Here is a 72,089-nt window from a genome sequence, read left to right as displayed (position 1 = left end):
AATGGGCAAAATCGGACCATGGAGGTGGAAATTGGAAATGGAGATGCTATTTCGAAAAATAACAAAAAGATTTCGCTATAACTTTCTTATTAAGTAAAATATCCAACTTTTTTAAAGTTTCTACAATTCTTTGGAAAAGGGCCTAAAAGTTACCTAGGTAAAGTCTTTTTACATCACCAACCATTGGCCCAGGGGGTGGAAAAAACGGGTATTTGAAAACAAACAAATCAAATCTCCCTTACTAGGAACAGAATCAAATCGGTTTAAAGTGGTCGTTAGTCCTCTAAAAATTACCTAAAACGTTTGACTGAAACAATTTTTGATATGACCAACCCTTACGGCAAGGGATGACCAAAATATTGCTGGAATTGTGAGAATATGGGACTTTTCATATGCTTAACAAGTGAAACATTTTTTCACATGCAGTCATTGTCGTATTGAAAAAATTTTAAGTTTTTCTTAACTTTTTGTTGGAATCTTTTTTATTCCCTACATAGCACCAGTGAAATCTACCTTCGCCTTCCGGCGTGCCGAAGAGATTTTTTTGTTTTTGTATAGACCTCTTACATTCCCCTACAAGTAATTAAAACTGTAATAAATTACGTAAATATACATTTTCATTGTAAAAAGTAAATTTTAACTCTTTAATTATCACACCGGTTTCTGGTAATAGAAAACTTGCTTGTTAGATTTAGTAAGATATATTGAGAAAAAAAAAATGTAAAACTGAAAATTCTTCAGGTTTTTACGGCTATAAAAATCGTCTTCCGCATTTTTCTTACCGTAATCTTCTTCACTCTACACCCACTACCTAGGCGTATGGGTTTTCTTCTTTTTTGTGGGGTCTACTCAAGTACCTTTCTAAGTCATCTCGGAAAATATCCATTCATTTTCCATGGTGTCGATACCATTAATACCACCTCATCTCTAGATCATCCAATCATTGCATTTATTATTTTATTTTCTTCCTATTCTTTCATGTATTGCATCCAAAAAAAAAGTAGAAAGCAAAAAGTAGAAAGTACAGTTTCTCCTAGAGCATTCATCTTTATAGCCAATAATTTTTATCATCCTTTTTTGGAAGCCCTAAGCTTCCATGTTTCCAATCCATAAAACAGGATTTTGTAAACTATTTTATGGAAATATTATCTGAACTTTGGACCTTTTCCTGATTATTACAATGAATAAAAATGTTGAATATTAACCTTCCGTCCATTAATGTCAACTACCCTTTGTCTTGACACAAAAAGAGGACTTGCACTGAGTCCGCAAAGTGTATAAAGTGCGGTATAGTTAGCCATCGGAGAGATAGTGGGTCCTGTGAACAGCCTGGACTATGAAGATCACGCAGTTCAATGTCAACCGAACCACAGTGGCGCACGACCTCATCTGGAAATTGTTTCTAGATAAGGAAACTAATTTCCTTACCATCGCTGAGCCAAACATGAGGAGGGTGGCAACTTACACATGGGAAGTAGACCGGAACGCCGATGCGGCTATCTTGAACGTCAATATACACAGACCGGTGTTATAAGAGGTAGTGAAATTGTAGCGGTTGTGTTGACGGACCACGTTGCGCATAAAATAGTAATGGATAGGTTCGTCCCCCCTCTACTCCAGCGAGGATGCGCTACAAACAGTTACAGAATTATTCCCGGTATCTGAAATTGATTGGCATGAGATTCAGGTAAAAGATTACAAGGTTTTCGATTGACGAAATTATGGCTGCTGTTACTAGGCTGCATCTCGATAAAAGCCCAAGCCCGGTTAAGATTCCTGGTGCTGTAGTAAGAACGCTGTGGCTAGGCATCCATGGCTAACCCACCGGGTTAGTCTAGTGGTTAACGCGTCTTCCCAAATCAGCTGATTTGGAAGTCGAGAGTTACAGCGTTCAAGTCCTAGTAAAGCCAGTTATTTTTACACGGATTTGAATACTAGATCGTGGATACTGGTGTTCTTTGGTGGTTGGGTTTCAATTACCACACTTCTCAGAAATGGTCGAACTGAGAATGTACAAGACTAGACTTCATTTACGCTCATACATATCATCCTCATTCATCCTCTGAAGAATTATCTAAACGGTAGTTACCGGAGGCTAAATAAGAAAAAGAAAAAGAAAAAAAGGCATCCATGGCTAGGACTGGATGCATTTAATCAAGCTCTGAAGGACTCAAGATTCCCAAATTGCTGGAAGGATTCAAAGATAGTTGTTCTCATCCCTAAAAAGAGTGAACTTCAGTAGGACATAGTCGCTTACCGGCCTGTCTGTCTCCTTAATATGGTAAGAAAGCTATTTGACAGATTGCTTGTAGACAGACTGTGGGCAAAAGTAGAAATGAAGGGTGGACTCTTCCCCAAACAATATGGTTTATGGATTCGTGAGGGTGAGGTCCAGTGTCGACGCCCTGAGACATGTCCTCGACTGGGCCGGAGATAGGGCCGGTGGTTCCTGGCGTCGAAAGAGGATCTCACTTATCGTCCTCTTAGATGTCAGGAACGCTAGTGGCCGTCTGGTGGATGGCCACTATACGGTCGTCCTCCTATGCAGATAGTCATTCCGAACCGAGAATGGAGATATCGAGATAGACATATTCGAAGGGGTTCCGCAGGGTTCGGTTCTAGTACCAATCCTTTAGAACCTAGCATTCGCCAGTGTCCTGAGGCTAGAATTTGAAGGCAACGTCGAATAAGTAGCTTATGCGATAATCTGGCCCTCCTTGTCGCCGGTAAAACAGAACATGTTGTTGCGGAATTGGCTGCTGCGGCGATTGACCAAATACAGGGTTGGATGAAGGGTAGAGGCTTGTGTCTGATTGCAGTTGCCTAACAAGACAACTGCAATCACTTTCACTGGAAGAAGACGAATCAGGGAGATCAGAATCCGTATAGGTGATAAAAATATCCCTACGTCCAGGTGTGTAAAATACCTGGGCGTGTGGTTAGAGACCAACAGAAAGTTTAATGTACATTTAAACAAAATCAGCGATCAAGTGGAAGTCACGATATATCATATCTATGCGATCCATCATATATTATGCGGTGCCAGCGTGGGCAGAGGCCTTTGAAATAAAGAGAAACGAGGCCAGTGTCTCGGGGTTACAACGAAGAGCGGCTATAAGTATAGTATCATCTTACAAAATAGTTTCAAGAAATGTAATAGAGGTTATATCAAGCATACCTCCTTTTAAACTCCGGGAACAAATGCTGCTGAGGATTTATAATGGAATGCCTAAGAACGAGGCTAGAAGACTTTTATTTGCCGATTGGCAAACTTCGTGGGAAGTCTCAAGAACAGGCAGTTAGACAAGGTGAATTATACAGGATGTTGGCGTATTGGTGCAGAGGGGATTTGGTGAAGTAGGCTACTATCTCTCCCAGCTGTTGAGGGGGCACGGGAGCAAGGCTTACCCCCGAGGCTTCGAGGCCTACCTAAACCGGTTTGGCAATCGTGAATCCCCAACATGCAGATATTGCGAGGAATTATTCTGTTGAACTACGATTTGCTCTTGTAATAGATCGGACAGTCAGACAAAATCTGTGTATGACTAGGCTAACTCCGGAAGAGTCGGGATGATTCATGATGACAGGAAGCCGTAATTGGGAATTAGTGGTAAACATGGTAACTAAAATTATCGGTACTGAAGAAAGGGAAATCAGAAAATGGGCCGGCGAATAGGAACTGTTAGGTAGGGACTTTCGAAGGCAGCCCTGATCAGGATATTGCGGACCGCCGAGGTGGGCCGCTTTAGATGAATGACTAGGGACCGCTCGTGCTCGGGGAAAACAAAATCCATGTCTAGACCGGAGCCCAACCTCACGTTGGGGTGACGGTTAGAGGCACGGCAATAACAAAGGACCAAGTCCCGGACGACCGTGGGACCTCCGTGGGGCACAGCATTAACCGGATCCTGCGGAATTCTCTACATGGGAGCAAGGCACCCGCTGAGTTTGTGCAATGCTAGAAATTAGGATCAACCTCAGCAGTAAGGAGCAGTGAGATAGGAGTTTTAGTCGGTAGGGTGAGGGCACACATAGGCGCTTAACAACATCTAGTCAAAACCGTGAGTGTCCGACACTCTCTCCCTCTTGTGGGGGGGGTTCGTGAATGGCATTTCTTCAACTTATCGAGAAAAAAGAGAGGAAAAAAGGCTGAAATATTCGGTAGGCAGGGGACCTGAAGAACAAGATATATGTCGTTCCTTATGTTATTGGATGTGCGTAATGCCTTTGGCACAGTTCCTTGTAATATAATCATGGTTGCCATCGGAGAAAAGGGCATTAGCGCATACTTACTAAGACAGGTTCAGCAGTACCTCAGTGAGCACTGAGACACGGCGGACACACAGAGTGGAGGTCTTTCCTTCCAGACGTTTGGAGGAGTCCTGCAGAGGTCTGTGCTGGGGCAACTGCTATTGTTATCGCCTATGACGGCGTTCTTAGACTTCAAATGCCGAAGGGGACCGAAACCATCGCCTATGCCGACAACATTGCGGTTTTAGTCTAAAGTCGTTCAGAGGACGAGCTTGAGGCACGTGGTAAGTCGGTTTTGGTAGCGACTGAGCGCTGGATGGGTGATCATGGCTTGGCACTGGCGCCAGGGAAAACCGAATACATAAATCTGACTGGTAGAAGAAGACTTAGACCCATCACTCTGAGATTGGAGGATCATATTTTAAAGCCCAAACATACAGTCAGATATCTGGAAGTCAAAATTGACCAACCTAGTAAATTTAGTATGCACGTACATGAAAATTGTGACAAAACGGGGAGGATTCTGAAAACTCTGAATCAATTAATCTCCTCCAGGGTCGCACCAAGAGCCTCTAAGCGCAGTGTTATCATGATGACCATCACTTCTACGCGGGCCCAGTTTGGGGTACGGCGATTAGAGTACAGAGAAACTTAAGGAGGCTGCAGAGAGTCCATAGGAGATCCCTATTGGTATAATATCAGTACAGGACGATCTCGTACGATGTGGCATGCTTTCTGGTGGCCGGCCCTTCTATGTACGTGCAGATTAATGAGCGGGCTTAAAGATACCCCGTCAGAGATAAGTCTGAGGCGAGAGCTAACACCATCAGTAATTGGAAGGACAGATGGAGAGCTGGCGGATTCTCAGAATAGACTAGATAACTTATCATTGACCTTGAGATGTGGATCAACAGAGGGCATGGAAACGTGAATTTCCAAATTACGAAGCTATTCACGGGGCATGGGGATTTCGAGTACTCCTTGCTTAGGACTGGCAGACGCGACTCGTCCACGTGCATGTTTTGACAGGCTCAAGATACAGCGGAACACACCCTGTTCGATTGTCCAGAGTGGTGGGTCCAGCATACGCAAGCCGGTATTGTCGACCGGAGGACCTGGTGACACGCATCCTAGACTCATGCAGCAACTGGAGGGCTTTCGAGGAATTCGTCAGGGTCGTTCTTCGGCGTAAGGGTTCAGAGGGCAAGAGAAGGGCCTATTAGTGCTTTGCAATGATAATATAACTAACCAAGAGCCAGAAAGTAGAGCTTGACCTGAGTGGAAGGGGAGAAGGAAATCCTTCTGCGAAGCCGCCGTTCTTTCGTGGTTGTATGGACGAACGGCGGTAGTGGCAATGAAACTTGGGGACTCCTGAACCCCTGAGCTCAAAGGCATATCCCGGAGCTGAGAATTGCTTAATTCCTGGACCGGCCCTGCGAGGGGAGGATCGGTGAGATATGAGGGTTAGTCGGTAGGGCCAGGCATACATACGCACTCTTAATAATAACATCTTGCGGAACCTGTTAGCGAACCCGAAACTTCACCCGTAAATGGAATTCCTCATACACATCGAAAGCAAAAAAAAAAAAACTGAAGCACTGCCCCATTCGACAATTCTTTCATAAACGTTAGTCGAAGTGGTTTCATATCCAAGTTTTTTTAATGTTATTATGTTTTGCTAACCACAGTATGCTTTGTTTGGTTGCTCTTTTACGAATATACTGGATTAACCGAATCGGTGATTGCAATATATATTTGCATTAGTAAACATGTATTTCACTCACTTTCACTGTCAGAAGCAAACACACATTTCTACTAGTCAAGAATTGTTGCTTTTGTCTTTGAAAAAACGCCGTTTTTGAAAAGTCGCCGTTCGTTCAGCCAAACTTAATACCAAAGCGGTAATGATGAGTATGGATTTCAGTTAACGAGAGCCGGGAAAAATCTAGACAATTTTTTCAAGATTAACAGCTTTATGTCGCTGTTAAGCCTGAGTACTAATTATTTTTCTATTTTTCTCATGGTATTATATTACAAAAAAGTTCAAAAATTATTGGTAAACTCAGTCGCTTAACCCTGTTGCTACTCTTTTCCATATCGCTGGTATTTTTAAAAATATAAGGGAAAGTAAAACATTTGCATCGGAGTGAAACCATCAATTTGCATATTTTGAAAATTTAAGCGGCTTTAAATCAGTGAAAGAAGTATAAACAGCTGTTTATGTATATACAATTTTTCTATGCTTTATTCACAGAACATATTCTTATATTACAAAAAGTGTTCCTTTCTTCCTTCATAATGTTATAAATCCAAGCATTTTTATGTACTTAAACTTAATATTAAACTTTTTGTCATTCACCACCTCAAAAAAGGGAAAAAACTTCTTATCGGACGCGGAAAAGTTATAAATGAACAATAATCAATCATTTTTATTATTTGTATATATGATTCCAAAACATGCGATTAAATTTTATAACAAAAACGAATGCAAAATGTCATTTTATTGCATTTATGTTATTCGCTATACACGTTAAATAAAGCAGTTGACGTATCATTAAGTCGAATATTAAAATTAATATTATAAAAATCTACCGAAATAATTTCAATTTATATTTTTACTGAAATCAGTAAATTGTATCCCAAATGATAAAATGGACCACAGCTGATCTGTGTTTGATGAATCATCGTATCATTTAAAGCGAGTAAATTAATAGTTTCACTTTAATATAAAACGTTAAGATATTTTCTAAAAGAAACTCTGCCTTGTTTGGAGTAACAAAACAAATTATTCTTTTTTACGGTTGAATGTAACAAAAAATCAAAATACATTTTAAAACAATAAAAAAAAAGGTTGCCCAACTGCTTTTGGAGAAAAGACCAGACAAAGTTTAGGAAATTTTTTTTTACCATTGAGACAAGTTATAAATTTTCTCTCAGTCGTTAAGAGTTTGCAGCATCTGTTAAAATATGTTCATAATACACACATATAGACCACATAGATCTAAAGAATAAGAAAATAGAAAATTATTATTATTTTTTTAAAAAAAACCTGTTTATCAGCTTCTTTTTGTTTATTAAATAATAACATTTTATTATTATTTTTTAGTAAATTAAAAAAATAGTTACATACATAGTAATAAAATATTATTATTTAGTGCATAATAAGTTACCAGATATTTTAAGCATACTAATATAAAAAATGTTGTATTAACAACTACAAAATTGTCTTTAATTTCCAGTCTTTTACTAGTAAAAAACTGTAAGTAAACTGTAAACTGTAAATGTTTATTAGTAAGTTTTTATTTAGAATTTGACGTCGACTCATTGTTCACAACTTATTATACGAGTATAATAACTGATGCGGGGCAATGCTTCACTATTGCTAGATTAATATATATATATATATATATATATATATATATATATATTAATTGAACACAATTGAAACTTTGATAAAACATTAAAAAAACTGAACATTACGGAACTTCAGAAAATTTAACATCTCACTTTATAAAAGTCAGAATGTAAATAAATCTATTTATCAAAACAGCAGCAGTACCTATCGGATTTAATTCAAACTACTTCCTAAACACAGTAGTCGGTTCAAAATACCCCTAACTTTCTTTATACTGGTCAGATCTAGGATTTCAATAGATTTAAACCTTCTCCGGGCAATGCGGACCATTTTGCAAAAAACCGCACGTAAATTGGTCCAGTAATTTTTTTGTCTATACGGACACACTTACGATCATTGCCTTTTATATATATATATATATATATATATATAGATTCAAATTCGTTTTCTGGAAATCGAATTTAAAAAAAAGAGGTAGCAATATTATTATTGTTATTATTATTATTATTTGTACGGAATAAAATATTAATATTTCATCTAATAAAATATCATATTACTAAAATGACAACGTTGAAATAATATCCGCTTTTTTTATTTATAAAACATAAAATATCTAGTTATTATTTTCAATGGAATGTAGGTTTTAATAAATGCAATATTGTATTAAAATATCTCATTTTTTGTTAGAGCTTTACTCCTTTAAAAAATGGAATATCGAAGAATAAGATTGACTAAATTTATGGTTATGTTAATTTTTACTTCCTTGTACGAAGTAGTAGATTGTAAGAAGTAGATTGCGAACAATTTCGGTTTTTAGATTTCCACGGAAATATCCATTTTGACCATCCCTGAATACATTTTGACTAATTTCGGCGTGACATCTGTACGTATGTATCTCAACTCAAAAACGATTAGCCGTTGGATTGAAATATTGGATTTAGGACTGTTGTAACATCTAGTTTATCGTCTCCCCTTTTGATTACAATCGATTGGACAAAAGTTCCAAAAATGCTCAAAATCCAAAATATTTGGAATTTTGGCTTTTTGTTAAGTGCAGTAATAAGCCCTCATTGAGATCTTTTCAACGGTATATCATACGTGGTTCTTATTTTCATTGGTTTCAGAGTTACAGCCAAATAAAATTTTAATTAAAGAAATATTTTGATTTTACAAGGGGAAGGCACATTGGTTCAAATCCGCTACATCTTTTTTTTTTTTTTTTACTTTTTTTTAATTTAAATATGTAGATTTATTAATAATTATTAACCTCTGATTGTAAAAAAAAAATACAATAGATATTAATTCAATAACAACAATAAAAAAAATATTTAAAAATATTATAAGTTATTAATGAAATAAAATTGTATGTACTTTTAATTCTAAAAAAAAACGGTATATATATATTTTAAAGGCGTACAAGGAAGTCGTGTGGTGTCCACATCAGATTTTTTCTTATTACTGTGAGGAATTGCTACCTACAACTTTTTTGTGACTTCTTTTAAAACATTCATTACAAACTTTTTAGATCTGATTAATATAATTTGTAAAACAAAATGAAATAAGGATAATTCTGTTACAATTTATGTTTAACATAAAACAAATATATATTCTCTGAAGACAGAAGTACACATAAAATGTATGAGTAATACTTTACTATGTGATGACAGAGGGAGAACAGATCCGTTTCCTTTAAAGCAATAAATGAGGAGATGGAAAGGAATGTTTATAGAGTAAGGAGTATACGAGTGTATCTTCAGAGATAGAATAATGTAGGAAGAAATACTGCTAAAGGAACTTTAGAGTAAAATGACTAATGCTGAGAGAGTTCCTAAAATGTCACACCCTTTCAAAGTGTCATTTAATTTGAAGCTGAAATTTGAAATCATTTTCATTCCCACTGCTACCCTACAGTGTGACTTAGAACAGGATTTTCAATTAATATTTCATTATGATTTGGTGAAAGCTACTGTAGTTTAACCAATATATTATATAAACAGTAATACTTTCATGATTGAAGTTTAAACTATATATTATAGTTTAACACTCTAGGTTAACACTGCTTCCAGTATCTTATAGGTAACTGAAACACAATTCATTATAAGTTAGCAAAATAACTGGTACATTTTTCTTTTGACTATCTATTTGTTTCTTTTTAATTTAAAATTAATCGAGATTCTAAAATAACAACTGAACACATTTATCAGCCCAATAAAACGAGAATTCAAGGGATTATTGTGTGTGTGTGTGTGTGTGTACATCGCGCGCGAGACACACACACCCATGCTAACACATAGCCTGTCCAGCACCCTTACACGACTTTTTGCCTAACCGGCGAGTGATTTTTATAGCTAAATTGTCTATACTTCTGCATTAAACCGAATGAAATTATTATTTTTCTTTCCTGTATTTTTAGTTTCTGTACATTCTTGCTAATTTTTATTGTAAGCTGTCATCATTATGTTAAACTGAAGATAATTTTTTAATCTGTTTAACCAGATATTGATTTGTAAAAAGGGGAAATTTTTGACAAGGTTTAAAAAGGAAGTAGTTCCTGTGTATGATCCTTCATTTTAGAGTAAATCACAGAAAATTCGGGTTTACTTAAAAGAGTTGAAAAAATATTAACGCTAGAAAATTATCTCAGTGAATTTTTTATTGTACAAAAAAATAAAACGAAAATCATGTTAATAAAAACTTTATAAGCTTCAGGATAGGAGTGTTGGTTTTTTGTAGTTTTTTTTTTAAACTAGCATTTGACCATTCCATTTATGACAGCCAAAATATATTTTTACGAAGTTTTTAAATCAAATTCAAGATACAATATGATGACTTTTTAATAAAAAAAATACGAAGTCATTTTAAATGAAATTTTTATTTGACGTATAAGATTCAAAAATAAAGATTAAATAAATTAAGAAAAGGCAGACCATGTTGTATCTTAAAATATCAGTTACTATTCAATTATTTTTGTTTTTATATCTCTATCAAGTATCAGTAATAGATATTTATGCAAATATAATAGACCAATTCTTCAGTGAATTAACAACCACACAAGCGATTTCAACGAAATATTCTCAAATAATATTTATTTATTTGAGCTTCCGTTTAGGTTATGGCACTATGTTTTGATGATTTTTTTTTTTCTTTCCGTAGCGGAGGAAAAAGCTCTGCCAGCCGCCGTCAGGACCGTACTGATGGCACGGGGCTCTCACCCGCTAAAAAACCTCCCCTTCTACCATGGAGGGGCCAGATCTAAGCCATATGGTATGTACAGCCCCTGCATGACCACCCAGGCACTCCACTATCCGAATCCGTGTGACCGGAAGGCGTTCCCAGGGGGCGATCAACGAGCGACGACTCCGAGGAGCCCCCGCCGCCCACTACCAGAAGCTCCCTTGATCACCCGTCATCGAACTCCAAGCCTCCATAGATTCGCATCAACTAAGCCTGCCGTCGCCTCTCTTCATTGGCCTTCTATCGTACCATTGATGCGATCGTAGTCGAGACACACTCCCACTTGTTGCCATTGCTGAGCATTACCTCGATTATATTGTTGGCGCCCTCCACACTCTGACCCTCGAGCACTACACAGAAGTTGCGCCATCTAGGGCAAAAAAATACTACATGCTCTGCTGTATCCAGTCCGCCACAATCGTGACAGCGACTTGTATGGCATCTGCCCACCCTGTACAGGTAGTCTCGAAAACATCCATGTCCAGACAGGAACTGTGTGAATTCGTAGCCTGTATTACCGTGCTTTCGCTCCACCCGGTTCCTGACGTCTCGTATTAGCCCACCTTCCTTCGTCCGAATCTCGCCATCTGTCACGCCAAGCCATGTAGAGACCGTCAATTGCCTCCTTTCTGTCCCCTCCACTCACTATTGCAGCTCCCATTTGCGCTTGTAAGTCTATGGGCGGTACTCCAGCTATAACCGAAGCCGCCTCGGCGCTGATCGTTCAATACCCTGAGATGACACGTATGTTCAGCTTACGTTGTTGCATAACCAAACACCTCACGTTCCTTGCCCTCGACAACGCTCCCAGCCATACAGGAACTCCATATAACACCACAGAAGAGTACACACTGGCCAACAGTCTCCTCTTAACCGTTTGAGGACCGCCCTTATTTCTCATCACGTTGCTCAGCGCCTTCACCACATTTTCGCCCTTTCTCGCCGCCTCCTCAACCACACTGGCCAACAGTTTCCTCTTACCCGTCTGAGGACCGCCCTTATTTCTCATCACGTTGCTCAGCGCCTTCACCACATTTTCGCCCTTTCTCGCCGCCTCCTCAACATGTATAGTAAAGGATCGGTTCTTGTCCAGCCACACGCCTATGTTTTGATGATTAAGGTTATTATGTTTATGATAAAATAAACAAAATCAATTTATCTGCTGCTCATTGGAGAAATTTCTTTTACTTTGAATAAACAAAAGCTGTTGTATGTTTCAATGTTTAAATTTATCCAGAGATCAACAGTTAAACAACGAAATGACAATATCAGAGTTGATTTCTTATGAAAAAATAATATGCTTTCGAGCGGCTCGCTAACTTTGTAATAGTCATTCTTCGGAGGACTTAGAAACATCGTATAGATAAATTTATTTTTACAGTGTGATAAATGAGAAAATTTTAATTTATTTTTTATTAAACAATTACATTTCTGTTTTGGGAAAAGTGTTTTAAAAATATCAATACTGAATTCAAAGGCCTTAAATTCCAAAAATAAAGCAAAAAGTAAACAACTGACAGACATGATTTTTTACATATATAACTTAGCGGGTAGCACTGGATGAAAGGTTTATTAGTAAACAGAAATATTTGACGACCAGAATAAGTTTCCACCAGAGTAAATCATGAATTGAACCAAAACTAACCCTCCTGTATAAGATAAGACTGTTTACTTTTCCCCTTACTCTAACTAAAAAGATTAATATAAAAGGGATGGTGCCACAAAACGGGCAAAACCCTTGTGGACACCTAATCTTTCATCTTTTACAAATAATATAAATTAAGTATAATTAAGTTAAGTTAAGTAATAAAAAATTAATTGTATTATAAAACAATGTTAAATTAAGTATGATTAAGTTAAGTTATATTATAATTAGTATTAGGATTACTCCATTAATTATTAATTCTGTAAAAGTGAAAGAAATGAAGAAATTATTAAATTATTATTATTAAACATGAGTATTTATTTTCCGATAATCAATAACATAAAATACGGCGAGGATAAATGTCCAAAACCATAAACATATTAACTATTGTTACAATAAGATTTCTTTATCTTTTTAAACAAACATTATACATATTTCAGGGATACTATCAGTAACCCTATTTTCAAAAAATTAATCGCGATTTTTTACAGTATGTAAAACGAAACACGTATTCGCCGTGTTTCTACTAGTTTGTCGTCTGCGAGTAACTAACAAAAACATACTTTCAAAATAAGTATTACAAAACATATACACTTGTCCATAGCACTAGTGTAAATTCTTAATACGATGTGTCTATCTGAAAAAAAAAGAAAGATAAACGTCTGCAGTAAAATCAGCTGACTCTACGGTGAGAATACCAGGACCAGTCATTGAAAATATTCCCAAAGAAAACTACAAATATTGTGAAGGTATTATTAAAAACGATTTATTATAAAACTTCATTGCTGTATAAATTTATATTTTTAAATTACACTTTATTATTTATATTCATAATTATATAATGAAGGATTAATTATGGTTCTGTTAGGAGATACGGTTTTCATTATTCTATATATTTTTCTGGATAGGCTGAAGCAGTTCTACAAGGTAAAAGTGTACATAGCTGTAGAACGGGAAAACTGAACATTACGGGTGTATGGAACAGTTAACTAATCTTACTAATCCTCCTGAAAGAACAATAGGTTTCTATTTTATTATCAAACATGATCTATACTACCATGAGTGGATTTTTTTTATTTCAAAACAAGTATATTTTATCAGAGATAAAATATTAATTATCTGCGTACATAACTTATCCGCAGGAGACTACTTTAGTGCTGAATTTTTAAAACGCTATACAGAAAAGTTGAATTTTAGAAGTAATACGAAAGAATTAGCATCCTTTTTTTTAGGTTTATAGGGGCACCAACTACTTTGGTCATTAGCCCCATCCCACTTCAAAAACAATAAATAAAAAAAAAGGTTCAATGATTCACATTCTTATGAATCAAAAATTTACATTCTTCTATAACTTCGAATCCAGAATATTACTTCCTAGGCTTTCCTTTCGGCCATCCTTTCTTGCACCGTTTCTCCATTCTTCTGACGGCCTCAACCTCTGATGACAGCGTATCTGAGGCCTCAGACATGGCATCGTCTTCCTCTCCTTCCGATGCCAGTGACGTTCTGCGGCTGACGTCAGGAGTCAAAAACATCGTTGGTGCAGTTAGCATCGTTGCTATTGAATCTAAACTAGCAAGCGATGCACTTTCCGCGGCTGATGAACTGGATTCTATCTCTTCTGCAGTGCTGGGTCCAGTTGAAATAGATGCTCTCGCTGAAGCTGTTCTTTGAGCTTTTGAAGGCCCCATTTTTGCAATTTTAATATCGTCTTTATCTGGTACTTTTTCAATAATAACTTGCACCTCCATTTCGGTAGACTCGCATTTCCTTGTCACAATTTCTTTAGGTTTGTGACTACACGACGGAGTGATCTGTTTCTCTTTGTCAGATAAGTCAAGATTTTTAAATTTTACGTTAGTTGGTGGCTTTACGATCGCAGAATTAGCTGGTTTTTTAAACGGCGCTGGTGCGTCTCTCATGTCAACGGCGTCATTCCGGGGATGAGCCGTCTCATCTTTACTTTGTTTTCTCTGATGAGTCGACTCAATCTTTGAATCAATGATTCTTTCAATCATTGTCGCAAGACTTGGTGCCATCGTGTTAAGCAACTGCTCCACATTAATTTTAGATGTGGAAGGGGCAGCCACTGCTTCTGCATAAGAAGTCGATGGTCGTGGTGTACGCTGATTAACAATTTTCTTCGCTTCAGGATAACTGACCTTCTGAAGCGTTTTAACTTCCTGAATGGCTGTTTCTAATTTATATGTAGGGCAGTTCTTTGAACGACAGTTGTGATGCCCTTTACAATTAACGCAGATTGGAGGGTCTTTACATGGGTCCCCATCATGTGTTTTCTCTCCACATATGCATATTTCCTGCGCTTCACATCTAGCTGCTGTGTGTCCGAATCGTTGACATTTAAAACATCTCATCTGCTGCGGAATAAATGCTCGTACATCAAGCCGATGGATGCCAGCTCGTACCTTTTCAGGAAGGTTCAGCCTATTAAATGTTAAAACATGCGAGGCCGAAGCAACAACTTCACCATTTCTTCGCATGGTTAGTCTGCGACACTGAGTCGACATTTCTTGTACAATTTCTTCTTCTGTACAGTTAAGAAGATCGCGACAAACAACAACTCCTCTGGATGAGTTAAGTGTGCTATGCGGTTGAACAGAAACCGCAAATTCACCGATCTTCCTCAACGCCTGAACTTTCTGACTTTGCATGTCGTTAATGGTTTCGACATGCAATCCATTAAAAGTTTACGAATTTCCTTGACAGAACCACCAGCACAATTTGTTATTTCTCTTGCGATTAAAAATGGACTAACTTTTTGAAAGTTTCCATTCTCCTTTGTAACAACTAAAAATCTTGGTTTGGGAGAAATGTTTCCAAACAAAGACTTTCTCAATTCCTTACTGATTTTGTCAGCATCTCTCTTAATTTTATCTGACTCCTTGCTCATTTTCCTCTTCGCTTGTGGCGAATCGGATGGTTTCTAAACGAGGGTGTTTACGTGCACCCTCTGCCACGTTTGTTTGTTCAATATTCATGAACGTTTATCCCTTCTGTAGCAAGGCTAGCCGCCGGGGTACACCCCCACTCCAGGGCTACTAACCTTGGAGGTCCGATCCGGTACTCCGGTGGAACCAGCATATGTCCTGGCAGAGAGCGGATGCGCAGTCTCTGCACTGACTCCAGGCTCCTACCCACCGAAGCTTTCAGAGCTCCCATGCACCGACATACATGGGCACCATTGCTACATGCTTGCCATCGCAGGGGGCATGTGGACAACGGAAGGGTCTCCGTTACACCTGCAATAACATTGACCCTGGCCGCCACATCACCAGCTCTAAGTTTGGCATGTGTCTTCTTCCTAATCATTAAATTTTTCATATCCTGCAGGTAACCGAAAAATCCAATCCATGTGAGTACCTGAAGGTGGAAACAGGTCAAAAAGAGTACTAAATCCGAGGAATTTACTCGGAGCCCCGTTAGCCAGCTGTAAGTATTGTACATAAGTACAGCTGTTACCGCCCTGGACGTGGAACATAGATGTTGTGTTCCAGACGTGGGGATTACCTACCTCAGGGCATTAGCATCCTTGGTATACTATACTGGAACAGATTCGTTGCTACAATTTTATACTGTCGAAGGTAAATAGGAAAATGAAAACAACATACATAAAATATTAAAATAATTAAAAATACACCCAAAAAAGATACCGTTAACGAATCAATTTTTTTGGACCTCACCGTCATAAAAACAGCCAAAAAAACATAATTACAAAGTAAATTCCTTGTATTTAGTTAATACTTTTTCTTTTTAATTGATTACTTTGGCAAGATACACCTTTATTGTTTTCAATTTTGAGAAAAAAAACCGTTTCTAAAATACTGTTTTTAAATTTTAAATATTATTTTCCATAATCAATTATTATCATTCAAAAGAAAAAAAATACATCGAGTACAAGTTGAAACAAGAAGGACAAAATAGATTAAAGAATGAAATAAATAACAAAATATTTATTTTCTATTTTTATCTATACTAGAATATATAGAAAAAAACACAGGTATGAAAATCAGGAGGTCACATGGATAATTCCGAAAACAATTATTTTGATATTGGTTTATTTCTTTCAGTAATCTCATCTCTCGGTTCCTTTAAAGCCAATATCGAAATACAATGTCCCAGATTCTTAATGATATATATCAAAAGATATCTCTTTTTTACATTTCTCACGTTGACCTTAATACAGACCTTTATCATTATCTACGTACATATAATCTCGTTTTATGTTCTCATAAAAATAAATTAGATATATCAGAGTATAATATATCCTTCTAATAGCATATCCTTTATAAATTTTGCTCTTGAAATTTCCAAAAGAAAGTTCAGCGCCTAAATAAATTAATAACAATGAAAATGTACTATATTTTATTAATATTATATGTGTTTAAATTCAATTCTTTCTGTCTTAACTTAAATTACTTTAAATTTCAGGTTTTGCATGGATAAGAAAATAATTTAATCCCTTTCATTCAAATCAGCGGTATAAGGATTACAATCTGCACGCTGCTTTATCTAAGATGAATTTTTCATTTAATATATTTTTAAAATATACAAAATTGATTCTAAAAATGCAAATAAAGCAGTTTTATTATTATCAGCTACTTCTTGCTAAAACGATCAACTACTTTAATGGAAAATATTAAAAAAAAAATGAGATAATAATTTAAGTTAATAAAATTTAAGTTTTTTCATTGTTTTCGTAATGATGGAGAGATTTATTTCTAAGGTTTTACCTGTAACAGTCAGTAGTTTACATTACATCAGTAAAAACATAATTTTAAGCAAATAAAATGTTCCTTTACTTTTTTTATGTAACATGTTTAGCTTTATTATGAGACTTATTTGGCCAGTTTTTTTTTTAATTTTACATTCATTTTTTTGTCATCTGAAAATTAACCGGTTTGACACTTTTCCCATTCATTTCTTTTCTACAGTTATATTCAAAAATAACCTAAATATATTTATTAGATATTTCATTTTTATTTATCTCTTTCATATATTCCAATCGTTGTCTTCTTTTCCAGAATGTAGTCTCTACCGACTACTCAGTTTTTGTTAACTAAATCTTTAAATTGATATGTAGCCCACCGGAGTAGTTCGTTTACAAATGAGATTCAGTTCCTGTTATCACTTCTTCCCTCTCCTATTCTCTTAAGAATAAATTCATTTGTAATTTTATTAACCTAAGTAATGTTCAATATTCTCCTCTAATATTGCATTTCAAACATATTCATTATTATTCTTTTCGGTTTTGCTATCGTCGATGATTTACTGTGCTGCAATCTATACGTGTATTTTTGAAAATTTTGTATAATCCTTTGATCTTTGATATTTTAGTTTATTTCGTCTATACATTGTAATTGTTTTATGATAATAACAAAATTCTGCAGTTTATAATATCTTGTACTCTTAAAATCATTTCTATTACATTTTGCTACATCTATTTCAGTCTAATTTATATTTAAACTGAATTTCTTTCACAGCAATAAATCCATTACATTCAGTACCGCTTGTAACTCACTTTTGGTTTCTGCAATATATCACATTACCATTTCAGCATTTTTTTTTTATTTTGTATACTTACTCTAACCTTATTATTTTTATTCAATCTCCCTATCTCTTTTCCACACAAGTAAAAAAGCAACAGTAAGGAAAGAGACTTGTCTTGTCTCATTCCTTTCTGAATTCGAGCTCTTCTTTTTTATCTTCGTATCTTCTACTATGGTCTGATTCTTTAACAGATTGGAAATAATTCTTCTTTGCCTCCATTTAAGGCCGGTTATTATACAAAATTTTTTTTTTTTTTTTTTTTTTTTTTGTCATTTGCTGGTTTGATGCAGCTCTCCAAGATTCCCTATCTAGTGCTAGTCGTTTCATTTCAGTACACCCTCTACATCCTACATCCCTAACAATTTGTTTTACATATTCCAAACGTGGCCTGCCTACACAATTTTTTCCTTCTACCTGTCCTTCCAATATTAAAGCGACTATTCCAGGATGCCTTAGTATGTGGCCTATAAGTCTGTCTCTTCTTTTAACTATATTTTTCCAAATGCTTCTTTCTTCATCTATTTGCCGCAATACCTCTTCATTTGTCACTTTATCCACCCATCTGATTTTTAACATTCTCCTATAGCACCGCATTTCAAAAGCGTCTAATCTTTTCTTCTCAGATACTCCGATCGTCCAAGTTTCACTTCTATATAAAGCGACACTCCAATCATATACTTTCAAAAATCTTTTCCTGACATTTAAAAAAATTTACTGAAGGCTCGTTTCGCTTGTGCTATTCGGCATTTTATATCGCTCCTGCTTCGTCCATCTTTAGTAATTCTACTTCCCAAATAACAAAATTCTTCTACCTCCATAATCTTTTCTCCTCCTATTTTCACATTCAGTGGTCCATCTTTGTTATTTCTACTACATTTCATTACTTTTGTTTTGTTCTTGTTTATTTTCATGCGATAGTTCTTGCATAGGACTTCATCTATGCCGTTCATTGTTTCTTCTAAATCCTTTTTACTCTCGGCTAGAATTACTATATCATCAGCAAATCGTAGCATCTTTATCTTTTCACCTTGTACTGTTACTCCGAATCTAAATTGTTCTTTAACATCATTAACTGCTAGTTCCATATAAAGATTAAAAAGTAACGGAGATAGGGAACATCCTTGTCGGACTCCCTTTCTTATTACGGCTTCTTTCTTATGTTCTTCAATTATTACTGTTGCTGTTTGGTTCCTGTATATGTTAAAAAAAAATAATAATAAAAAACGCATCCTACATGAAACTCATGCGGGTGTATATGTTCTAATTAAGCCTGGCTTCTAAGAGTAGTTTGATACCAGGAGGGTATTCGTACCCACATTCTTTCCGAGATCGTCCAAAACAATATTTTCGTAACCTTGCAAACTTATGTTTGCAACTTTTAATGATGGAAATATCACTAAGCTTTTATGTTTTGTGTAAATCAGCGCACTCCGAAGACTATTTTGTAACCGCTCCTCAGACGTAACAAAGGAAGGAATTAGCGCAACTAAAGATTTGGAAATTTCGGCTGTAAAACTTTTGGTAATGCTGTAAGAAAATGTTATTTTTAATGAAATTTTAATACAAAAAGAAGAAAGAAGACTTGTCCCATACGACAAAGTTTTGATGGAATATTCTAATATTAATTTTTAAAAACATGTTGAAAAAATTGTGCATAAAAGAGTTTGTTTGAGAACGTTTTATTATAAGGTGTTTTTTTACTTATTGTACTCCCATGAAACGATGGAAACAGTTTATGAAAAAATATGAAGAATTCTTTTTTATGCACCCTTTCACTCTACATAGGATGAATGTTGAATTGCTTTTCTTGTTTATTTTTTCTCCAGTTTATTCTAAGTGCATTAACCTCGCTGCCTCTACAAAATCAAAATCAACAAAAAATGACGTAAAACCTATCATATGCATACTAAAATAGTTCGAGATGGTAAGATCTTAACCATGCGAATAGTTGACAGTTACGTTACAAAAATACTCCAATAAACGATAATTCTAAATAACAGAATCGTAGTTGTATAATAATATCAATTTTAATATGACATTGAAAACTATTTTAATAGTATCCATAAACTCCTCTTCATCCCCCAACTTAAAACGGGATGCGTCTTCGTTAGATGTTTTTGTTACAATTTAGCCAAAATTTACCTAAATGTAATCTAATCAATAAATTTTCTGTAACAGTTGTTTTTACCCAACAAGTAATTCGTTGAACACATTTTGAAGCCGATTGCTTGATTTACGCTTAATTATATCAACATTAAGCTCAGTAATTAAGCAATTCAAACTAAATGATGAAACCAAACAATATGGCTACTTAAGGTCACAAATGTTTAAACCTCTAATCTAAGCAGGATAAGTATTAAAAAAAAATCTTATCGAAAAATGTGTTTTATATAATACTTGGACAAAGTTTTTTGGAGGTTAACCTTTTCTTATTATATTAAAAAGAACTGAAGCGAAATAATGAAAGATAACCTTTTATAAAAAAAAGAGGTAAATTGCTTTCCTTCCTTAAAAGCATATTTTTGAAATGTTATGTAGCCTAACAAGAATATTTGAATCTAGGTGAAAATACAGAGTAACCTGCATCTGTTTGATATTTTTGTAGTACGATTTTTCAGAATACAGTTCCTCCTGGTAAGATTACCGCCCTTATCGGCTGGTATGTAAATTCTGCTTTATTTCTTTCACCTAAATCTAATAATAACAAAAAAAAACCATAATAAGAAATACATTAATATTACTATATTTGTGAGACATGCAAAACGGTATCAAAGAAATTAAATTCCGACTATTTAAACGAAAATATCGATTTCAAATTTCATTAGGTTAGTTAAAAATGGAAAAAAATTAACTATTAGAATTTTTCAAATATTCTAATTAAACTTATCATCCCAAATTATACTTTATTTATCAAATAAACGTTCTTTCTCTCTCTCCCTCCATCTCTCTCACTCTCTCTCTCTCCCTCCATCTCTCTCTCTCTCTCACTCTCTCTCTCTCTCTCTCTCTCTCTCTCACTCTCTCATTTCATATATATATATCTTCCGCGGGGATCTACTCGATCCGATCCCCAAAGAGAATTATGAGCATTAAAATCACCCACCAGTAAAACAGGTGGGGGAAGCTCAGAAATTAATCGCGCTATGTCATCCTCCTTCCAATCAAAATTCGGTAAGTATAAGCTGCAGACAGTGATTTGAAGCGGACGCTTCATTCTAATGGCGACCGCTTGTAGATTTGTATTTAAAACAACCGCTTCGGTGGTAGCTCTGGTCGATGTTAATAATTGTAAAATTGTTGTTCCAAAACCCCCTACATTTTCCGAGGACAATGAGATAAGCTTAATTTTAGAGATCTCAGCAAAACAAGTTTTAGGATTTTGAATTCAATTTTTTTTTTTTTTTTTTAGGTAAACAATAACTGTAAATTAGGTGAAAAAATGTTATGATATCGTACTTTTTCGTTAGTTTTTGAAGACGTGTTTAGATACGAAATTTTATCCGTTAACAAATAGTAGAATTAGGAATCATATGAAATAATACCACGCTGGATTTTCTACTTTTAATACGAAGCAGGTTAATAAGCTTCAAACTGACCGGCATACATATAAGACATACCATAATAGTATGGTACTGTACTTGTATGATTTTATTTCAGACATATAATGCTATTGTATTTAGTATATTCTGATTTACATTTAGTAAAATATCTAAGAGATAAACAAATAAACGTAAAAAAAATACAACCATCTAAAATCGTTTCACTGACCTGAGTAATTGTAGTACAGGTTGTCCCATATAAAACGCAAACCATCAATCACTCATCCATGAAATTTCAAAAGTCAAACTTACTCCCCTACTCGTTACTGAAAATGGACTCGTCCAACATCGCGGCGATGCAATAGAATACTACCGATAGTAACAACAATGCAATTATAACGTTCAGTGTATTGCTAGAGACAAGATGGTGTTTTCGCTAGATGAACGTGTTTTCATTGTTGAGTCGTACTTCAGTACGAGATCAGTGGTTGCAGTGCAAGATTTGTTTTGCCATAAGTACCCAGATAAACCAGCTCCTAACAAACCATCCGTATGGTTGCAAAATTTAGAGAGACCGGTTCTATAATAACAAGGAACACAAAAGATTTGCGTCAGTGTTGAATACAGGTACAGTCACTGAAATCAAAGGCCGATTACTCGCCTCGCCAAATAAATCGATCAGACGTCTGCTGAAATTAATTTCTCTAAGTCGACTGTTCATTGGGCGACCAAACGATTACAATTACGATCTTATCGCATTCAAACGGTTCATCGACTTCTTGAGCCCGACAAAGAAAAACGGCTACAATATTGTCAACGGTTCCGTCGATTTCTGCGTGAGGGAATTAATGTTATGGATTCGTTATTTTTCACAGATGAAGCACGGTTTCATTCGGACGGCTACGTAAACAGCCAAAACAGTAGAATTTGGAGTGCTGAAAATCCCCACGTTTATCACGAAAAACAATTACACCCGCAGAAGTCGGGCGTGTGGTGCGCGATATCGCGGAAGAAAATAATCGGTCCTATTTTTTTGAGTACACCATTAATGCAGAACGATATCAGGATATTTTATTTCAGTTCATCGCACTCTTGGAAGAGGAAGACAGACACTGCTGGCTACAACGTGACGGTGCGACATCGCACTACGCAGTTTCAGCTTCTGATTTCGTTGAGCAATTCTTTGGTAATCGCGTTATCGGTCGAGGCTTGTGGCCACCAAGATCTTCAGATTTGACTGCGGCGGATTTTTTTATACGAGGTTACCTCAAAGAAAAAGCCTACAGCAACAAACCACGAACACTTGAACGATTGAAAGTCAGTATTGAACAAACTGTATTAAATATCCAGCCGCAATCTTTGAAAAAAGTTGCAAGAAACGCTGTAAAAAGAATTGAAGCTTGTATTCAAGAAGATGGCGGCCACTTCCAACATTTACTCTAAATGTAAGGTAACGGATGGTAATAATAAAAATTACATTTACATTTACACATGCCTTTTTATTATTTCAATACCTACCAATATAAGGTTTGGTTGCGTTTTATATGGACACTCTGTACTTCTTAACTTTGAAAATATCATTTTAGTAAAAATTACTTAGTTTTTCTTAGTGACCTATCGAATATGAACATTAAGACTTTCGTCATTGACATTATACCAGATCGCAAATATAAATAAAAGTAATATTTCCTGAAATGATTTGTGGTGAGAAATTTTATGCAAGTTAAACAGTTTTCGTTCATAATTAAACAAATTTAATTTTTAAGTTATTGAGTATGAGAAAACGTAAATGGGCCAGTAAATTATATTTCCTAAGTATTTTTAATAATAATTTTTAAAATAAAAAATAATATTAATTTAAAAATTACATGAAAGGAAATTGTGAAACTAAAAATAATAATTTTTAATTTAATATACAGTAATATTCGCTTTTTTTACGAATTACTTAAAATTTCTTGAAAATTATACTATTAGATTTTCCCTAAAATATATAAATCACGATATGAAAAATAAACTAAGTGACCTAAATCAAAAGTCAAATTTAAGGAAGAAAAAATAATTTTATATAATTGTTAGTCTCATGAGATTTAAAAGTAAGAGATAAAATATGAAAAAAATACACCGGAAGTTAATACAATTTCTTTAAAAATGCGAAAGAAACATAAAGCATGAAAGAACAAAGCATGTAATTTATTCTGTTATCTTTATTAGCTTTCTAAAAACAACCGAAATAATGAATTAAAGAATTTTTACACAAACGTTATTGATACTAAAGTTTTACTAGAGATAAATTACATTATTTCTGTCGGTTTGAAAAATGATGAAGGATTATGCCGTAAAAATATATTTAAGCTAGCATTAAGAAGGGATTCGTATTTTTAATTGCGTATTAAGGGGACAAAAAGTTTTCTACGATCTCGTGGTCAGTCTTCGTTGCGTCCAGGATATATTGTAATAACGCTAAAAAAAATCCTTAAAAGCAATAATTCATTATATTTAAATTTCAGATTAGGCTAACCCAACAGCATTTTAAATGTTTTACATTTACGAAAGTAAGTGTATTGTTTTTTGTTTTTTTTATCTGAATTTTTACGGGCATCGACTGCTAAAGTCATTAGCCCTCGTCACAATCTTTAAAAGAAATTACTATCACCATCTGGATCGTCATATGTAAGGGTGTAAAGGGCCCTTACATTTTATTTAAAGGCAAAACTACACAAAACATTAAGACACAAAATACAACGACAATCACAACACTTACGGGATGTAAAGGGCCCCGATTATAAAATTTGAGATAAGGTTCTCAAAAGACCATGAAATTAAAAAATTCAACCTATCAATACCACATCCTTCTTTCTTTCTTCTACAAGCCTCGTTTATAGTTTGTTTAAGCACCCTTGGGGCGACCAGAACAGCCGTTGAGCAGTATATCAGTCGCGCCAGGGTGCCGTGGCAGTTGAATTATAAACAGGTTACAGGCATGCACCGCGCACACCCATAGCCTCGCGCCCTCAATCCACTCTTGAGGGTCCCCCATGCCATCATCGGACACCCCGACTCACTGCTCTTGAGTGCAGGTGAGCCAAAATGGCGTAGGCAAAAGGGCTACCTCCCGTTACTACACGTGCCACGCTTCGAGACTCCCATACATATAAAATTTCTACCTTAGAGATTCTCTCACAGCTTTAAAATTTTCAAACTTTTACAGACTTCTAAGAAGTCCACTGGCGTGCAAAAAAGCAACTATTTTTTGTTCATTTCCATTATCCAGATCAGCAGTAATGTCATTTTTTAGACGGAACCTCTTTCTGAGGTCCTCATATATGGTACACTCTTCTATTAGATGCCTGATTGTCAGTTTTTTATTACAAACACCGCGCATTGGTCTCACTTGGCCGGTTAACAAATATGAATTTGTTAATCGCGTGTGACCGATTCTAAGTCTGGTCACCGCTACTTGTTCACGGCGAGTCAACTTAAAGTCGCTTTTCCATTTATATGGAGAAGTTTTTACTGAGTTTAATTTTGTATTTAAACTCATCCATTCAGCATTCCACTTGTTTTTTACTATATCTGTTTGTATGACCACACACATTTTTCATAAAAATTTATTTTCATTATTTTTCTTTTTTTAAAGAGGCATATGTTGATCGTTGTAAAAAATTCTACCTTATAGCTGTTCTGAACAAATCACCGTCATATACTTTAATTTTACATTTGTAGAAATGAATGCTTTGTTAGATGATAGGCCAATACCGCTTTTCTCGCTTAATTTCATAGGTTTTTTCTTGGTCGTTTAATTCTATAGTCTTTACGAGTATTATTAACTGTTTTACTTTTTATAGTTTTCCGTTCAGGGTTTGTAGAACAGTTGGGATAATTTTGATATCAGTTTTATATGTGTGTTTACTCAAATGATATTTATAGGCCTGCCCTATTTCTTTTTGTAATATGTTCATTTTCTATTGCTATTTTGGGATCGTCCGACAAAATAATCAAATCATCTGAAAAGGCAAAACAATCAATAACGGTATGACATGTTCCTATGGCAATTTTGAAGGAAGTACTGTTGTACTCTTCCCTTTTTTTCTCCACTCATGGCTAACATTTTATAAGACATAATTAAAAAGAATTGTTGAGAGTCCATCATCCTATCTTAATTTTGTTATTACGGGGAAAGCATTAGAAATTTAGTCTAGAAAGTTTACATTAGAAGTTTTATTTGTTAGTATTTTTTTGATTATATTTCTGGTGCTATCATGCACTTCAAATTATTTTATTATTTCAAAAATGAATCGTCGGTCTGCAGAGTGGTTTACTTTTATAAAGTCAACAAATTCTACCATAGTTTTTAACTGTTAATTTTGTTTCCTTAATAAGAATTTGTCTAAATCCAATATGATATTCTCTTAATTTTTTTTCTATTTTGGATTTGATTCGATTCTGCGTGCTTTAGATAAAATTTTATAGGAAACGAGTAATAAGAATATTCCGCAATATATTTGTTTTAGCTTTGTAGAGAGGACGAATTAAAGCTGGTCTTTATTCATCAGGAAGTTTTTCCATTTACCTGTTTATAAAAAAGTTCGAAATTTTGGAGCATTTCTTTCGGAGAATATTTTAAAAGTTCCACCATTATGGAATCTTCTTCCTTGTTCCATTATTCCTAAAGATTTTGAAGTATTTATTTAATTTCATTTCTTTTGGTGGAGCGAAGCAGGTAAGGTAAAACTTATTTCAGGTGATTTGTTCCATCCTTTTTTTTGGGAGGGGATCACAGTTTAATAACTTTTCAGAGTTCACTGCCAAAAAATTCAGAGTTCTCTTTTTTGTTATGAATTAATTTCTTATTTTACTTTTAAAACATAGACTCCTATCTCTGTAGCCCTTTAATTTAAATTTAAATATTTGGTAGAATTCTCGTGTATTTCTCGAATGTTCAAAAACAAAATTGAAGTCTTCAATTGTATTTTGTTGTTCCTTTTTAAATTCTCTTTCTGCTTTTCTTAAAACCTAGGTTAGATTCTTTCTCTTTTTTATTTGAAGTTAATGAAGTCGTCTAAACAGAGTTTACCTTTTTTCTAGGGTTGAGTTCTTTCTAGAAGATTTCTTGGTATTTTTCATTTCACCATTTATGTTTCTTTTTTGTAACTCGAAAGACTGTTTTTTCTGCTACTTCTGCGATAAATCGGTTTTTATTAGATCATATTTATTAATTCTCATATCAATGTTAGGCTCTCTTGACATATAACCATTGGCTTTTAATGTCTTTTTTTTTGTACAAATTTGATTTAACTTAAAAAAAAGGAAAAAGGCTCATCATTCTAGTTTCGTTTTTTTTATTTGTTAAACCGATGAATTAAGCTCTAATTTCTCGAGAACATTATTTCAAAAGAAAATTGTTGAGCATCTTATGTATTTAGTAAGAAATCAGCTTTTAGATGTAAACAAATAATTATCAAAATTGCGTGATGGTAAACAGGAAGATATGAAAGTATAAACATAGAGAAGTCGGTTGATGTTTTACAGAAAGTGTAAAACATCAGCCATCTCGCATACCTAAAATTCTCTTTACATAGAGATTTAAAACACGTTTTGTTTGTAATTACAATTACAATTAAACATGAATACTATGGAGGGATAAATAGAGAGATAATCGATAGATGTGTGGCCAATTGCATGAGTGAGATATTTGAAAAGATTTATTTTAGTCCGCTCCTAAAGGGCTTTCATTTATCATGATTTGTAATTTAACAGTATAAAAAAAACACACTTTTCTTTCTTATTGTGTTCTCCTCTTCTAATCTTTAACTGGTAATTCATTTTTCGTATTTTTAAATAAATTTGATGAAATTTTAATGATTTATCCTAATAGCTAAAATCTACCTTTAATTTGTAACTATAAATTAATTATATTAAGTTTCGATTATAAAATAGAAGTACAAAAGTAGACGTAATGAGCAGTTTAACAATATCGCAATGTCGCAATTCGGAACAAGAACATTAAGTATGTCCTAATTGCAAACATCCTGTCCATTTTATACGTTCTATATCAACGAGGACAGCGATGTGTATTTGTATGGACTCCAGGGCATGCTGGTATTACAGGTAATGAAATCGCAGACGAAGCTGCCAGAAAAGCAAGTCTGCGATGATTTGGATGCATTTCCTGTAAGAGTGGCAGATGTTAAAAACCGTCTAACAAAATAAATAAATGCAAATAAATGTTTAATCGCTGCGTGAAATCTTGCTCGTTTAACTGGTGCACGACGGCTATCTTGTAAGGAAGGAAATGCAGGTCTGTATGCAGAATTCGTCTTACCGTACTTGTGCTCATTTGAAGCGCTGCTGAATGCCTCTGAATAGAGCGGTGTGGGCTTCTGACAATGGCTTTCCTTACTTGTTCGATGTTCACCGGAGTGCTAGCAGTTCGTCGGGAACCCGGTGGTTTTTTCTTCAATATTGAACCGCTTGTTCCAAGGTTGTTTACCCGTCGTAATATTGTGTTACGAGAAGGGACACTTGCATTACGACGGATATTAAACTGACGGTGGAAATCTCGCTGAACAGCAGTTACGGATTCGTCATTTCGCACAAAACTGTCATACGCGTACAGGCGTTGGTCTAGCGTCCACGGCTCCATCTCAACGACTAAAATGTAAATGCTATGAACAAAGGAAACGTCAGACACCAGCCACGTGCCGCTCCCACCACGAACGCCCGAGTACAACCCACTTCAAAAACATCCGGTTTCTCGTGAATGAGCCTGTAGTTTGTTCCAACAAATTGAATAATACTGGTGGCATTTCAACTTCGTAGGGGGAAGACACCCACCTTGTAAAGTTACCGGTCGCCAAGCCACCCTCCGTTCCGAGCCCTGAAGGGCTTTACCGGAGGTCGTCTTTAGACTCTCTAACTGATTGATTGAATGAATCACAAACCTACGCTGTTCTTCAACTCCGCACAAGATCAAAAGATTTTTATCATGACGTGTTTCAATGCAATTTCTGTATTTATGAAAGACTTACTAAATATATTTTTTTAAATATTATTTTATTAGAATCTTTTGACAAATCCTATTGGAAATTTATGGTACTTAAATAAGGTTAATTAATTAATACGTATAAATTTATTAACTGGGTGAAATTCCTGGATTTAAAAAAAATATTTCACCATTCACTTCTAATGCTGGTTCATTTCTTAATTTCTTGGTAACAATATTTCTCTATTAATATCGCTCACTAGATCCGTTATATTAAATAACAATTACAAGTATTACTTGATTTTTATACAAAAAATGCAAAAATGTTTAAAAAAAATGTAAAGAAATTATTGATAAAATGATATTGAATCTGAATTACTCGTATTTAAACTATATTACTTAGGTTTTATCTACTAAAACTTAGAGTAATTTTAACCAGTTCCCTTCTATTTTTTTCCAGTTTTTTTAATTAGTTTTATATTACTAATTATATGTTTTATATACAGCCATCTGATGTAGTGCAGGAAACAAACGTTTTTACTTTTTTTTTTATTTAATGTCTTCCACCCACCCACCCTCCCCTCAACATCATCATCAGAGTTTGTCTCTGTCGAGGATGGCTTAAGGACGGTTGCACGGGTGACGGAAACCGTTCCTTAAAATGGGAACAAAATTTTCATGATATAGAAATTATGTATTTTTACGATACATGTTTTCTTACCATGAAATTTAGAAATTATTATTGTTCTGCCATAAATAGAATATTATTTTCATTTTAGTGAATGTTACTTTTTAATACTAGTATTTAAATTTTAATTGTAGTTTATTCTACTACGCTGATGAGTTACATAAACAATATGATATTTTTTGAACGTATAATGACTAACATTATAACTACTTCTTATTTTCTCGGTGAGTTACTTACATTGCGGGATTCGAATTGCTGAACGAGAATTCAGAATACATTTGGTGCAGTGTCACGTCAACAAAGAACAGGAAATTACACCTCTTGTTCTGATTGCACCATTACGTCATTTCCGGAACACGTCTCGGTCTTAGCCTTCAAATAAAAGAGAAATATAAAAGAGAGACTGACTTAAGGAACGTTTATGAAAAAAAGAAAGAATGAATTGAATGTGAAAACAAAAGCGGAGAAAAAACGTCATAAAATAAATGCAAGTTGGAAAGGAAAAGTTCTTTTTGAATTAAAATTCATACGTACTGTTTACAGATATTTTGCAAAAGAAAATTATATTTTTCGTTTATTATGCGAAGTGGTTCTTCATTTTTGCTATACTAGTTAAAATTTTAGTTTGTAATAATTTTTTTTAAATCTACAGCTATACGAAAGAAATTTATAAAACCATCCTGTCAGTCGCTTTACCAAAATGGAAGTATTTATACCCCTACATTTGTATAATTTTATTATGGTAACTGAATCCGATTATAACCTCAACAAATTTGATTTAAGGAGTCAAGAAGAGTCCTAAAATTTTTAATCGATTTCTTAACATTGCTCATAAATGCCACAAAACGTCAGATTTTAAAACGACGATAAAAAAGTAAAGTAATTTTTAAAAGAAATAAGAAGTTAAAGATTGCTTCTTGAAAAATGTTTGTAGCTAATTTTCTTTGAAGAACTAAGAGTTATATTATTTTTTTATTTATGATTGTTTTTTTTTGTCTTCAGTCATTTGACTGGTTTGATGCAGCTCTCCAAGATGCCCTATCAGTGCTAGTCGTTTCATTTCAGTATACCCTCTACATCCTACATCCCTAACAATTTGTTTTACATATTCCAAACGTGGCCTCCTACACAATTTTTTCCTTCTACCTCTCCTTCTAATATTAAAGCGACTATTCCAGGATGCCTTAGTATGTGGCCTATAGGTTTGTCTCTTCTTTTAAATATATTTTTCTATTTTATGCTTCTTTCTTCATCTATTTCCCGCAATACCTCTTCATTTGTCACTTTATCCACCCATCTGATATTTAACATTCTCCTATAGCACCGCATTTCAAAAGCTTCTAATCTTTTCTTCTCAGATACTCCGATCGTCCAAGTTTCACTTCCATATAAAGCGACACTCCAAACATACACTTTCAAATATCTTTTCCTGACATTTAAATTAATTTTTAAAGTAAACAAATTATATTTCTTACTGAAGGCTCGTTTAGCTTGTGCTATTCGGCATTTTATATCTCTCCTGCTTCGTCCATCTTTAGTAATTCTAATTCCCAAATAACAAAATTCTTCTACCTCCATAATCTTTTCTCCTCCTATTTTATGATTGTAGGGATTGATTTCTACTTAGTTGTAAACTTATAATTTTTGACTAAACCTGAAAGAGTGAAGAAAGTTATTATTAATTTCTGGAATGTGAAACCGTTTTTCAAACATTTTGTAAAACGTAACGTATAAGTATTGTTTTGGGAATACAATGCAGTTTCTTTCCATTTGAGGGTTTCGCCAATTTGTAAGTTTTAGATGCCGTATATTAAACTGATTTTTAAATTTTGAAAGGACGTAATAAGCACACAACTATTCTCTTACAGTTTTTAATTTTATCATTAAGTATTATACTGAGGGAAATCTCTATACAAGGAGAAATATGATCCTCTCGAATCTTTACATACGAAATCGCTACAGTTGTCTCAAAAGACTGAGACAGTTATTTAAATTATTGTTTCTCTGTAATAAAAGAAATCATTTTGTCTTAAGAACATTTAAAATAACTTATAAGTTATTTCATCGGAAATATGTTAAATACGAAATTTAAGCTTACCCCTTTAAAAGGTAAGTTTGTAAAGAATATTTTTGCTTCACGTTAACCTATTTTCATCGGATCATGACAAAACAACATTTAGTATTTCATATTTACTAATTTATATATTTCATTATTATAAGAATGCATAAACTAGAATACGAGTTTGATAAATAGATAATTTCAGATTCTAGTAATATTGTATTGTAATTATAGGTTACATAATTTTTTTTTTTTTTTTTGAGGTTTATAGGGGCATCGACTACTTTGGTCATTAGCCCCATCACACTTCAAAAAAAATAAAAAAAGGTTCAATTATTCACATTTCTATGAATCAAAAATGTTCAAAAATTTACGTTCTTCTAACTTCAAATCCAGAATAAAACTTTCTAGGCTTTCCTTTCGGCCATCCTTTCTTGCACCGTTTCTCCATTCTTCTAACGGCCTCAACCTCTGATAACAGCGTATCTGAGGCCGCAGACATGGCTTCCTCTATTTCGGATGCCAGGGACGTTCTGCGGCTGACGTCAGTTGATGAAAGTTTCGTCGGTGCTGTTAGCATCTTTGCTACGGAATCTAACTAATAAGCGATGATGTCTTCGCGGCGGATGAGCCGGACTCTATCTCTACTGCAGTACTGGGTCCAGCTGAAATAGATGCTCTCACCGAAGCTGATCTTTGCGCTTTAGGAGGCTCTATTGGTACAGGTTTTATTTATATTCTCTACGTCTGGTGGTTTCTCAATAATAACTTGTACCTCTATTTCCGTAGATTCAGATTTTCTTGTCACAATTTCTTTAAGCTTGTGACTAGACGACGGAGTGATCCGTTTCTCTTTGCTAGATAAGTCAAGATTTTTTATTCTTACTTCAGTTGGTGGCTTAGCAATCGCAGGTTTAGCTGGTGATTTAAACTGTGCTGGTGCGTCTCTCATGTCAACGGCGTCAGACGGAGAGTGAGCCTTCTCATATTTAGTTTGTTCCATCCGATGAGTCGACTCAATCTTTGAATTAATGATTCTTTCAATCATCGTCGCAAGACTTGGAGCCATCGTGATTAATTTTAGATGTGGAAGGGGCAGCCGCTGCTTTTGCGTAAGAAGTCGATGGTCGTGGTGTACGCTGATTAACAAATATATAATTATTATTGATTGTATTGTAATTATAGGTTATATAATTATTATTTTAACCAAAAACATATTGGAAATAATTAACATGATAACTAAATTGTATTTCGTATTTATTCTTCTAATGTGTATTTCGTATTTATTTCACCATAATGTGAAAGATATTTCGTAGAACAGGCACGTAGCTAGGATTTTTTTTCGGAGGGCTGAAGGGGTTGATGATATTGATGATAATAAAATAATAATAATAAAAAATAAAATTATTTTATATTGAAACGGTTTTTTATATTTTATTGCGTTCGAAAAATACAAAACACATGCTTAGATTTAATAAATATTTAATACGCAAATAAGAATCATAATGTTAGTATATAATTTTTTTCATAATCCACATTTATAATTCACACTCACACATTTACACCCCCATAAAAACTATGAATTATTAAAAAGCTTTCTTTCTGGCCATAACATCTTAAACTTCATCAACAATAACAGTAATATTTCAATGAACTGACAAAGAAACTAACCAACCTTCCATCCCCCGACTTGTTACGCGCAACTTTTTGACAATTTTCACTGTGGGGAACGAGCGTTCATTAATACATGTTACCGAAAGAGTCAATAAAACTTTGCAAGAATTAATGGATATTCAGGAAATATTCTTTATTGCAGTGATCCAATACTTCAATCACCTCCAGATTGCATTTTAAATTTAATGACTTCATCTCCTCGCACCAAATAAGATACTACGCTTGAAGGGCAGATTCAGAACATTTATCATCATAATACATCGCTAAGATTTTTAGTTCATCCACTTTTCCGGAAATATCTGAACCTGGAAAAAGAACTTGAAAACATTTTAAGAAGATAACATTTTCATTGAATTTATTTTCGAAATGCTCCTTCAATGTGTCGATTTAGAGAATAAAACAAGATGCTCGGTAGTATTTTTCTGCCGTCGTAGTATTGCGATTTTTCTCTAGGTTCTTTTTATTTTTTATTCTCGGAGTTTTTATTTCAGCTAAAAATCTTACGGACATTTTTTCGGCAGTTACAAAAGTTTTTTTTGAAATATCTTCTGCGTCCTCTCTCATTACTTGCAATAATGATGGTGTTAATTTGACAAGTTGTATATCGTTATTCAAGTCTTGTTTTGAATTAGTATTGGCAATGGTAGTGTAACATTAAGAAAATTTTTGCAAACCACTAATGAAACAATAAATTCACTTTTTTCTATTGCTGCGAGAAAAACAAGGGCTTTTCTTTCAAGGGCTATATTCAATTTCTCGACAGGGGCTGTAGCCCCCTTAGCCCACCCGATCACTACGTGTATGCGTAAAAAATATAAAAGAATATTTAATTATAATGTTGTAGTAAAGAAAAATCGTCTGATGCGGAACTGTAATAAATTAGGTTATAAATTGAAGTTACAATAAATTAGAAAGTATTTCGTATGTTTGACTGAGAATGAGTTTTCCGAATAATTTTGCCGTTTTATATCGTACGCCCAAATAATAATAATAAAAAAAAATAATTAATAAAAACTAAAATGTTACATATAATAAATTTAAAAGAAATAAGCCTAATTTCTTCGTTATAACATTGAAACGAAAATCACTGTTCACATGCAATCACAGAAAATTGTTTAAACACACCAAGATTTTTAACTGTCTGAAGAGCTAATATTTATTATTACATTATAATACATACACATTGTGTGCTTATTTATACTAAATATAATACTTAATTGTAGTATCATCAGCAAGTTAAAGATGATTCATTTAAAGGAATTTAGTCTTTTAATTATTAGTCTAATTTGAACAATCAATACTGCTTACATGGAAATAAAATGTGGAACTACATACAAACAGAACTACTAAATAGCAATCAACAATGCGTTTTAAGATTTAAATATTTACTACAAGTGTATTATTACTATTAGACAAACGGGGAAACGTCCCCGGTCGAAATTCATTCAATTCCGAGGTCTCAACACTCTAGATGAAAAAATTATCCTTCCTAAACCCTAATTTTTTAATCATTTACTTTAGCAGTAGGAAATTAATAATGGTCATGAATTTTAAACGTTAAGCTTTAGCGCAACAACTTCTTGCATATGGTATCATGGTTTCTTAAAAATAAATAACGAAACTTAAGAACACTATGTACTTAACATCACGAGTTCTGACTAGCACGACAGTCGGTATTGACTTACCACCTCCTTGTAATTTGTCTTAGGCAGGCGTACAACAATCCGTGCTAATTTTAGAGGTGAAGATGGAAATGAATTCATGCACATAGTATCCGGCTCCTACTGATGGTATTATCCCATCACCATCAGCAGACTACCGACTAAAATCACTCCCTTTCTACCAGTAATGTGTTAAAAATTTCCCGGTTTAACACATTACTTCAGGACGGTGCTAAAAAAGAAGTTAAGGAAAACGACTCTATGGATATAGACTCTTTTTTTGTAATAATGATGGTATTGTGAAGGCATGTGTTTTTTTTTTTTTGTGTTGTACTTATTATTCCATTTTAATGACAGGGCCCTTTACACCCTGTAAGTATTCTCAGTGCTTGTGTTTAAATGTTCTGTGTTGTTAATTTTGGTGTTTTTAAATAAAATGTAAGGTCCCTTTACACACTTACATATGACGAAGCACATGGTGATTTAAACCTTTTTTTTTAAAGAATATGACGAAAAAATTTTTCGAATATTTATGAAAAATTTTTTTTAAAAATAATATTAATAATAATAATGAATTATTAAACAATAAATAACATATTTATTTTGCAGTTGTTAAACTTTTTTTAGTTTAATATAAACTGCTTTTAAATTAATTTGTTAATTTAAAAAAATTAAAATCTTTTAACAGTTTTTTATAATGGCTTTTTTAAGTATTTTTTAACCATACTTTTTTTTTTAAATATAGGTCTATTAACATAAAATATAACTCTAACTAATTTATCATACTAATCATATAGCCACGTGTTTATATATCATGAATGTGAAGTACTTGCTCAAAGACTTGATCTGTCGGTTATCGTTATTGATAATGAGCTTAGGTTATACTCTATAGTTTACATTCGCCTGCAGACATTTAGATAAAACAAATCCAATTTATAAATATTACATTTGCTTCTACAAATTAATTATTATTTTGAGTGAAGGTACATGTGTGACTGTACGCTTTGGACCGTACATTCAAGAGGAAGTTGAAAAATAAATTAATAATCGATTAGTAAGTACAGGTAATGCAAATATTGAGTTTAAGTCTTATAGACAACTTAAAGTAGCTCTAACATATTAACTGGTAGAAGAGGAGGCCATGATCGCAAGAAAAAGTGATAAAATCAGTAAATAAAATCTGTGATATTATTTTTTTTTTTTAAGTTTATGTTGAATACTAGTGTACGGTATTTGTGTAGTGTATATGAACTATGGAAATAAACCTCAAAGGCATAGGATTTAGCATTTAAGTACCATACACGAAGAATTAGAAATGTTGACGAGGATGATTTAAAACAAAATGTTTATTTTTTCCTTTTAGTTTAGGCGTTAACAGACTAAATTCCAACTTCCTTCACTTTTTCTATACTTTTTTATCTCTTCTCAGTATCTCTTCATTTTCTTTCCTGGGTTGTTCTTTGCGTTTTCGGATTTTTTTTTCAAGTTTTTTCTTGGTACCTTTTAACTCCATAATTTTGGATTTAAGAGATACCTCTAGTTTCAATACATCTTTCAAAGTTAAAAATTTTAAGCCTTTTTAACGTGTTCAATAAAATTTATTTCTGTTTTCTTATTATAGACGATCTTAAATATTTTCTTTTTAACCTCATTTTATTCATTCTGATAAGGTGACCAAAGAACTCTTTCTGAAAGGACAAAGAGCCTTTCCTTTTTTAAGATAACCATTATTTTTTTTTATATATATATTCCACTGATGCTTCTAAGTTTAAATTTGTTGCTATCCTTTATGAGACCTAACAATTTTCTAACTAATCTCTTTTTCTACATTTTCCAAATTAGTTTTCGTGTTTAAACACTGCAAACATATAAAATCTCTCATTTTATTATCGTATTATAAAGTATGATTTTCAGATTTGCTGATTTTTTAATGTACATATCTAATTTTTTCATAAGTTTTTTCTCTTTGTAAATGTATGTCTAATAATAAATGTGTATTTATTTTATTAACTTATGAAACACTTATAATTAATTGATTAGAATGTTTTTGCTCAATTGTATTTTATTATTTGTTTATTTATTTTGAATGCCTTAGTCTTATAATAAAACATCGGTTTTATAACATAGAAATAAATAAATAAACAATCCATAAATCATACGTTTTGTGTCAGTGCAGAACAAAAGGGATTTGGTTTTTACTTACGTTGAAGTATGAACATATAGTCTGTTGGGTACTATCATCAGCTCTTGTCACCCATTCACTGAAAGACAATGCTTTTGTGATAGCCACTAGTATTATTAACGTATCGGTTATTCCGAGTTCCCACCATTAGCCGTACTAAATCAATCATACTTTTTGACACGGGCTTTAATAAAACAACACTGCTATTATTATTGAATTTTCATGTTTACAATGAAATGATATTTTTAAAACCATCACATGTTTTTTTTAGTATGCAGTTCAGTCCCGTTTTTAAGTAATAAATGAGTCATTAATTTTTTCCGTAAAAACAAAATATATTAGGTAAAAATTTATTTTAAGTTACCTTAAATTTCCTGTTGTTATTTCAATTCATAGTAGTTAAATTGTATTTTTTTTAATTTCATAGTTAAATAGTTTTAATGTCAAAATAACAAAATTATTAAATGCATGATGAAATTCCAAATGTCCGAAAATTATCTGAACAACTTTAATTAGTAAAAAAGTAATAAGCCTATTAAAGACTGGTTGGACTGTCTTTAACAAACTCATAAAGTTTCCCTTGGAAAATAGTAGATAGCGCTGTAATTGCATATGTAATCGCGTACAGTCAGTCGCCGTGAATCCACAGATGACAGCATAATGCGTAGAGTTGTTAATGGAAACAAAATCAGACGTACAAGTTCGACGCAATTTTAAAACTCGGTATAACTCAGAGCCTCCCTCTAGAACAACTATTCCTTTATTGTATGATAAATTTAATGAAACTGGCAGTGTTAAGCATAAGAAGGGAGTCCAGGCAGGCCTAGAACATCAGATGAAAAAATTTTATATGGACACCGGATGACTTCCTTGTACGCCTATTAAATTGCATATTCACATTTCAAAGGTACATTTTATTTCCCTAATAACTTCTGATTTTTTTTGATTTTTTATTGTTATTATTGAATAATTATTTATTGTAAAATGTTTTTTTTTACAATCACGGGTTAATAATTATTAATAATTCAATATATATCATTTATTTTTTTTTTTTTAATAAATTTAAAAAAAGTTTTTTTCTCAATATTAAGTTATATTATAAATTTCTTATATCCTCACAAATTATTTTTTTTTTTAACTGACAATTTTTAGAACTACGTTAAAAGAAATAAAATCTACAGCAGAAATTTATACTAATCATTAAGCTTAATCCTTTCTGTTTACTTAAGCATTAACTTAATCGGATTTTTTTTTTCTTACAATTTTCATCTTTTAGTCAGTAACAAATAAATTAATCCTGCATCCATTAATTGATGTTTTTAAGAAATCTTTTTCTTTTTAAAAAACCATACACTTCACTATGAAATTCACCTCTTTCGCAATTTAAGGTTTATCGCCTAGGTTTTCCCTTAGGCCAACGTTTTTTAAATTTTTTCTTTATTCTTCGTACAGCCATTCTTCAACACTTTCATTTCTAATTAGTCAACTCATCAAATTTTCAAGTTATTCTTGACACCATAATTGGTGTCAAGACCATAATATGGTGTTATTCTAACACCATAATTAGAAACCCTCTCTTCACAGAATTTTTTCATTGCAGAATCGAAGGACTTAGATACAAATGAATTTATAAAAATTATTCTACGTTGATATCTTCATAATTTTTCATCGGTGTACAAGTTACAACCTGAAAAAACCCGAGCCGAGAAACTAACGATAAACTTTCTATAAATCATTTGGTTGGAGTTATCGAAACGCTTCTTAAAAACCTTTTTACCTAAATTTTGAATACCGTAAATTAATTTTTTTGTTTTCAACACGTATGAGAGAAATTATAATTTTTAAGGAACTGTTGACCGATTTCGTAGAAAACTTATTTTAATTTTTGTTAGAAACCATTAATTTTTTTTTATCACATCAATATACAGAAGACTTAGTTGTTTTATTAAAAATAGAATAAAATAATTTAAAGTAACTACCATCAGGAGGAAGAAGCTGTTTTAATACCATTATTTAAACCAGAATTTCATATTTCGTTCACAATTTAATTGTTTGTTATGAAAGTGCCTAAAGGCTTAGAGTTCATTTTAACTGATGCATTGCATTTTACTCTCCGTCCATTCTTTTACTGAAATAATACACATAAATCTAAAAAAAATTCTGTTATTTCATCTCTACTTCGTTGGGTTAATTATTTTTAGTACTGATTAATAAAATTGATTATTTTAAACTATTTCAAGGCTAATATTAATAATGCATAAATTTTAAACCCAAATTGTAAATTATTATTACTTTTACCTTTCGTTTAATATTGTTCGGATACACTTATTAATTTTATTTTTCAATAATGATTAAAATAATTGTAAATTGATAGCAGACTACATAATGCACGCTTTGCACCAGAACAAGGCCTCAAGATTAGATAACTGTGAACTAACACTTCAAATTAGATTTTTATTTTTAATTGAATTCTAATATCCAATCGGTAAACCGGCTTTACAAATGAATACAGACGTTGGAGACCAAATGAAAACACTTTTGAGAAATGACGGTCCGGAAACTGTACGTGACCATCTGCTGAACTGGGCATCTGCTGAACTGCTATAACATCTTGTTTAAAGAAGTATTATTTGAAAATAAATTAATGATCGTCGAAATAAATACTAATTCATTTACAAGTATCTGACTACCTTAAGAAAAGTAAAGTTCGAAAGTAAATGACACAAACGAAATAAATCAAAAGTGTTTTATAGATATTTCTTTTATTTTTCGATAGACACATGTTAAAAAATTTCCTTTCATAACTTAATTCTTTATTCTTCCCATTAATAAAACTTATACTAACTTATGACGTCAGGGTTAAGTAAATATGTATAGTGATGAGCCAGAAAAACGAAAAAAGCATATTTTTCTTTTAAAATTAGTGAATACCAACTACTAAATATTATCAGCAATACCCACCGCTGTCAAAAATGTAACTATTTTCAGAATATGTATACGTTCGCATGTGTGTCGGTCTGTTTTCTGACTAATATTTCCGGGCTGACTCAAAATAGATTTTTCGAAAATAGTTCAAAAAATGTCTATATGTGACGCACTGGTAAATTATGAAAAAATAAATAAAAAAGGGAAAAAAAGGTTTTCACCGCTTTGAATTTTTGTAAAGTGGTCGTAGAAATTTTAACTTAAGTATGATGAAATTAGGTTATTAAATTATTTAAAATTCAATAATTTTAAGTCAATCGGAATTAAGTATGAAAGAATATTCAAGATTATTTTTTATTCAACTCATAAATGAAAACCTAAAAAAATTATTTTTTTCAAAAATATTTGTTTTTTTATAAATATATTATTTCGATTACAATATATATATATATTGTCGCCGAAAGGCTTCGACGGCACGTGGCACTTACTAACCTTATGTTAGCCCTGAAAAGGTCCGTTTTTGTCGTCGATTGGCTTTGACAGTTCGTTGTAATTACTAACCTTATGCTAGCCCCGAGAACGGCTGTTGTCGTCGAATGGCTTCCACGGCTCGTAATTCATAACCTTGTGGTGGCCCTGAAAAGGGCCGTTTTTTGCATTAGCTCTGAGAAGAGCTGTTGGGTCCGGAAGCTGGTCTCCGGCGAAGTCGGGAAGTTGCGGTTCGTCCATTGAAGTAAGACCGGGCTTTCCCTCAGCGGCAGTTGGGTCCCAACTACAACGTACCAGTTGTGGTCCCCAGAGCTCCGCAGTGTCGGGTCGGCGTCGGTCGTCCTTTGTCGGCGCGGCCGAACCGGTTCTCCCCGAGCGGTCCCACGCTGGGCCGGCTACTGCTGCTGAGTCCGCCTCCGGCCAGGGCGACTGAAGCCCGGCGAGCTAGAGCGAGACGGTAGTGTTCGCGTCCACCGGCTCCCTCGGCGGGCCGGCCAGGCCTGCTGCTTCGGCAAGGATGTTGGCATCCGCCGGGAGGTCCCACGTTGAGACGGCCAGGGAAATTCTTCTGTCTTCATCCGTCTTCTTCTTTTTCTTCTTGGTCTTCTCCAGGTGGTGGTCGACGATGAATAGAAAATTCACTCTCGTGCACGTTCTTTTATTGGAACCTGGGAGTTCCCAGGTTCCAATACCTGGTGGTATTGGTGGGAACTATTGCTCCGCTATTAATTCAATAATCTTATATGAAATATTAGGACACAGTGAAAGTCACTTTATTGCTCGTATTACTAGATCAGTATTAAACGTATCTTTGTGAGTTCTCTAGATCAGATCTCTAGTGTGTTGTATAAATAAAAGCTAATAATAATTAAACTATTCCATTTAGTGAACTCCTGAATACTGGTTACAGATGTTAATTTTGACCTTACAGTGTAAAATTTTCAGTTTTTATTATTTGGTGAATAATCAAAAGTGAAAAAGAAACAATCATACATGAAAATGAAAGATAACATGAGGAAATAAAAAAAAATGACAAGAAGATATATATAAAAAGGAAGAAAATATTAACAACAAGGGAAGAATAACAAAATGTAAGAGATGGTGAATATAAAGAGGAAGAAAATATTAAAACCAAAGAAAGAATAGAAACATTAAGAGAAGATGATAAATATAAAGAGGAAAAAAATGTTAAAACCAAAGAAAGGATAAAAAGGAAGAAAATGTTGCAAACTAAAAAAATGTTTAAAACAAAGAAACAATAAAAAGATTAAGAGAGGATGATGAATATAAAGAGAGAGAAAATTTAAAAACTAAAAAACGTGTAAACAAATTAAGATCAGAAGAATTAAATCAAATCAAACAGCGATTAAATAATTGGCAACAAAAAGTAAATAAACAAAATGTTGATAAACTCTGACTTACGGAGAATATTGCCTGACAATATCAGAGGAGTAATGAACTGAAAGATAAGAATTTTTTTCAACTTATTAAAGATTGGGAATGTATGCGTCAATCTATATGTTGTTCTTGTGATGGTCTGTTTTTCAGCATACTGTAGTTTACTTTAATGTAGATAAAATTAAACAGAAATTAAACTAGAAAATCCAAAAAATTATACGATTTCAAATTATAATTTTCAATTAATATTAAATAATCAGCTGTTTTACCAAATCTATTACATATACATATGTAATAATGCCTATTAAACTACATATACACATTTTTAAAAGTACATAAATTTTTTTTCACTATAACTTCTGATTTTTATCATATTTTTTTTATTGTTATTATTGAATTATTATTATTCATTGTAATTTTTTTTACAAGCGCGGGTTAATAAAATTATTAATAAATCAATAAATTTAAATTTAAAAAAAAGTTAAAAAAATAGGTTACAAAAAAGAAGATGTAATCTGATTTGAACCAACATGACTTTCCTTGTATGATCCAAATATTTCATTAATTAAAATTTTATTTCGCTATAACTCTGGAACCAATGAAAATAAGTACCACTTATGATATATTGTTGAAAAGAGCTAATTAATGAAGTTAAGAAAAAGTCCAAAATTCATATTGTTTGAAATTTTGGAATTTTTGGAAACTTTTGTTTCAGTCGATTGCACTCAAAAGGGGAGGTGCTGTATTAAATGATACAGCAGTTCTAAATCCAAAATTTCAACATCCTATGGCTAATCATTTTTGAGTTATGCAAGATACATATGTACGCTCGAACAGACGTCACGCAGAAACTAGTCAAAATGGAAATTTCTGTTGAAATCTAAAATCTGTTGAAAGTAAAAAGGAGTCAGATAAGGATGTTCCCTATCCCCATAACATTTTATTTTTAGATAAAACTAGTAGTTAATGATGTTAAAGAACAATTATGGAGTAACTGTGCAATGTGAAAAGATAAAGATGCTATGATTTGCTGATTTTATAGTAATTCCAGCAGAAAGTAAAAAAGAATTAGAAGAAATAATGAATGGCACGGATGAAGTCCTACGCAATAACTGCAACATGAAAATAAATAATAACAAAACGAAAGTAATGAAATGTAGTAGAAATAAATTAGATGGACCATTGGATATAAAAATAGCACGAGAAAAGACTAATTCCAAAACACATATGGAGGTAGAAACATTTTGTTATTTGGAAAGTGCAATTAGTAAAGATGGATGAAGCAGGAGCGATATAAAATGCTGAATAACAAAAGCAAAACAAGCTTTCAGTCAGAAATATAATTTATTTACATCAAAAATTAATTTAACATCAGGAAAACATTTTTGAAACTACATGTTTGGAGCATAGCTTTATATGGAAGTGAAACTTGGGCGATCGGAGTACCTGAGAAGAAAAGATTAGAATATTTTTAAATGTGGTGATATAGAAGAATGTTAAAAATCAGACGGGTGGATAAAGTGATAAATGAAGGTGTTGTGGCAAATTATGAAAAAAAAAACATTTGGAAAAATATATTTAAAAGAGGAGACTTAGGCTACATCTTAAGGCATCCTGGAATAGTCGCTTTGATATTGAAGGGACAGGTAACTGGGAAAAATTGTGCAGACAGGCAACATTTGGAATATGGAAAACAAATTGTTAGGGATGTAGGATGATGGATATAGGGGTATACTGAAATGAAATGACTAGCACTAGATAGGGAACATTGGAAAGCTGCATTTGTTTTTTTTTTATAAAAAATATATAAACACATAGTATTCTACTGGATGAAAACATATAATTTCATCTAAATCTCAAAAGGGATAATTTTGATACACCTAGAAGCAAAATCAATTCATAAAAAATTAATATGTTTTAAAAAATTTTAATTGCTGAATAAATTATATATATGATGATATTAATATTTTAACAAATTTTAAAATAAATCCCTGTTTATCTGCATACATTAGTGACTGAGCATCATTCATTGTGGAATTGTACTAATTCAGTCCTTCATCTGGAAGACTGGGTGAGAATTCTGGCCATGGTACTTTTCACAATCCTTTTTAAGAAAGTTCCATTTCACAAACCCAATAATTGTGTGAAAACCTCAATATTTTAGATTTTTATGATCTATTTTAACAATTTCAGCCATCCTCAGGTGTTTAGCAACCAGTTTGATTAAGCTGTCATTTTCTTCTCAATAAAAGGCTTAATATTTTATTAAATATAACATTATTCAATAAAATAATTTTTACCAATAATTAAAAATTATAATGATTAAAAGTTTTAAATATCTGCATTTTGGGATTTTCAGAGCTAAGATTTTCAATATTTATTTTGTAGAAGGTATTGTAGGGTACACGAACACCAAATTTCATTAAAATATCTCAATCACTGTAAATTTTTATTGAAAAAACGAAAAATGGCCCAACAGAGGGAAAATGAAGCAAGAGGAGATGTGAAGACGATCTTTTTTGTTTAATTTAATGCTCGAGATCAGTCTCTTAAGTTGACCAATACCTCTCTGAACACTTTGTATAACAACTGTTGAGGGGAAAAATTTTTTAAAAGGGGTATCATGATCCTGCATGTGGTGAGAGAGTAATGCTTTCATCATGGGGGGAAATGAGGCGAATCTATTTTAGCGCCTCATGAGAAGGAATTTTTATTTTAGAACAATCGCACTATGCATACAAATAGTATGTTGGCCTACAGCAAGCCAGTACAAGTATCATAACTTAACTGAGATCTTCCGTCTTTAGGTAAAAACTGCTCCAATATATCATAGCCAACAATCTTTGAACCAATGTTTTGCACAAGAGTTGTGAACAAAGTTGAAATCAATGAATGCAAACTAGTTATATTTACATACAAGCTAACAAGTTACTTCGTATCATATTAATACATGGAAATTTTAAATGTTTAATTTGTTAAGTTGTTTTCAAAAGTTATTTTAAAAATACTTACTTCGGAGAACTTTTTCCAGTTTATTTGTGTGTATGCCTGTTAAAGATCAAAGTCTGATTTGATTTCACAAAAATCTATATAAGTAGCTGAAAAACATACATGTATATAAATGCAAGTACGAGATGAAATTTATGAGAATTGGAGCAGATCTTTTCAACCATAAAATTATTAATTCCTTGGTATGCACATACATTGTAGCTTCTTTAGTATACCTAAACTACATTAAAAATTATCATCTTTTATCCAGTTTCATGGAGACATTTAATGGTCAAATTATTATGGTAATATTGATTTTTAAATTATTATAACTGTAAAATTCAATCTTTTCAATTCAATAATTCCTTCAGTATTTTCTTACAAACACTTGATTGGTTCATTATATATATTTTTTATACCCACTTCTAGACAGATCTTCCCATATGAATGATGATTTAAAGAGTCAAATGCTTTGATGAAATCTACAAAGCCCATATAAATAGAAGAATTGTATTCCAAAGATTTCTCTTTATTAAGATTGCACGCTTACAAATGAATTTAGTTCCTCCAAATATTCATTTGCTTTTCTATTTTTTTCCAGGTTTTATTTTCTCTTAGTTGTTTATTGATAAATCAATAATCTTCTACATATTATTTAATGATAATAAATAAATAGTCTTACAAAAAAGAAATAAACTTTAGATGGCAGCTCATAACTAAATAGTTGGCCTGAAGTGAATCATAGTTGACCGAATCATAATAACTTTTTCCTCAAACTGAAACAGTTTGACTGACTTAAGTTTGAAATTTAAATTATTAAGCACTACATATTATGAAAACGAATTTAAAAGAAGTTTTAAAAAGTGTTAATACATTTAAAATATTTATCAACTTTTTTTGTTTCATAAATACTGAATATTTATTTAGTTGGAAAAACACACTCATGCGTGCACGTAAAACACACACATACATGAGAGACAGAGATGATTTTATATATATATATATATATATATATATATATATAATATATATAAAACACACACACATACACATATATATATATAATTTATATATACATTTTATATATATATATATATATATATATATGTGTATGTGTGTGTGTTTTATATATATTATATATATATATATATGGGGTATATTATGAAAAATATATTAATTTATATTGTAAATTTATTATTTATTATCTATTACTGCATTGAATCATGAAACCTTGCCGATGGTGAGGGGGCTTGAGTGCTCAGTGATACAGAGTAGCTGAACGGAAGGTGCAACCATATTGGAGAGGTATCTGTTGAGAGCCAGACTAAGGAATGATTCCTGAAAGAGGGCAGCAGCTCTTTCAGTAGTTGTTAAAGGTGTAGGTCAGGAAGACTTAAACGACCATATCAATATCACTCAATCTTCTGAGTATTGCACAGCCAAAAGCAATGGAAAACTACAGCTGCTTTTTTTCCAAGAAAATGAACTCTCTGCATTTTCATATAACAAAGATGGAGGCGCCTTCATTGGTAAATTATTATGTAAACTAGGGCCCTGTTTGGATCTCCGAGTGGAAACTAATAAGGAAGGAGTCACCAGAAAATTAAAAAATAACATTCTACAAGTCAGTGCGTGGAATGTTAGAAGTCTAAAAAAGCTTTGTAGGTTAGAAAATTTAAAGAGGCAAATGGATAGATGTATGAGATAGATGAATTTAAATGTAGATGTAGTAGGAATCAGCAAGGTTTGGTGGGAAGAGGAGAATGACTTTTGGTCAGGTGATTTTAGAATAATTAACAAAGCTTCAAATAAAGGGTAGGCAGGAGTAGGTTACGTAATGAAGAAGAAGGTAGGAAAGAGAACAGAAGATTTCAAAATGCATAGTGACAGAATCATTGTAATAAGGATTGAATCAAAACCTAAGACAACAACGATTGCTAATGTCTATATAATGCCTACAAGTGCCCATGATGATGATGATGATGATGAGGTAGAGTGTATATACAATGAAACTGTCAAACCAATTAAGCACATAAAAGGGGATGAAAATTTAATAATAGTTGGAGATTAGAATGCCAGCATTGGAAGCAAGGAAGGAAATATTGTGGGTGAATATGGACTGGGCAAAAGAAATGAAAGAGGAGACCAACCTACAGAGTTTTGCACGAAGTATAATTTAATAATTGCCAACATCCAATTTAAAAATCACAATAGAAGAATAAACATATGGAAAAAGCCAAGTGATACTGCAAGGTATCAGATAGATTATATCATGGAAGGTAGAAGAAGAATGGGAGAATATTAAAAAGAAAATTCTTAAATCAGCAGAAGCAAACTTAGGAGAAACAAAGAAAACTGGTAGAAAACCTTGGATGTCAGAGGATATATTGCAACTGATGGATGAACATAGAAAATATAAGAATGCTAGTGATGAAGAAAGTAAAAGGAACTAACGACAATTAAGAAATACTATAAACAGGAAGTGCAAACTACCGAAAGAAGAGTGGATTATGTTCAGAAGTAAAAAAGAAATGATCATTGGCAAAATAGATGGACCATATAGGAAAGTTAAGGAGAATTTTGTGGTACGTAAGTTAAAATCTAATAATGCGTTAAACAAAGATGTACACCAATTTATAATTTTGAATGGAAAGGTTGATAGGTGGGTGTAATATATTGAAGAGTTGTATGGAGGAAATGAATTAGAAAATAAGGTTATAGAGGAAGAAGAGGAAGTCGAAGAGGATAAAATAGGAGAAACAATACTGAGATCTGAATTTAAGAGAATATTAAAAGATTTGAATGGCAGAAAGGCTCATGGAATAGATGCAGAATTACGTATACCTATTATACCTGCAGAATTACTGTGCAGTGCAGGTGAGGAAGCGATAGATAGATTATACAAACTAGTGTGTAATATTTACGAAAAAGGAGAAGTTCCGTCAGACTTCAAAAAGAGTGTTATAGTCATGATACCAAAAAAAGCAGGAGCAGATAAATGTAAAGAATACAGAACAATTAGCTTAACTAATCATGCATCAAAAATCTTAACTAGAATTCTGTACAGAAGAATTTAGAGGAGAGTGGAAGAAGTGTTAGAAGACCAATTTGGTTTCAGGAAAAGTATAGTAAATTGCTTCCCTTGCCTATAGGCAAGGGAAGCAATTTAAAGCTCAGATTAATAGTAGAAGGAAGATTAAGAAAAGTAAATATTTGGGATTTATAGAACTAGAAAAGGCATTCGATAATGTAGACTGGAATAAAATGGTGAGCATTTAAAAAAAAATTAGAGTTCAAATACAGAGATAGAAGAACAATAGCTAACATTTACAGGAGCCAAACAGCAGCTGTAATAACTGAAGAACATAAAAAAGAAGCCATAATAAAAAAGGGTGTCCAACAAGGATGTTTCCTATCCCTGTTACTTTTTAATCTTTACATAGAACTAGCAGTTAATGACGTTAAAGAACAATTTTGATCCGGAGTACAGTACAAGGTGAAAAGATAAAGATGCTACGATTTGCTGATGATATAGTAATTCTAGCTGAGAGTAAAAAAGATTTTACTGAAGAAACAATGAACACCATGGACGAAGTCCTATGCAAGAACTACTGCATGAAAATAAATAAGAACAAACGAAAGTAATGAAATGTAATAGAAATAACAAAGATGGACCACTGAATGTAAAAATAGGAAGAGAAAAGACTATGGAGATAGAAGAATTTTGTTATTTGGGAAGTAGAATTACTAAAGATAGACGAAGTAGGAACGATATAAAATGCCGAATAGCACAGGCGAAACGAGCCTTCAGTTAGAAATATAATTTGTTTACACCAAAAATTAATTTAAACATCAGGAAAAAATTTTTGAAAGTATATGTTTGGAGCATAGCTTTATATGAAAGTGAAACTTGGGCGATCAAAGTACGTGAGAAGAAAAGATTAGAAACTTTTGAGATGTGGTACTACAGGAAAACGTTAAAAATCAAATGGGTGGATAAATTGACAAATGAAGAGGTGTTGAGGCAAATTAATGAAGAAAGAAGCATTTGGAAAAATATAGTTAAAAGAAGAGACAAACTTATAGGCCACATATTAAGGCATCCTGGAATAGTTACTTTAATATTGGAGGGACAAGTAGAAGGAAAAAATTATGCAGGCAGGCAATGTTTGGAATATGTGAAACTAATTGTTAGGGATGTAGGATGTAGGGGTATTCTGAAATGAAACGACTACCACTAGATAGGGAATGTTAGAGAGCTGCATCAAACCAGTCAAATGACTGAAGACAAAAGAAAACTGCATTAAATTAGATAGGATTACATTAATGCAATAATTGGTATTCAGGCATACAGGCATGAGGAATCAATCAAAAAAAAAAGTAGGATCTTTTTGACTACTGACATCATCTATATTATTAAAATTTATAGAATTTCATACAACAATGGAGGCAGAAGTATTAATAGAAACTATTATATTAACCTTCAGTTGGTTAGGTGTCATTTCAACAATACATATGGTAACATGATGTCATTTTGACACCCTTTAATTTTTTATTACTTTTTACATCATTTTTAAGTAAATTTCTAATTTTAGTAAGTGAATAAAGGTTTTTAAAACATCTTTAATACTTTAAACCACTTTTTAATACAATAAAATACTTTATAATAAGAAATAGTAGTTTATTCCATACTTCAATTCCACTTTCATTTCGAATATTACACCTCTTACCAATTCGTAATATATTATGTGCCGCAACTCGGACATTTCTTCTCGGTTCTACTTTAGACCATCTAAAATTGGATTTACTCAGATAAACATTTTCATCTGTTTCCCCATGTTTTTCAATCCCTACATTTTCACCACCTCCTGAAATTTCAACCTCAGTATCTGTGTAATGTTATAATACAGTCATTCCGATCAACTGCCTGTTCCCTTTTTTCCTACAGCAACCACCTCTCAATTTCCATCTCTTGCCCATTCTTAATTACCATTTGCATCTTTTTCCCTATTTTGACCTGTAATTGGTTCATCAATATCCAAATCCTTGCTTTCCCACCCATCCAGTTCACCAAGAATTACTTCTTCCAAATTCTGATAATTCATGTTCATTTTTACACTGGAAAAAATTAATATGATTTGTTAATGAAATTGAAACAACTAGATGCAAAGAAATTAATATTTAAGCATAAATTCGCATTATTTGATCATTTTACAAAAGGAGATTGTACTTACATAAATGGTAAGTACAATTCAGTTTGATGTCGGACACTCGATACAGAAAAATCAGACACTATAAAAATTCCCAGTGTACAGCAATCTAACTATGGCTAAAAAATAACCAGCTACTGAAAAGCACGTTTCATTATATGATCAAGGGTTGGGGTAATCATGTAGCTACCATTCACGCGCCGTCATTTTGATGTCAGCTCACCAGCTGAAGGTTAATGTCAGTCAGATTATTGTCACAAGAAGCATGTAATGAATCTGAATAATAGGAAAAGTGACTCCAAACACAGAAATTTGGCAGGTTCTCAATCATATATTAATTAAAAAGTGCTTTAGGATTTCAAATGACAAGTGGTCATCCAGAACTTAAATGCAATCCATTATTCCACATCATTTTTATTGTCATATGCCTCACACCCTAATACATAATGGAATGATGAAATATTCATACACTGATGATTATATTGTAGTTATCCTAAGTAAAAGCCTATGCCTTGCAATTAAAATTGGTAAAAATCTTCTATTCTCATCACACAAGTTCATCCAGTGCTACACATTTGGCTGTTGCCAAGCCAAAGGTTGCAAGCCTTGACTCTACAAGGCTTACAAACTTTTCCTCCTTTTTTTTTGAGTCAGCAACATACCAGAATCAATGTAAAAGTAGACACACTGTCAGTTAAGATGGATAGTATAATAAATAACTGATATTTAGATATTAATTTAATTTTTTTAATTTTTAGAAACTTATTTCATAAAATATATTTTTTTTTAAATTGAAAAAAATCATTTTTAAATAAAAAAATGTTAACAGGGATAAAAGTAGTACCTGATTATCAGTTATAGAAAAATATCTAATGTAAATTTCATTGTTATTTATATTCTATACTAAGCAAAAATAAATTAAGTTTGGTCATTAATTCCTTTGTTGTTTTGTTTTTTTAATTCTAGGAACAACTGTAAGGACAGGGACCACAAGCTGGAGAACTGAACACAAAGCTGCCAGAACACTTGGTATTATTATGGGGGCTTTTATGCTTTGTTGGCTGCCTTTTTTCTTGTGGTAAGCCAAATAAAGATTTTCTAATAGTATTACTTTCCACTGTGTAACGTTAAAAAAACTGTTAAAGGGAACATCGAATTCTACTGAATAACAATATATACTTGTATGTACAAATAAAATTACCTTTCATAAAACAAAGAAAAATAAAATAAAATGATAAAAAACCAAACACAATGTTTGAATTCTATGAAGTTTTGAAAATTGAAATTACCATAGACATTTCATACAATGATCAAATTTAGTACTTTTTAATTGCTTTTTCTGTTAGTATTTTTTCAATAAGGTGAGCTTTAAAAATATTAAAGAATAGAAATTTTATTTCTATTCTTCATTACTAATAAAATTTTTTTACTTCATTACTTCATTTATAATAAAATTACTTCATTTATTCAAATTACTTCATTTATAATAAAATTTTATTTGAAAGAAAAGATTTTAAATTATTTTTAAAAAAGAAAAAAATTTTCATTAAAATGGAAATATTATGTATCATAAAATACTCCTTGATGAAATATAAATTCATTTTTTATTACCTAAAAACCAAAACAAATGACCATAAAATGTAACACTAACTTAAATCATCAATTGTAAATATTACAAAATTTTACTAATTATCATTTATGAATTAATGTTGAATAAAATAATTTTTGTAACTAGTTTTTATTCATTGAATAACTATATGTAATATATTTCATTAAAAACAAATACAGACAAAAAGTTAAGCTTATAATGCAGTAATAAGCTAGTACAAAATGCACAAAATGATTGCGAGACACAAAACTGAAAAAAAAATGAAATGTATTTTGTAAAAAGATAAAATATAGATGACAAAATTTATTTGAGTTTTAACTAACTGTTCCAGAAAATTTGGTTTTTCTCTTGGGGAAAAAGGTACCCCTGATAGTAAAATTTGTATCTTGTGAACCAAAACCAAATTTATTTTAAGGAATGTCATATTTTGAAGACACTGCTACTAGCACCAAAATTATACTAATTAGATTTAAGATCTTGTAACAATTGGAACTGTTCTATTGCAACCCGCTCCTTTAGAAAGGGTGAACAAACAATTAACAAAAAAATCAAACAATTGTCATGGACTGCTTACATAAGAGATTCAAATTTTTTCTTACTTCGCAAAAGTTGCTGATTCCTTAAACAATAAGCAATTATAACCTAATCATTTTTTCTAAGTACACAAAGAAATTTTACAATAATTCCATAAGTTAATAATTTAAAAACTGTAGGCTACATTTGCTTCTTGCATTCAGTCCTTTCTAAATTTTGTCCCTTGTTCTTGAGAGGTAAGGGATGTCTACAAACAAAGTCATGAGAAGACAAAGAATTATTAATAAATTATTTCTTTGTATGATAGTCACTCAATCCTGTATTTTCTCTTTTTCATTTGTCAAAGCTGTTGAATATATGTGTATATGTATATATATATATATATATACAGGCACTATTTTTACTATATTCTGCCCCCGAATCTCCTTAATCTGTTCTACTACGCTCTGTCCTCTGTACTTTGAAATACTTTTGGTATATTAATAATTAATATTTGATGCCAGAGGAACCTTCACACTGATGATACAAGTGGCTTCACAATCTTTTTTCATAAAGACAAAGTCTATGATCTACTGATCTAAATGTCAATATCATGCGATAATTTAACTTTTCATATTTTAGGATGGATAATGGATATACTAATAGTATGGCATAGATACATCAAGAAGATCCCTTTCTAAAGCAATTTTCTTGTATAGAATCTTCACTACTTCATAAAGATGCAAGTTATATATACACTTACAGTACTAAAAAATTGACACCCTCCAATCAACACGGCAATTCACCACACAGACAACATAGGTGATATTTACAGTTGGTTTGTTATTATATGTTTCCTGTCCTATTTCTTATTACATATACCAGTCATTTAGTCCTGGTAAAGTGGTGCCGAAGCAGTTGCAGAGCTATATACCTGGTAGAATGAACCGTGTCAAGATAGCTGCACTGATTTCTACAGAATTTAAGAATTTCTGATATTGGACCTATTTTTATTTCTAAATTGCTTTTCAGTGACCACATTTCTGAAATGTAGTCTCTAAAACTAAAAGTTACTTTGGTTTGCTTCTATGGGTTAGTTGCCACTACGATTATCACTTAGGCATCTGTATAAAACCCTGGTTTATCCCATTCTTGAGAATTTTGAAGTAATTTAGAATTTTATTATGGACTACACATAGCTGATGTAGAATCTGTTCATAAGACTATTCAATGCTTACTCTATCACTTCTGTTTGTTTGCTCACCCAAGTGACAGTTGTGAGCCTGTATCTATGAAATGGGTAATTTGTACCCTAAAACTCCGTTTTAATATTCCCTAAAACTCAGTTTTTGTATAATCTGGTTTTTGTATATTAATTTAGCAATTGCTCCATTCTGATGTTATCAGCAATATTTCTTTTCATTTTTTGTATATCTACTCCTGGAAACACCATCTGTTTAACTGGTCTCTACAAGGCTGCATCCTTTGCTAGATGTATTAATAGACTTCATCAGTATGATCATCTAGTTAACATTTTTTCAATTAAGGAAAATGAAGTTAAGGCAGTTTTCAATTTAATGTTTGTAATTTGAACTTTTTGGGATTGCTTATGTATTTTTTTTGTTACTGTAACTTTGTGTGTTTTATTTTTATCATGTTTTGATACTTTTGACAAAAATTTACATATATCATAAAATTTTATATTAATCGACTTTTTGTTTCTTTTGTTAAGTTTGGAATTGAAGTTTACTGCACTGCAATTTAGTTTTCAAACATCTATTTCTAATTTTAAAATAATAAATGACCCCACTTTTATGCATCCCAGAAAAGGTAAAAAGTACAAGTAAAGGTATTACACTGTTCTGTGCAATTCTTCACATGTAATTTGACTAGACGTCTAGATAAATAGCTTCAAGAAGGCTTGGTTGGCTGTAAAAAGTGGTATAGAAGTCATAAAAAATATAATTTACTTTTTATTGCTTTGCAAGTTCTTAGTTTTTTGTTTTAAGATTTATATTTTTTTTACTTCCTGTACAATTAATGATATTTCTTTCAGAATCAAAATTTTCATTTAGTATAATTGATCTTTGAACCATAACATTAGTACGTTTTTGTACTTTTAATGTGTACATTTGGGCCCGTTTCCCCTGGAGAGTTAAAACAGTATATAGAATGCATTAACTCCAACAGAAAGAGATAAATGCATTCTTAATTATTTGTTTTTAACTATGTGTCCCAGTCTTATGGATATAACAAAGGTAAAAAATTTGAGGTACAAATAGTTTTAGTAAGAGATGATTTCTCTGATTGTAATAATGTTCACTGATCAATCAGTCCCTGAGGTAAACATATTGAGGCAAATACAGTGGATTCTAGAAAAGAAAAGGTTGAGGTGGAGGTATCATAGTTTTTTGTTGGACTTATCATATTGACATGCAATAATATACTCAGCTCTGTGAAGAAACTACTTTAGTTCTTAACCTTTGTACTAAACCTTACATGGATAATTGTTATTGTGGGGAATGCCTGTGTAATCTTCAGTAGTTAGCTGCTGCTGTGTGTCAGGTTGCCTGTGATTATTAATTATGATATTTAACATATATTTTAATATATTTTTATAATTTGGTTGAAATCACAATTTTTTTCCTCCTCATTATTATAGAAAAACTCTGTGTCTTTCCTGTTTTCCCTGATTGTTATTACTTCCTGCAATAAAGAATGTAGCCATATATGGACACTGCCACTGCATGAATAAAGGTCTCAAATTTTATAGGTTCTAAATGAATTTAATTATACTACATTTATTACAACTTGTCAAAGATTATACAAATCATCAGCCTACAACTCTACAACACACTTTTTCTGTAGTGTTTTGTTGAATTTTTAATGAGTTAGATAATAAGCACACAGCTCACCTTGCGCATTGCACAAGGTGAGCTGTGACATTAACAATGCAGTAAACAGGCTTGGAAATAGATAGACATAGGAACTGCATACATGAGATGCTTTAACAGCACAAATTGGAATGTGCTGAGAGTCAGTGTAAGTATACAGATGTTCAACATTTATTTTGTGATCAGAAGTAAATAGCATTGTAAAAGGAAATTTTGGAGAATAGACAATGTAATAAAATCTCTGTAAGAAAATTATAAAATGATATGGTAAAACAATTTCAATATTATTGCTAATTCTCAGGTAAATTAGCGAACTTATCAAGATAGGCGTTTCAACAGATTTATTAACTTATAAAAAATTTTTAAGTATACATATAGTGAAATCAGTGAAAAGGAAAAGTGTACAAGAAAAAAGATCAAAGCGAATATTATAACACAGAAATAGTTATAAAAAGAACCAAGCATTGACTTCTTAACAAAAGAATAGATGTTACGTGTTATATGTACTACACAGTCATTATAAAATTATAAGAGACTTATCTTCTTTTGTGTTTTAAAATATATTAAGTGAGGTTATTCTGTGAAATTACTTTTAAAAATTAATTTTAAATTTTAAACTGTAAATGCAAACTTACATTTATCAAGATTATACCAAGTACAAATCAAATATGACCCATAGTGCAGTTAAATCTTCATTTTATAACAGTTTAAAAATCATATTTCTACCTTTCATTTAATTCAATATTTTATTATATATATATATATACACACACATATATACAGTGTCCCATATAAAACGCAACCCAATCTTATATTGGTAGGTATTGAAATAATAAAAGGCATGTGTAAATGTAAATGTAATTTTTATTATTACCTTCCATTTAGAGTAAATGTTGGAAGTGGCCGCCATCTTCTTGAATACAAGCTTCAATTCTTTTTACAGCGTTTCTTGAAACTTTTTTCAAAGTTTGTGGCTGGATATTTAATACAGCTTGTTCAATGTTGACTTTCAATTGTTCAAGTGTTCGTGGTTTGTTGCTGTAGGCTTTTTCTTTGAGGTAACCCCGTAGAAAAAATCCGCCGCAGTCAAATCTGGAGATCTTGGAGGCCACAAGCCTCGACCGATAACACGATTACCAAAGAATTCCTCAACGAAATCAGAAGTTGAACCTGCGTAGTGCGATGTCGCACCGTCATGTTGTAGCCGGCAGTGTCTGTCTTCGTCTTCCAAGAGTGCGATGAACTGAAATTATGGCGAAACAAATCTTGCACTGCAACCACTGATTTCGTACCGAAGTACCACTCAACAATGAAAACACGTTCATCTAGCGAAAACACCATCTTGTCTCTAGCAATACACTGAACGTTATGATTGCATTGTTGTTACTATCGGTAGTGTTCAACTGCGTCGCCATGATTTTCAGATGTTGGACGAGTCCGTTTCAGTAACGAATAGAGGAGTAAGCTTGACTTTTGAAATTTCATGGATGAGTGATTGATGGGTTGCGTTTTATATGGGACACTTTGTATATAAACATAGTTACTTCAGTAGTTTTAATAGTTATAAATAATTATGTTTTAATGAAATATTGACTGTATGTTTTAAGCTCAGCAAATAGATTAATTACTTCTTCATGGTTCAAGAAATCTTCTAAGAGATCAGTTCAACTAGCCTATCATCATCTTGATAAAATAAAGAATTTTCTGTATACCCTTAACCATACCAGTCTGCAACACAATAAGCTAATATATGATATATTTGACACATTCATAATATAAAAGAACCAAGGTACACCTCATTGGCATAGTTTGAATGATAATTGTTGTAAAAAAACAAAGATTGTTTCCTGCCATATGAAATAATTTTTCACTCCGCCTCTCTTCTACACTAAAAATAAACTATTAGCTATGACAATCGATGTCTGCTTCTATAATTTTTTTTTCCAAATTCATTTTATATTAAGTTCTTTTTCATTAATTCTTAAATTTTAATATTTTACAGTTATTACTATTAGTTACCAGATATTAACATGTAACTATTTCAGTTTGTAATAAATAATCTCAATTTAAAAAAGCATCTACAGAAAAATCTGCAGGACTAAATTTATAGCATAAATAAAAAAGAACTATAGATAAATTTAATTTATTGAACAGAAATAATTGTGTTAAATAAATATCTTCAACTAATCTTTGATGAAAATTTATCCCAGTTACAACAAATAAATATTGTAGAGATAATACTGACTGCCTATTATTATTTCAAGGTTTAAGTTTTAAAGAAAAGTTTATTTTATATAAATTTAATTAGTTTTTTAAAAATCATTATGCTGTTGGGCACTGACTGTCAAGAGAATGTACTTTTTTCTACTATTGAAAAGAATTGCATTAATCTGATGTAGCAAGATCCAACAGCCATTCATTTTTTTCATAAGAAATTAACTTTAGTTGTTATTAACTTTTTTTTAATTTTACAATCTTTTGGAGATTTAGTCAGTTACTTTAGTAACTAGTCAGTTACTTGAAGACAAAATGGAAGTTCTCGAAGAAATAATAATAAAATTTTAATTACATAAAGATATTAGCTGTTATTACAATAAATGGGAACAATAGCCGCAAAAGGATACATACATTTAATTCAATAATTCAGATACCCATAAAAGGTGAACAATATTTGAAAATAAAAGATAAGATACTAATATCCAGGTCATGAAAAAGATGAGAAATTTCTTTTTAATCTGACTGAAAGATAGGTAATGAATTTGATTAGTGTATGTATAATCTATTAAAAAAGAAAAGATAAATGTTAAAAAAACAGATAAAAACAACTGGATTGTTTTGTCTTTTTTTAATTTTTTTTTAAAAATTCACTTCAATAAAACAAATTATGTAGCAGTCAGTTATATATTCTGTGTGAAATAATTTAACTCCAAACAAGAACTCTTTATGTACGTTAGGGGCAGTATATTTTTTCTTCACTAGATAAAAATGTACATATGTTCATCAGTTGTTAAGCAGCATGTGGATACTAAAATTACTTACAATTAAAAAACTATGCTAAGTGATTATTAGAATAAACTGGAAAACTAGATCATGCACAAACACCATTCAAGGTTTTTTGAAAGTTTCAAGCTGTAAGATCATTAAATAGTTAATCCTCCCTTAAATATGATTCAATGGAAGGAATATCTCTTTGACTGGTTTAATCTTCTTTGATTTTTGTCTTTCTTGTGGTAAATTTTTATCTTACCCAACCTATATAATGGTTGAAAAAATAAACCTTGTACATGTTATGAACACTTATATCCTGTAATTAATAACACTTATGTTAATATAAAAACTAAAATTAAAACCTTTAATGGGTATTTAAAGAATTATTTTCATTGTTTATATTCTAAACACACTATAAACTACAGCCAAAACAAAAAAAGTTCTACATGTAAAATTTTTAAAAACATATTTAATGAATAATTAAAACCATAATGACTACCAGTCTGTATTTGGATCAGACAGAAAAATGCATTTCTCACAATCTGGTGATGCTGAAACACCTTAGTGTAACAGCCCAAATAATGAAGAATGTGAAGTGAGATAAATGCTATCAGTCAAAGATGCATCTAATAAACTTGTTCTCAGAGATCACCAACATTTTAAAAACATAATCTGGCTATGGATAGATGTCACTTAAAATCTAGATGTGACTAAAAATTTTAAATCACAAAACAGAAGTTGATATGAAATGTAAATAATTATCAACAATCCCAATGTGTGGACAGAAATATAAATAAAAAATTAAGATGAATTTTTTTTAGATTTGTTTTAGACAGCATTAAAGTAAAAAGAGGTTAGTGGGGGGCACCTTCCACATAAAAGGGTTAAAGATAGGAAATTTATACAATAGAAAAAGTTAAAATGATATTCCCAACATTGTATTTTAAAATGAAGATATTGTAATTGGATTAAAAGAGAAGGTTATAACTGATATTTAACAGGTAAAAACTTGTCGTTTTTAGTCATTTTAAAATTAACTTTAGGAAATCTCCAAATACAATTAACAGCTAACACACTACGGAAATAAGTTTTCCTAGAAATGAGTTTTATAGAAATATTTTGAAATAAGTTTTATTTTCAAAACATTATTAATCTAAAATGTTGAAAAAAGTATTAAGAATTTAATGTAAAAATACCAGGTGCCATCTTTTTTTAGTTACCCAATTTCATAAACAAATTAACATAAATATTATGAATTTATTATAAATAGTATATCAGTATGTATTTTTATTGTGACTGCTAGCAGACATACGTACAATATATTTAAAAATAAATTTATATTTTTTTAACATTTTATTGAAGATGTAAATTATTATTCTTCAATGTTTAGTTGATGATAACCAGTCAAAACAAATTTGCAAATAGTAAATTTAATTATTAATAATTATGAGAATTTATGTAACAGTAAAATAATTTCCATGAGTATTATGTTAAAATTTATTCTTTTTCGATTAGAGTCAATTCACATTAGTAATTGTAAATTTAATCCAGTTTATAACCTAACTATGGGAATTACATTCAATCATGTATATGTATATATATATATATATATATATTTTTTTTTTTTCTTTCTGAAAATTTGATAATTATTTTTTATTAAAAAAATTTGGAAAAAAAAAGATTATTGTTGATTTTTAAGATTTTTATTTTTATTGTGTTCCAATGTATATAATAAATATATTACTCTAAGCCACCATCTACATAGTCATCTAGTTCATTGAGTAGAATCTCCACTTTGATAAATAGGAATTTTTAATAAACAGGATAAATAGGAAAATTTAATTGAACAAATCAGCACAGAAAAGGAATACAATTTGTGTTTCCTAATAACCACTTTCTAGGTTAAAGAAGTTGCAGAATTATTTTCAGAATGTACTTTGAATTTATAACAAAATTTAACATTAGCTTTTCAAAAGACAGGCTCTATCTCAGAATGTTACTCTAAGAGCAATGAATTACAAAATATTAAAAAAATAAAATAAATTTTTAATGTAATACATAAACTGGATTGTTTATTATACAAACATAATAACAATTAATGTTTTTTTGGGGGGCAGTGCATTTATGCACTCCCCCCCAAATAAATGTACCTCCGTTTGATAAGACTATCATTTTCTCCTGATGATCTGAATATCACCTAGTGGTCTTATCAAACCACCAGCAGTAGACTACTGGTTAAAACTACCTGTTTCAACCAGGATTTGGCACGGAACCATTTTACACATTACTTCATAACAAGACCAAGACCTCCTGTCCTAGCCTGAGAAAGTCTTACCTCCTTTTTACCTAGCTCAGGACTGCCCAGATCGCTCTTCTTGCCCCTAACAATGCTCCCGATGAATCGGGCCACTTCCACCTGCTCAGATCATGGAACATCACCATAACCACATTGTGGAGGCTCAGTGCTCCAAGATCCGCCTCTAGTGTTCCTCGATCTGTCACCCATTGAGCACATTTGAAAGAGGAGGATATTGTCTGAAATTGAAGGTTTTTCTGCTTCCTTTATCAATAAAGGAAGCAGAAAAACCGCCACCTCTATAACAAAAACCTCTACTTGATTAGAGGTTCCCTGATTCAACGAATTGTTTGAGACCAGCGCCTCTGTCATCAGTGAGTAGTAAAATCGAGGCGGGAGATTTGGCGTCAGTGTCCAGAGCAATCAGCACTCTGATATTCAACCAGCAAGTCAATGCTATTCCATCCAATCTGAAAGGATCCCGACACTAGTACGACATCGAGCGTACCTCTTGTGGATTCGCACAACGGTGAATTGCTCATCAGACCAATGGGACATCCAGAAGGCACCCAACGAATCTGAGCCAACCACGACCGCAGAGAGCGGCCGTCCTCCACCAGAATGAATAACATCTACTCTGCGGAAACCGAACACCCTACCCCCGACCGTGTACGGCTCCTGGACCAAGAGGACCTCGAGGTTGTACTTTTCAAGGAGCCTCATGACCTCACTGGTGGCCACCCGGGAATGATGCAGGTTTAACTGCTCCAGGCGCAAGCGTTCGACATGATGGAGTTCATCCTCAAATGCTTCCCAAATTCAGTAGTCGCTATAAGCTGTATTCTTTACAGCTCTCGCCCGAGAAATCTCATACGCCATACAACACCTACCGCCGACCCGGTGTTCAGCATCGCTGCCTTTCACCTAGATACAGGCGGAGCACTTGGCAGACGAAGACTTAGCAGAGCAATTGGCTGCTCTGTGCCCCGGAAGAACACAGTGACCATACATCTCCGACTGCGCTCAGCAGCGGAGAGATGTATGACCAAAGCCCTGACACTTGAAGGATCGAGCGACTTCTATATGGTCGACAACCCTACATGAGGTTCACCCGAAAAACAGAAGTCCATTGGCACCAAGACCTGCCGTATCTTAGGCAAGGTCTCTAAAACTCAGTGACTCTTTGGGGCTTCCTTACTCCCCAGCTACTGAATCATCTTGGTTTCCTTAAGAAAGTCCTCGACGGCCATATCCAAGATAGGATTTTGACCGTACACGGCCCTGAGGATTTCGGGCTCCTCTACCCTTGTCGCCCTTGGCATATCATATACCAATATCTGCGGCTCCCACTCGGCCAGTAACTGAGTCTTCTGCCCGTTCTTCAGCAGAGCGTCCGCCTCCAGCATCTGCTTTACCTTCCACTCACTAACGACTTTCAAGATCACGCCGTGGTCCCTTGTTTTCGTGACCCGGGAGACTTGGATCCTTTCTCTCCTCGGGTCCAGAACTTTTTTAAGGGTTAGCTTCTTCGCTACCGACGAAGCCCCCAGACCAGATTTAAGCGGAACCACATTGATTGTGGTTCCGCTTTCGCCTCAGTTGCGGCAGCAACTGAGGCGAAAGAGATAGGTTTCCTAACCTTCTCTTCCACCCGTTTAATAGATTTCTGGAATTCGCCTAGAACCTCACCCATCACCGGTTTGAAACACCGAACTCCCTCCACAACCTGGTCGACCTTCCCTGACAGCCGCGAAACAACTGAGTTCAGAACAAGGTTGGCGCCTTGGACACCCTCTCATTTTAATGCCAGACCCACAATCATCAAGCTACACTCACTTAAAAGTAATCGACCACCTGCCGAAATTCCATTGCAATCCGCGACTCTTTCTTCGAGAAGACTTTGGTCCATTCAGACTGCATCTCCTCGATCCGCTTGATACAGTCGGATCAGGAGCTCACCTGCCTCACAGCAGGCTTCACCCCGAGGACCTCCCGCACCGGGCCGATCTCCACATCACTGGATTCCGCTTTCCCCGACTGCGTGGGAAGTCGGCATTGGCTCGCCCTCCACTGCCGCCCATTCCCTGCAGGGTTCCGACCGCAGCCTTCCTCGCACTGCTCACGGCAGAGGTATCAGCAGCATTTTTAGTGCAATCCACCAGTGCACGTGGGTGCAGTACTGTCCTTGTGGAGATCTCCGACACCTCCTTCTCGGAGGACCGTGGTCTTGGTGGAGACCTTCTCGACAAGAAGGGATCGCCGGCAACCAAGTTCTTGTGTATGCCAACAATGTCCTCCCAGCAGTCTCCCATGGATTGTTCCATAGCGTCTCAAAGAAAATAAAAACACCAACTGTACCGCCAGGCACTACAGTAACAGTTTGAACGATCCTATCACCTAGACACAAGATAAAGTGAGCGTCTAGTAGTGATCTATCTCGAGCAAAGCCACCTGTTCTCACCTAGCCCCGCTCGAAACGTCAAAAGCTAACTCCTAGAGCAGACCGGCTACGATGTCGGAGCAAAATCGCTTCCCAAACCTGCCAGAGGATCGAAAAGATTATTGGCCTCACGAATCTAAGAATGGGGACACTATGCAATAACAAAGGAAACGTCCTTAAATAGCCGACAGTGGCACTACTGCAACACACTACTCAGCTGTGTTGCCTAAACCCTACAAAAAAGCAAGTTAACTGACAGCCACTGATCGTTGTCAGCCCCGATGACGAGAACATAGGAACACTGCTCTTGCCAGAAATTGCAACCCATAATGCCAATGCAAGTTTGCAGTTAGACGTCAAACCAGAGGATGTAGTTTCTGAACCGGCACTAGTAAAATTGCAGAGTCGACCATAAAGATAAATCTTCAAATTGATGCAAAGCAGATGCTTCCAAATCTTTGAGTTCTGTGAAACTCAGCACTTAGTCATCAACCAGTTGCAAGAATAGCAAAAAATGAGGTTAAAACTCAGAAGAAGCCGAAGCTAAATCAGAGCTTGTTAAAGTCAAAATAAAGAAAATGCCCATTCAGGCAACAGCCTGAATGCAAAGCCATAAATTAAACTACTAGAAAAATATGACTTTGAAAGTTCAACAATGGAGCCTCCGATGGCACAGAGGCCTTTAAATGAGAAGGTGGGCACTTCAGCCCACCAAAAGCTTCAGTGGGAAATGCATCGAGTCTCAACTCTGATGCACTGCTGATCACACAATTGAGCTGACATCATCAATGCCAGCAGCAGGAGATCCTCCATGATTTTTTCTGTGGAGGATCAGAAGAATCATCTTCAAGGCCTCAGACACCTTGAAATTTGACATCAAGGCCTTCAGAAAGATGGAAAAAAGAAAAAAGAAAGGATGGCCTAAGATCAAACCTAGATAATAGAAATTAAGAAGTTAGTTCTTATGTAATTTAATGTTTTAATTTATTTAGATAGTTTTTGACAACATTTCATTAGAAATGGTTTGTGTCTTTTAAGTGTCTTCTATTGTGTTTAAAACTATTTTTTAATGTGTTAGTTTTAAGTATTTTTAAGTGGCAAGGGCCGTTTACACACTTGTCATGTTGTATTTTCTTTGGGGTTTTTAATAACATTTGACTTGTCTACAAATAGACAAGTCTATTTGTAGATATATGTTTTGACAAGACTACTCTTCTGACTATGTCACTAGTATTTTTATCTGGTATGAAAGAATTACTTTCTCTTTTTAAAAAATATAAAACTAAAAATTAATAAAGATATATTCACATTAATGTTCACATTTAATATATTCAGTTTATTTTGTTACAGGTACGTAATTTCTACACTTTGTGGGAAGCCCTGTGAATGTCCTGAGTGGGTAGTGGCTGTCTTGTTTTGGATTGGATATTTCAATTCAGCGCTGAACCCATTAATTTATGCCTACTTCAACAGAGACTTCAGAGAAGCATTCAAGAACACTCTACAATGTGTATTTCCCTGCTGTTTTGCTTTGTGCCCAAAACACGCTTCACCACTGCAATATGTATAGGAACAAACGGCACGCTACTGAGCTGGAAAATTGTATTAATTTCTTTTCCTTGCTCAGGATACGTGCCACATGCTTTTTTGCTTCAACTAGCTGGACATTTTACCATTCATTTGCAACAATAAGAGTTTATTCACTGGAAAAAAATCTTTTATACTTTAAAAAATTACTTAATTTCTATTTTGTAATTGCATTTAAATGAACACGAAAAATTTATTTTGTAAGTGGAAATATTTTTCAATAGGCATACAAAAAAGAATTTTCATTCTCTAAACTTAAAAATAAAATGTAAAATTTTTTAAAAATCTTATTTGTTAGTATTAAATGACTGAAACATAAATTTTATATTTATCAAGACATTGTGATGCAGATGTTAAAAAAAAAACAGTATTTTAGTAAAGTGTTGTTTGCATGAAAACGTACGATTAATAGTTAATTTAGCAAAACAATATATTTTACAAATAAGAGTATCCAATTTAATAGCAAAATATGCTTTAAATCATGCCCCGTGCAAGTTTAACATCAGTATGATGATGAGTTAATATTAGCTGGTAACATTTATTTGAAAGTCTTGAATTTTAAAGTGTACTATCTAATTGTATGTTAGTCAATCAACATGATGAAATATGATAAAATTTTAAAAATTAATTATTAATTACTCACTTTCAAATTAAATGGAGATCTTAATAAAAGATCTTAATGGAGGTGGAACCAGCTTTAAAAAAGCAATTTCCAGAAATTATGCCAATTTTTTTTTTGTATAAATAATATTTTGTTTTACATAAACCTTCAGCGTACTATTCACTTTTGGTAGTGAGAAATATTACAGAGCATCCTGTGGTACAACATACAACTATAGGATGGCTTAATGTCTATGCTACATTTTGATATGTTATAAAGAATTTATTTACTAATTTAATTGATGTAATAATTATTTATTATGCTTTTAAATTTTAATTTTATTTATGTCTCTTACTAAGTTAAGGTAGTGTAGGCAATGCATTGTTTCTCAACAAGAGGAGTACATTAATTTGGTACTTTTCTCTATCTGTACTAGTCTTTCTTATGATTGTAATCAATATAAAGTATTTGAAAGACAACAGACACTAATTGGAGTACTTTCTCTAAGAGTAATGATGATCACTATAAAGCCATACACTATATAATCACTATACACTCACTACACGTTTCACTATAGAGAATGTGTGGCAGAGTGACACTTGTAGAGTTCAATATCACCTAATGTTTTTGGTGGGCTTGGTGCAACAACGTACTCAGTTCAGAAAAGAAGGCATCAGGAAACCAGTTCAATTCTCTATTTTCCTAGCTAGCCTGACAGGATAAGCCCACCGGGTTGGTCTAATGGTGAACGCGTCTTCCCAAATCAGCTGATTTGGAAGCCGAGAGTTCCAGCGTTCAAGTCCTAGTAAAGCCAGTTATTTTTACACGGATTTGAATACTAGATCATGGATACCGGTCTTCTTTGGTGGTTGGGTTTCAATTAACCACACATCTCAGGAATGGTCGAACTGAGAATGTACAAGACTTCACTTCATTTACACTCATACATATCATCCTCATTCTCCACTGTGTTATTTTATTTTGGGTTAAAATCAAAATAAAAAAATAAGCTACAAAATTTTAAATAAAATAAATAATTTCTACTTTTTCATGCAGCAGTCATCTGGTATGGATGTTTTACCTTAACATCCCATTCCACCTTATTCCTTATCTCTGTACTGATAGCAAAATTAATAGCGAAGTTTCATTTTTCATCAGCATCTTCTGGTGTCATAATGGCACAAAAAATATAAAAATTAATTTTTTAAATAAAATTAAATATTTTTACTAAAATAATAAAAAACTTTATCTTGATCAGGTATGCAAATTTATACAAGTATTAAGGAAAAAGGTATTTGGAAACCAATGGCAACTCATAGCTAAAACTAGTTGGTGGGCGGGGGGGGGGGGGGGTTCTGCTCCAGAAGGAGTTTAACCTTTGTTTTAAAATTGTGTAAAGGGAAAAAACATGTATAAAAATAAAATTTATTCAATAACTTGATAAAATCCTATTTTATGATTTTATATGGTTAGTTTATATTTATGATTTTATTAAATTAAAGAATATAGTACACAGTTTTTAAGCACAACACAAGCAGAATAAAAAAAACTACTTTCCAACAAGCATGCCAGGGTTGGCACTGCAGGAGCGACAGTGCTGTCTCTCCTTCGCAGCTTCATGTCCAACTTGAAGCTGCACATATTGCAGTTTCAATATGTGCACTGATATATGCATTGATATGTGCGCAGCTTCAATATGTGCATTTGCACAAAATAGCTAAACACCACGCCACTGGAACTGTGAAGTGCACTGGAGGTACATTAAGCATAAGGGTTTTATATTGTGCAAGTATAAAGAAAGAATTAAAGAGAAAAGGACTCATTATATTAAATGTTATCGATAATATCAAGTGAAAATAGAAGGTGCTGCACTTTCACAGTGCCTAAACACGAGCCGCCACTGTTTGAACCTATTTGTCAGAATGGGTTCAAATATTTTACATAAGCTAATTCACCCTGAAGTCATAAATTCATTTAATCTATAAGTCTTAGTTTTTTGTATGTGCTGTCCCGTGTTCGATGCGGGTTTAGTGGTCGGGACCACACGTTAATATCTGTGGCGATTAACCAGGTGTTCCTGGATACTCTGTTTCCAGATCCTCCGGCGGGTGAAGCAGAAATCGGCATCAGGGCAGTGAGACCATTTCCTGGCGTACGAGCTATGGATCCCGTAGATAGTGGTTTCTCGAATGGCATTGAGAAAGGCACCTGGGATTGACCAACTTGACTTGATATATTCTATCATCTGCTCTGCCTGTCATAAGAGAGCCGCTTGGCAGGCTGTTCTCGGGGTGCCTTAGCTGGGGTTACTTTCTGACTTGTTGGAAGGTGGCTTTGGTGAACGTGCTCTTAAAATCAGGAAAGGATCCGAGTGAGGTAAACAGTTATTGACCTATCAGCCTTTTGCCAGTAATCGGCAAGTTGCTTGCAAGGCTGGTTATGGGACGGCTCTGGGATAACATCGATATGAACAATTTTTTAAATCGAGGCCAATAAGGCTTCATGAAAGGGGTTGGTACCGAGGATTGCATCTTAAATGCTCTTGCCGAGGTGGAAAGCGCCGACTATAAATATGTTTTGGCAATTTTTGTAGATATAGAGGCAGCATTTCCTTCATTGTGTTGGAGTTCTGTTCTCTATGATTTGGAACGCCGCAATGTTCCCGTAGCCCTGCAGGCCGTAGTACGTGACTATTTGTCTAATCGTACGCCTCTGTTTAAGGATGCGCACCTAGTTGTAGAAAAATCAGTCACCAGAGGAAGCCCGCAGGGTTCCGTTTTCGGATTTCTGGGATTGACATTTCCAGAACGGGTCATGGTCCAGGCTTTCGCCGATGACTGTCTTCTGTTAGTTCGTGGTAATTCACGACCACAGCGAGAAGACCGGGTGCAAGCGGCTTTATCAACCGCAGAGGACTGGATGGATATGCAAAATTTAAAGGTTTCTGTGCCCAAGACGAAATGCGTGCTTCTCAAGAATCCAGAAAAATTGTCGTACAGTCGTAACCCCCATATTAAGTATAAGGCTGTGTAATCAGGCGAGTTAGAGTTCATAAGTACCTAGGTGTTTTGTTTGATAAGAAGTTGCTGTTTAGCATCCACATTAGGCAAGTAGTGGCGGACGCCGTCTCTGTGATGCACAAGCTTAGGAAGATTGCTCGGAAGGGTTACAGGCTGTCGGGCCGTCATTTGTACATGGAGTACCGAGGTGTCTTCGAAAGTATGACCTCTTATGCTGCATCCGTTTGGGCGTAGGTTGGAAAAAATCGAGCACTTATTCAAAATTTAAGTACTGCCCAGCACAGAGCTTTAATCGTATGCACTGATGCGTTTAAAACAGCCTCCTACGAGGCTACCACCGTATTGGGAAAGGCTTTCCCAATCTATTTAGTGGTGAAAGTTCGAGCGGCCATGTGGAAATTGCGAAGAAGTAGGGAGGCCGAGGTATTTTTGTGATGCGGTTTCAAGCCCGGCCTGTACCGGTTCCGGAGCGGAACGGTGATCAGTTTCTAAATTCGAAATCTAAATCTCTAACAGTTCTCAATTTTGAACAGTAGCCCATCTCCCGCCTGCGGAGAAGGCTTTACAGCCTCACGATAGAAGCATGGTAGCAAGAATGGCACGCCACAACTAAGAGTAGGATCTTGTATAGATTTGCAGGACTTGGGGGATGGTAACGCCTCTAGTTCGTTTTTAAGGGCAACAGGATCCCAAGTGCTGTCCAACCACTCGAATTTGAACCAATATTTGTTTTGTTTCCACCTGACAGCTGTGCGTCTGCGGTGAGGTCCAGTAGAACGAACACATGATGTTCGACTGCCCATCTCTTGGTGGAGCCATAACTCAGGCCACTCTGGAACTTAGAGGTCAAGAGGAAAATTGGCCACCCATAAGCGGCAAGTCAATATGGCGTGAGCCGCATTTTCAGACCATGTGGGAATTCCTTAATGCCGTTGCTTTGTTCAACCAGCATCAGTAGTTTAAGGGACATAAGACTCCTACCACTTGCTGTAGGAAGCTATCCTCAAGAAATGGCTGGCCATCAGTCAAATGTAATTCCAAGCGCCATAATGTGGTGGACAGGTACTTGCTGGCATTCAGTGACCTAGAAGTGGCAGCAAATTGCCATCCTTGATGGAATAAATTCTAATTTATTGACAAGTCATATATTTTAGTTTTTTATGGCAGAGTATGTCTACCCATTTTAGTAATGTTTGACTAGTGAGCAGTAGGACATGCAAACGAGTGGTGTAGGGCACCACACTTATTCTGCTCACGCAGTTAGTTAAGCTCTAGAAGCTAATTAGGATATTGGTCGCTAAACCGTTTTGAGGAACAGTAGCTGATTTTAGTATGACATTCTGCTTTAGAGCGACCAGATGGGGTGGTGGTGGGAGAAATACCAGACAAACCAAGTCTTAGTTTTATCCTTGTGACTTTCTACTACCTACATTCCTCCAACAATTGCTCTCTACATTTAACCTCATAAAATTTAATTGATGATAATTGTATTCTCCCAGATGAAGTGACTAAATTTATGTTCAAGATTTCATCATATAACTGATAATATTCCCATTATTTGAGATCTTTAAACAAAAAAAGTAATAATCGAGTAAGCAGATATATATTATTCGGATGGTTACATAACTACATCTTACAAAGTTAGGAATGAGTACTACATGACTAATAAAAATATGAAAAAGAGGAATTGTTCTAGCATTTGCCTGGATGGATCAAGACAAATGAAACAGTCATAAAATCTTAACCAAAGCATTGTCATGAAACGCACAATTAAAAGACAATTAAATATAAGTGTTTAGAGTCTGAACTAACTCATAAATTTATATATTCGTGAAGTAATGGAAAAGCCAGTATGTAAAAATACTAAATAAATAAAATCAATATAAAAACGTGTAAATTATTAATAGAAGTTATTCAGTTATATATTGTTTTTGCTTATTAAACAAAGATAAAGAAAATTCAGATTTTTTTTTTTTTTTAATTAATGTTGTTAAGATCTGATCAACAGAATAACAGTGTTAATTTTGCAAAATAAAATCTTTTTGTTTTAAACAAATTGGGGAAATTTTCTTTCAATTGGTTTGATAGTAAATTCATAATAAGCACTGTTTTTTTATCTGTTGAAGTATTGAGCTATTTAACACAAAATAAAATACTTTTGTTTAGTTTGATAGCAGTAGGTATTAAAACTTGTCATTAAGTTTAAGTTCAGTAAAGCTCAGTAGACGTATAGAATGCAGATGGATTGCTGGACCAGTGACTGATTTCTTGCTATCCACAACGTCCTGCTTAAGTACACTATCAAGAAAAACACATCCATGTGTGTAAAAACACATTAATATGTTCAGATTATTAGTTATATAGTAATGGTTTATAATATTCATATCTACAGATGGCAGTCAATGATCCTATAGAATATTTTATCTGACCACTTACTTTGACTAAGTGTTATTTTTCAAACAAGAGTTTATTTTTCAAACAGAAATACAAGTAAAAGTATAAATATTTAATAAAATTATAACTACAGTTTTCTTACTGAACTGTCAATTCAACTATCAAATAATTGAACTGTCAGTTGTTTAATTTTCTTCATTCTTATTTACAAAATGTAGTCTAGTAGACTAAATGTAGTCTTATACATAGTTAATAAATGAACCAAAAAAAAATGTTTTATAACAAAGAAGAAAAATTTTAATGATCGAGTCAGTTTTCATTGCCTTAATTATTAATTCCTTTTAGGTATTTTGGAGCTGTAGAACTGACCACACTTGCATCTGAAAAAGTTACTAATAAGTTAGAATGTTAAGTATTAGAATGTTCAATATTCTCAATTGAGAATTTCAGAACCCAGTGATGAAATACAGTACAATATAAATATTTAGTGTATGGTACTTAAAACCCAACTTGAGCAATTTTTTTTTTCTTAAGACCTTTTAGTAGATCTTAATATTGTAGGATGATTGTGCATATCTAAGAGGTTTAAACATGATAAATATTGTAATTTTAACATAAGTTAAGCTAATTAATTATAATAAAAATTAAAGGGCAGGACATATTCAAGCAATATGTTGCTTTAAAAAATATTTACAGACAATCAAATATACTTTATTACAAAAACAAGTTATAATAAATGTATGTATATATACATATATATACTAATTGCTCAGGGTGAGCAAAATGAGCCCTTCCTCTCTAGCCAAGGGTTCCACCCCCTAGATCCTCGCTGTGTTCATTATCCTCATGGTTATAAAAACAATGCTAATAAATATCAATTAAAAACATCTTTGGGAATAATGTAGAAAGTAATCATTTTATTAACATTTATTCTTTCAAAGTTAAAATATTATGCCATGCTCATCAATTAACCATAGACACTTATTATTCAGCAGTACTAGAATTAACAAGCTAAATTAATAAGAACTTCTTTAAAATTTTATTGATAATCGAAGTGTGATTCACTTATAGTCAATGAATTACTCAAATTTGAATATAAAACAAGCTACCTGAAACCATTTCTTAACAAATTTTGATAATGCAAAATGCAGATATTGTATTTGAGATATTTTCTTATTAATTTATTGTTTTCAAATGGATAAGTTTTGCATTTTTTAAATTTCTTAACTGAAATAATTTTGGTTAAATCATACTTCCCAAGGTTTTTTATTTAGAATATTAGTGATAAAAGTAATTTTTTGCATTTAACAATTTCATAATGACGTGTGATCTGCATACAATTTGATTGTTGTTCTTATTCAATCTTCTGCCAACCATTTTTAAGACAGTGTCATTAATTTAAACTTAGCAACCAATCAGAAACATAATAACAGCTAATAATTTATATGAAAAGTTATTTACGATATTGTATTCTAATGAATGGAAATGAATCCATAACTTTATTGATTTTCTCCTACATAAACTATTGCAAAGCAATTTTCATGCTCTGTAACAGTTGTATAGGGTGGTAGTGAGAGAATAACCATATAGAGTGAGAAGTCTACTTTTGCAGTTAATAAATAGAGAAAAGCTGGCTGAAATAACACTAAAATATTTTAATAAAATAAAAACATAAACATGGGTGCAAGCATTTAATTTGCTACATGCAAGTTTTCATTTAGTTCAAAAAATGATCTTTTAATGATGATCTGAACAAGGCTTAAATTTAACAGATATTTAGTATACCAAAATGTTTTCAACATTATTTTTAATTACATTTAATTTTAAAATTAAACTAAAACAAACAAAACTACAGCAGCTAAGGTTGTACTTCTTTATTTTAAATAATTTTAATTATTT

General features: G+C 33.1%; 1 long non-coding RNA gene across 1 annotated transcript; it reads left to right on the top strand.

Moving 5' to 3' along the window:
• The first annotated feature begins 37,484 nt into the window (after window positions 1–37,484).
• LOC142318035 (uncharacterized) lies at window positions 37,485–65,725 on the top strand. Its single transcript, XR_012754789.1, has 3 exons — window positions 37,485–37,745; window positions 50,815–50,926; window positions 63,939–65,725. It is a non-coding gene; the product is annotated as an uncharacterized LOC142318035 (long non-coding RNA).
• The last annotated feature ends 6,364 nt before the right edge of the window (window positions 65,726–72,089 follow it).

The sequence above is a fragment of the Lycorma delicatula genome, chromosome 1 (genome assembly GCF_047948215.1).
Source record: "Lycorma delicatula isolate Av1 chromosome 1, ASM4794821v1, whole genome shotgun sequence".
NCBI classification, from domain to species: domain Eukaryota; kingdom Metazoa; phylum Arthropoda; class Insecta; order Hemiptera; family Fulgoridae; genus Lycorma; species Lycorma delicatula.
The sequence above is the reverse complement of the archived record's forward strand: the minus strand, read 5'-3'. Positions and strand labels throughout refer to the sequence as shown.